The sequence below is a fragment of the Callorhinus ursinus genome, unplaced genomic scaffold, assembly GCF_003265705.2.
Source record: "Callorhinus ursinus isolate GAN/ISIS: 27379988/994484 unplaced genomic scaffold, GSC_fseal_2.0 scaffold57, whole genome shotgun sequence".
Lineage (NCBI taxonomy): Eukaryota > Metazoa > Chordata > Mammalia > Carnivora > Otariidae > Callorhinus > Callorhinus ursinus.
In genome coordinates, this window is record NW_027397119.1 from 4691890 (window position 1) to 4762224 (window position 70335).

Consider the following 70335-nt stretch of genomic DNA (forward strand, 5'->3'; position numbering starts at 1 on the left):
GGGGATGACCAGAGGGAAATGGAGACGAAGTCCTCCCTTTGAGGGGTTCACAGAGACTGTGTTCAAACACACAGAGGGAGAGAAGGGGGCACAAGAAAGACACACAGGCCCAGTCCTTGGCAAACTTGCTTGCGTTTGTGTGATGCTAGGATGGCAGCAGGTGGCAGGGGAGGGCAGGAGGGAAGGGAGTCAAGAGGAATTAAGCAAGGAAGATTTCTGGCAGAGAAGGGCCTTCAACCAGCTTTGAACAACACTTGACAAAAAGAAAGAGGTCCAGATTCAGGGCAGATTAAGTGACCTCAAAACAAGGCTCAGAGGCAGCAGAGGGGGCCTTTGAGTGGAAGGACTGAAGTCCTTGGAGGTATAGGGGCTAGGATAAAATTACAGCACCATGGAAGTTTTCTCTCTCTAGATCAGACCTGGGAGAAGAATGAGCCAGAAAGGCTTCACATCTCAGGGAAGGAGTTAGGATCATAAGACTACCTTACCTGGTGCCCGTTGGCCTAGTTCCCGGGATGTGTGTGTGTGTGTGTGCGCGCGCACACACACTCATGCATGTCGGACAATACAATGTATGGATTCTTCTGTGGGTGGGGCAGTGGAACAAGCGAGTCGGGTGCACAGGTGTGCTGCCCGTGAGCTGTGTGTGAAGAATGAGGTGAGAGTGAGCCCGTGAGCTCGTGGGAATGGCCACGGAGGACAGGGACCAGAAGTGATGACCCTGGCACCATGCGGAAGGATCACTAATTTAAAAGAAGACAGCATGGGATGTCAGACAGGAGAGGGGCAGGGCTGGACCTCTGGGGCCCCCACCCGGCAAAGGGCTTGGTCCTTCAAGCCTCAAGTCATTTTAAACTGATCTCAGAAAGTCAGCCAGGAAATGAAAAGTTTTCTTCCTTTAAATTATCACACTACCCACAATGTAGGGATAATTTTTTATCTCCATAATTTTTGTAAATAAAGCGGAGGGTGGCACCCAGGAAGTCTGAGATCATATCTTCTGCTCCAGAGCCTCCTTCGGAGAGGACCTCAGGGCCAAGTTCAGGAGAAGCCAGTGAAACCCTTCACTGTATGGTCAGTGGAATTGCTGTGGAGGAACAGAGGAAAGCCCATGAGACAAGGTAACCCTGGAAACAACCAAGAGGTTCAGGGCACCATCTCCCACTCATGTGGTTCAGATAGCAACCATGCAAAGAGAAGAAATGGGCAAGAGGGTCCCAGAGAGCTTTCTCCAGGATAGAGATGAACACCAGCATTACTCTCTCCAGGATGGACACAAGACTGGACCAAGAAGGGACCTCAGGTCTTCAGGTTCCTGGTTCCATGGAGCCACCATGCTGGTGCTCTGTCAAGTGGTTCCTGATTGAGTTCCTCCAGGGGCACAAGTCAGTCACCAGGCAATAAATCCCTCTTCCGCTTTAGGCATTACTGAGATCCAGCCGGCTCCTGTCAATCTCCCAGGAGCAAGCATCTAACAACCTAGGCTGACAGGTGGCCCCCTGGGATATGGTCTATAGTGGAGACCAGGGACTTCCCCAGGGCATTTTCCAGAATTAACTGCAGGGCGGGTGGGAGGCATGAGAGCTTCAGGAAAAGGAAAGTGGAGACATGCGGGGGAGGCACACACTCTGGGTCCTGAAGTCTCTTGATGCAGGCTGGGCTTTTAGAAGGAACAGCACCAAAAGGTGGCACTGAGCCAAACAAACCAAAGGGGTTTGTCACCTCTCCTCATGATTGGCATAATAGAATTCCTCTGGCGGAATTCCCTTTTCTTTTTTTCTTTTTCCCTCTTCTCTGTCTTCCTCCTTCCCTCTCTCCTGCCCTCCCTTTCTTTTTGTCCTTTCTGGTTCTTCAGGAGGAAGTTCCACAGGGGGAATTGGACAGGTTTGCAGTCAGGCAGATCTGGATCTCTCTTGCTCTATAAATGGAGCGGCCCAAGTTTTGAGGGGCAAAGAGGCTTGTTTGCCTGGCTCCATTCCCAGCCCTGCCACCGTGTTAGTTAAGGCTCACTCTGTGACCTAAACTCACTTTCCCTCTCAACGTCTCAGGTCCCCTCTCTGCAAAATGGGGATAAGACTGTTGTGGGGTTAAAGGTGCCTAGAGGTGGAAGAGCCGGGGGTGGGGTCTGGCACTAAGTCCAGGCTCTTGGTTACTGGCCTGGTGAAGGTCTTCACGTCCACCTGATTACTCCATCATTCACTGGACTCCAACAGCAGCTCACACCTCCTGGAATGTCGAATTCAATCTCTGGAAAAGCAATCAAACACGTATCTGGAGCCAAGTTTGAGAAATTAAAAGAGGGGGGGATCACCCGTGGGGAAAAACATTTGGAGGAAGTCAAAGATTTGATGTTTATCTAAAACAGTTAAGATCTCACTCCACCCTGCCTGGGGACAAACGCCTTGTGTAACACCAAACAATTTTTGTAAGCTAAGAATTCTTGTTCTCCCTTTGTAGTGACTAATGTCCTCCTGTACTCAATGGTTATTTCCCGTTGCTGTTCTAGTCTTTGAAAATAGTTAATTATTTGATGGAGTTTTAACACTTTGCATCTCAAATTCCAGTTGGGTAGCTGAGCCCAATTGTTCTTTTTTGAACCAAAACCAATAATAAGAAGTTAGTTCTGTCCGGAATCAGGCAGGAGATTAGCTTTGACAACTGTAAGACTTTGGTAATGATGTGGGAAGGGCTGAGACAGGACAAGTCACTCTGTTAATCCCACAACCATGACGCTCAGCGCTCAGCACCTAACTTTGAGGCTATGACCAGCCCCGTTTCTAACAACCTGCTCGTACATTGGTGGTGTCACTCCCAGGGAGTCCCAATCCTGTTTTGAATCTCACTGTTCCCATTTTGGTTGGGGCCTCTCCCTTCCCTAGCTTCCAGTTTCATTAGACAGAACCAGGATAGGCATCCTCTCCCTGTCTTTTAATCACTTGTTACATAGGAGTCTCCAGATCTGCCCACTTAAAATCAAGTAGTGGTGGGCAGTAGCTTGTCACTCCCCAGTCAGAGTCAGGTAAGTTATTTGCACATTCTCTGGCAGCGCTGGGGGGCATTCATTCAACAAACGAATGCCAAGCACTGTTTTCAACTCAGTAAACAAAACAGAATCTCTGTCATGGGGCTTCTATTTCAAATTGAGGAGAGAGCCAAGAAACAAATACATAGATTGGATTAACCCAGTATCAGTAAACGTTAGCTTCTTTGCATGGGATCATCAGAGAAGAAGTTCGAACCGGTGACGAGGAGTCAGCTCGTCAGAGACAACAGCCCGTACAAAGGCCTCCCTGCGATCCACAGTGGAAACAGTAAAAGCCAATGAGATAATTAAATGAGGCAGTGACACCAAGTGCCTAGCCCAGTTGCCCACTGTGGCTGCTTTGAGCGGGCTAGTTTCCATCTCTGTCAGGGAGAGCTGATGTCAGAGCCAACCTCAACAACGACAGATGCCATTTATTGGTGACCTGACAGGGGAGACTAGGTCTCCCCAATCAGACGAGAGTCTGTGAGCTGGGCCTGTGCCTCCGCCACCATGGGGGAAGACAGGATGAGCCCCCTGAGGGCAGGAACGGTGTCCCCTCCAGTCCCCAGGGGAGGGTCCTGTCCTCAGGACAGGAGACTGACAGGCACCCCACCTTAAGCAGGAGACTGACAGGTACCTTTCCTCCCCAAGGCTGCATCTTGCAAGGACTTGAAGTACCCAGCTGGCCCCAGCCTAGCTCCCTGCCCAGCCCTCAGCCAGGCCCCTGCCCGTGGTGTTCTGCTTTGGCATGTGGCCCCAGGGCCAAGCCACTGGTCGGGGATGGGGTTTCATCCTGAACTTTACCACGAGCTGCATGTGGCCAGGCTGCTGGGAACTTGGGAAGTTGATGCCAGAGTAAGGACAGCTGATCTCAGGGAAGGCGCCATACTGCCCTTGGAACTTGAGGCAGTGTCATAGGGTCTCATCCCCATGGTACTGGTCTCAGCTGGCCAGTGGGAGGGGAGGGTCCCGGGGACACGTCATACCCCACCTGGGCCTTGATTTCCATCTTAGGCTGAGCTTTCCCTGGGTGTGTACCCGGGCTAAGGCACAGGGATCGGGAGTCCCTGTTCCTGTCCCTGTCCCTGGAAGCTCCTAGTCTGCTGTGGGAGACACAGCCCTACTCTTAGGGAATGCCAGGCTAATGGGGGAGATAGGTCCTGGCTTCAGGTTTTTTTCCACTCCAATCTAACCAATACACAACACCCAAGAGCTCTTTCCAAAGCACAAATATATTCTTTTTCTGCCTAAAAACCTCTCCTGGCTCCTCATGCACTCCAAAATAAACACCACACTCCATTGCAAGGCACAAAAAGCACTCTACCACCTCCCTGGGTATGAAGCCTGCAGGGTGGGTGGGCCTTTTGGTGAAGGGCTCTTTCCTGCCCTGTCAAGGAATTTGACCTGTTCCTAAAGGCTCCTTCAAGGGTATGCTAAACTCATGCTTAGCCAGAACTTTCTTCTGCCTAAAGGGAATGTTTCCCTGCAGTGTGGGATGGGGACAGCAAAGGGAGAGCTTCTGACCACCTCCCACCCTCTGAGGCTACAGGTTCAGGAGAAACTGCCCTGCAGTCGAGCTTCCCTGGGAGCAGAGCCCTGTCTGGGGGCACAGTGGGTGTGCGGAAATGTGTCATGGAAGGAGAGACACCCTCTGGCCTTTGGGAAATTTCAGTGACTTGGGAGGGACACAGAATTTGTGTCCCCAGAACAGGCCTGAGACATGAAAGCTGAGGTGAATTAATGTAGTCACATGGACGTGTCACTCAATACGGGTATCACAGAAGGGCAGGAAAGTCACCATTCTAGATGGTGTGGGGTAGGGGGAGAGAACGAAGGACAGGTGCCAGCGAGTCTGAGTGGGAGAGGACAAGCCAGGAGGTCAGGTGGGAAGGGCTTTGGTTGGTAGAAAGGCCTTGGACGCCACGAGGAGCTTAGATTTGGTACAAGCAGGCTCCTTGCAAGGCATGGAGGTTCCGCCAGGCACAAGAGTCTGAGTCAGGCTGTCCTGTGGGGCTTCCAGGGCCAGTTCTAGACCTTGGCGCTTCCAGCCCATCTACCCTAGGCTGCCTCATGTCCCAGCTCAAGGTGGCTGGCTCCTCCACCCTGCTGCTGCTTCCCCAGGTCCTCACTGCCTTCTGGACTCAGTTTCTCCACCTGAGAAGAGGGAGTTCAGCTCTGTGTTCTCAGAGTTGCTCGGGGCAGCAATCTGACAGAGAGCTGAGTGAGAATTCCAGGGGCACGCCCAGGTGGGGTCTCCGGTCCTCTCTGTCCGCTTCTGCCAGCATAAAGCCGCTTGCTGTGAGGCCCGTGATTGTCAGGGCACGTGGCGTGGATGCCAAGAGAGCTCTTGGGAAAGATGGGAGGAGGGTGTCTTCCCCTCAGTCTGCTTGCCACCTCTTCCCACAAATGGCCGTCACCGGCTGGGGCTGCCAAGGACACGGAGCTGGGCCGACTTGCTGAGAGCTGGGGGAACGGGTGAAGGGGTGACACAGAGTCCTTTCTGAACCCCACAGATTTTCCTCCCCCTCTCCCCCCCCCAGCAGCTCCTGCCCTGGGCAGAGCCTACCCCGGGGGGCAGCAGGATGCTTCTTGAAGGGCTCCAACATTATTTCCCAATGAGCTTTCCACGCGGTCATGGGAGAAACCCTGAGAGGAATGAAAGGGATGCTCCTTTTATATTTTTTAAGCACGGCGTTCATTCCCAGATCGTACTACTGGTAGAACACCAAGAATGAGCCATTTTATCAACCCTGTAATAATCGGTAAAGAGCATGATTACATTGCATGGCACTTTGTGTCTATGGGTTAAACATATTAAGTGGCTAAATATAAATATTCAAAATATGCTATTCATCTTTTAGCCTTGTTTTATTATTTCTTCCTTTAAAAAAATACCAGAACTCTTAAAAATTGCAAATGGTTGCACTCTTCTCAACTTCTGAGAGGCCCTGGTAGATCTTTTGAGGTTAGGGGGTTCATGGTCAAAAGAATACAGCCACGAAGCCTGCAGAATGTTAGATTATAACTAATTTTTCCAGCTCTGAATGGCTGGGCCAGGAGGCAGAGGTGTGATGGAGTCAGAGGGCCTGCTTGACATTCCTACTCAGTTGTTTACTAGCTGTGGAACCGTGAGGCCGGGATGGAACCGTTCTCAGCCTCAGCTTACTTCTCTGTAAAATGGACATAATAAGTGTCTACTTCATAGTCTTGCTATGTGGCTAAAGAAAACGACCCACACGGTGTCACACAGTATCTCCGGACCCAGGATGTGCTATAATTTGCTGTGATTCGATGAGAGCAGGCGAGCGTCTCCATAAGATAGACAGCTATATGAAAATGCAGCCTTAGAAAGCAGAGAGGGGTTGTCTCCTCGAGCACGACTTTTTCTTTACTTCCTCACCATCCGATTGACACCTCAAGGGAGCAGCTTTCTGGAATGACTTAGTAATCGGGGTTTCTCCCCAGTTCACTGCCTTTTGGCAGGTCATGTTCCTCTCCATTAATGACCAGGAATCTGTGAATCGACCTCTGCCTCCCTCCTGTGCAGAGACGGGCCCTGAGGCCCAGAAGAGGAGCCCATCTCTGGCATGGAGGGAGGCAGAGTAGATCCACAGATTACTAGTCATTAAGAATGCAGGTGTAAGAGTTAATGCATCTAAAGACCTAGGAGAATGTCTGACACGTAGCAAGAGCTCTGTTTAAGAGTCAAGTGCTGTTGTTGTCATTGGGTTGTCGGTTTTAAATGCTCTCAAAGATTCTGTCCAGCTCTGATCTTCTGGGAGGCTCTACACTGCCCCAGTAGACTGATGCCCATCATGGCCTAACCCCTCCTGGAAACTGGAGCAGGGACTCTTCCTGCTCTCTGCTCCCTGGGGGTCCAGAGGACCCCCTTCTGTGACCCTCAGGTCAGCAGGGTCTCCTGGGCTTGACCCTTGCAGATGAGAGGCTTAGCTCCTGACACACATTTCTCTGATGATGAAAGCCGGCTTTGCAAGCATGAAATTGCCTTTGGGGTCTCCAAGATCTTCAGTTCCATGGGCCACATTCCCTCCCTGCAGGTGGGTGAGAAAGACGGGAACTAAGGCTGACCTGTGGGCTGGGCTGGAGACGGGGAGGCATACCAGCCAGGTGGGCAGCTGGGCGGGGGTTGTGGGTGGCTTGAGAGTGGCCAATGGAAGGGCAGCCCTGATGGGGTCCCAGGGAGGCTGGTGGGAAGCACAGGGAAGGGTAGTGTCTGCCCCCACCCCACTCTCTCAGTTCCATCTTCCTGGGTAAGGACTGGTGGGAACAGAGTCCTGGGCCCTAGCCCTAAGCTCAAATCCCTGAAGCCATCCCCACAGGGCAGCAGGTGGCCTTCTATCTTTCTGGAGAGTCCAGCTCTGTTGGTGACAGTGTGTGTGTGTGTGTGTGTGTGTGTGTCTTTGAATAGAACCATGCCCTCCCAACCCATCTACCTGGACCTCAGCGGGAACGAGAGAGGACATGGCCCCACGGACAGTGTCTTTAGCAGCTTGCCCCGCCAGAGCAGAGCCATTTCTCACACAAAGACATAGAGATAGTAGCAGCCTGCAAATGAATTCAAATTCTCTCCTGAGTCACATGAAATTACCCTGCTTTTCAAGTCCACAAGGCCTTGCCCATGAAACCCACTCAGTAAGTCACAGGACTCCAGAAGATGCAGGTGGGCCAGGATCTGAGAGATCATCCCACCCAGCCCGCGCCATGGGGAGTAAGAGGGCTCCGGAGGGAGGCCTGTATGGGGCCTGAGCCTCTTGGCACCTGCCATATAATAATGCATTTCCCTCTTGTAAGGACAAGGGAGTAATAATAAATTGTGATCATTTCACTACCCAAAGTCATTGAGCCCTTCCCGTAAGACACTGTGAAAGAATGAATATGCACAAATCCTGCCCAGAGCCCTTCCGACATGGATGTTCTCCTAACAATGAAGGCCAAAACTTGCTCCTTTATCTCCCAAAGAAAAAGTCTATCAGGGGCTATAATAATGCTACATTACAGAGAGAGGTGGTGTGAAAATTTTACCACTGGATAAAATCAGGGCACTGGGAAAGATCACTGGGGAATAGGTCAGAAGATGCTATCATTGGCCTGAGTGGTAGGTAGCCAGAAAATTCCTTAAAGGGGCTTGGCATGTCACCCCCTTTGTTATGTACTGCCAATCACAAGGAGCAACACCAGAGTCTGGCCCAGGATCTTTCATACCACTGAGGATTCTCACCTTCAGGCAGATGGCTAACCATGCCAGGCATAGCTAAATATTATTGGGTATTCCATTTGATAAAGCATAAAAAACAGAGGATAGAGGATGGGTGGAGTTTTAGTTGCTTGGAGTCCTGAAATTTCCATCCTACCGCAAAGAGAGGGATTCAAGTATGGGATAGTGCAGAGCAGAGAGGCATGCCTACTGTGGTCTTCTAGCCATCCCCAGGCCTCAGGAAAGAACCTACCAGCTACTTGGGGGCCAATGGAGGCACGTAAAATGCTGAAGGGTTCTGCATTGGGTCATGTTCCCAGCCTCCGTCTTCTCCTCCTGGGACAAAGGAACATGTGGCTTGGAAGGTCCCCTGGAGCCCAGGACCCCACTATCAGAAAGAACACCTTGGGCCTCCTGGGAGCTGGACTCCTGCCTCTCACTTCCACTCTCCTCCATTCCTTTTCTGCCCTGCACCAGAATGAGTTTCTAAAAATGCAAACTGGACCCCGTCGCTCTTCCAGATTAAATAAACCTCAACAGCCCTTAGGACAGAGATCAAAATTCTTAAATGGCTTCTCAAGCCTACCTGTCCAAGCTCAGCCCATGTCACCCTTGCCCTAGGTCTCTGAGCTCCAGCCCTACCAGCCCTCTGGAGGCTCTAGTTCTCCAAGAGCATGCTGCAGTTTGTAACCGGCTATTTCTCATGCGTCTGACCCATTAGACCGTAAGCTCCACGAGGGGAAGGCCCTGTCATCTGCTTACCTCTGTATTCCCAGTGCCTAACCCAGTGCCAGACCCAGGACCTGACACAGGGTAGGTGTTCAACACATATTTATTGAATAAACGAAACACCAGCCTCTGACACCTAGAGTTAGAAACACAGTGAGACCCACAAATATATGTATGTGCACGTACACACACACACACACACACACACACACACTGTAGTGGAAGAGGTCAAGCACCCCCCTTCTCAGAACACACGCAGAGGTAGCTCCTACAGAACTGGCAACGTGGTAGTGAGTATGTGTAACTATCCAGTGGCCTCCCTTTGAGGGTTGCTCTTTCAAAGCAGACCAGGTGGCCTTCTCATCTTGTCTCCCCGGTCTTGCCTCTCCTCCACGCTCCTTAAGAAAATCTGTTAGCAGCCATCCTGACCCCAACTCCCATCCTCTAACCACACATCCTCGAAACCCCAACCATCTGCCTGCCACTTTCAGCCCCTAGCCCAGCTGGCTGGACGCCCCCTTCTATCCTGCGAAAGCTCCCCTTCTCCCGGAAGACCTCCTGGCTGCGCGACCTCCAGGGTCTCCCCCTGCCCCACACTCTCAGAGGAGTGCAGCCCCACAGCAGAGCCTTTGGGATCATGCCCTTGTGTCCAGTTCCTGAAGCTTGTTGCCTGTTTGGTGCCACTTTGGGTTGCGAGTCCCAAGAAGGCACTGGCTTTATGTATTTGTGTGACTTATGCCGTCAAGGGTCTCCAGGGATCAGCTTAGGAGCAAAATTAGGGCTTTGGATGATGTACCCCACCGCTGCTAAAAGGGGTTATCTGCATGAGACCACATAGAACAAACCTAACCAAGCCAATTTAGTTAAGAGCTTACAGCTTTGCAAACTGAAGAGTTGGATGAGCTCATGTCACGGGACCCTTCCGTCTCTGACCTCCTCAGAGAGTAGGGCATTCACCCTGGGGCGCCAAGCCTGGCCTAGAGCAGGAGGAGGGAGGCGGGGTGAGTGGGAGGGGCACAGGGAGCCTGGGGAGTCCGCAGTGACCTATATCTGCTTCCAGCACTGCCTGTCCCCCAGCACTCCATTCAGAGGCTCTGGCAGTGCGAAGCAGCTGGGACCAGGGAGGAGGGAGCAGACAGGCGGCTGGAGGTCAGAGTGCACCCAGGTAAGTGGGCACTGTGCACCTGGCTGCCCACCCAGGGCAGAAATGGAGATGCTGGAATGCTCTCGAACTTTTTCTACTCAGGAAGGGGCAGCAGTGGGCACGAGATCAGCCTGGGGAACATTCAGCTGTAAACAGTGGGGTGCACGTACAGTCCCCTCTAAATGACTCCAGGATATTTGGAAGAGAGAATTTCAGTGAGTCCTGTCCAGGGCGGTCCTGTCCTGGCTCGGACTTTCCAGGCACTGTTTGGCTTAGAGTGTGAAATGGTGACCAGGTTAAAAATCTGACTAGCTGTCCAGAATGAGGACTTCAGGTCTACGACTTGTTACATCTGGATTAATAACAGGGTCAAAGCAGTTGAGACAAACTCCATTTGGCTCTTCCTGCCTCAACCCTACCTGTTTGGAAGGTGGGGGCAGCAGCTACCCAGAGGCGCAGGATGACGGCAGGTGGGGGCAGGAGGTGCCGGGGGGCTGTGGGTCCTGGAGGGACCAGGAGACACTGCCCCGGGGGGGGCCAAGGCTGAGAGTGTTGGTGGGATAGGCTGAACGGAGGACACGGCTACTGTCTGGTGCTAAGAAAAATTAGGATTTCTTCTCCAAAGGGGGGGATGAACCATGGGTAGAGAATTCATTTCCTTCCCTGTCCCCCCGATTGAGACCATGTCCATCTAGTCTCCACCCAAGCAGACCTTTTGCCCGTTCTCCACTAACCCTGTCCCAAATCTGGCTTCCTGAAGAGAATGGAGGTCTAGAGGGCAAGATGGCTTAACATCCGACCCTTAAGTTCCCGGAGGGGTATGCTTCTCTTGCCCTTCTCAGCTGGGATGTGTAGGCAGGAGGATGGACGGACAGAGGCCATTGTTAGCATTACGCTTCATGTGTGGCAAACGGCAGAGGAAGTGACTGAGAGCTGGTGGTGAGGCTGATGGGGGTGATGAGGAAGATGAAGAGGACAACTAAGGTGTCCGTGTTAAATTCAAATTACTCCAGGGCAGGTGCCAGGAGATGTACTGGGGAGTGGGTGGGACGCAGACCCGGGCAGCTCCCACCCCTCGCAGTCAGCTGCGTTCTCCTCCCCTGGCGGCCGCTCTCCATCCTCGCCCTCCCTCCTGACTCCCTGCCGCGCCGCGCCTGGGGCCCCGTGACCGCTCCAGAACGCCCCTGGCGCGCCATGGAATTCCAGCGCCCTGGGGGGGCAGCTGCTGTGCTGTAGATGGGACACCTCGAGGCCAGAAGTGCCAGTGGGTGGGCAGCTGTGAAATGGAAGTGTCAGTTGGGGGGAGGAATTTGCTCTGTCATGTGTGATTCTATCCTGAACACAAGGCTCTTTGGGCAGGGAACGGCATCTTCCAAAATGGAACCCGTTGGCCACGGGCCAACCGCACAGGAGGTGGGACCGCTGGAGAACCCTTTCAAGACACCCCCCCCCCGCCCCCTCCAATTCATGGCTCTCACCAAGGCTCTCATGTCAGCCCAGAGCCAAGCCCCCTCTCTCCCCGGGGTGATACTCCCCAGCAGCCATGATGGAAGGATGCAATTGTGCGAAAATCAGGGGGAGTCCATGGTGATGATGGTTGGGAGAAGCCGGAGGGCATTTCTTTCACCTGTTGCTATAATTCAATGGCTTTGGAAGGGGGCAGATGGATTTATGAGGATCCTGTCAGCCCGTGTCAAGAAGAGCTAAAGAACAGCCAAGTGAGGGATTCTCCCCCACAGACCCGGTGATCAGAAGGATTCCAGATTAGTTGAGGGAGGGAGGTAGAAGGCCGCTGGACCCTGCTAGAAAAATCTCGGAGTTGGGGTTGGAGCCAAGAGTCCCAGAGAATATCCCTGGAAAACTGACATTCCACAGTCAAGAGGGGGCAGGCTGCAAAATCGTTAAAGGAATCCTGGATGCCAGGCATTTGATTTCCTGAGGTTTGGGGAGGCTGTGTCTCACCCTCTGAGTGGCCATTAGGCCTGGGGCCCCACCCGAAAGGCCAGGCCACCAGCATAGGTTGCAGGCTCAGCCCCGTGGGCTCCATTACCTGGGAAAGGTAAAACCGAGCAGCAACCTACCCTCTCCCTGTATCGGGGAAGTTGGGTTTTGCTGGAGCAGGGACTTGCAGGACACTGATCAATACGATCAGGTGAGGTCAGACAAGGGGGCAGCAACGCTACCCGGCTCCCAGGCCAGAGACCAGCCGAAGCACAGATGGTGTGGGGGAGATGGGGTAAGACCAGCCTGCACCTCTCATAAGCAATTCTGTCTTCTGTTCTCAGGAGATCAGTTGCCATCCTCAGTAACCAAAGAGGCACCCAAACTATGGCAGGTGAGAGAAGAGCTGATCTCCCCTCCCCCGTCCTAAGTCCCTCACTGGCATTCCTCACGGGGTGGAAATGAGGGAAGCATAGGGCTCAGAGATCTTCGGGAACTCGCCTGGTTCTTTGTTTTTTCCAGTTTAGGCTTTGGGTTTTAACTTGTTTTCCTGAATAAAGGATGCAGCCCCCCCATGCGGAGCCCCTTCCCATTCTCCCTTCTCCGACTACCCCAGTGACGCTCCCAGGGTCTTCCCTGGGTGCCCCCTGCCCACTTCCCAGGGGCTCCATTCACACTGCTGGAGGACCACTGCCCAATTCCGCTAGAAAATTCAAAAGCCCTGCTCACGGCAGGAGCTCCAAGAGACAATCTCGCCCAATGGTGGCATAGTGAGGAGGGGCTCACGTTCCGTGGGTGCATGCATCAGGGCTCCGTTGTGTTAAAGGGTCACCCACGAGGAAGAGTAGGGAGGGTTCATCTCCATTTCTCCCAACCTTCTCCAGAGAGGCCCCCAAAGAAGTCCGCCATTCATGGGGTGAGCATCCGGCAGCTGGTGGAGGAGATCCCCGAAGGCGGCAGCACACCAGACTTCCAGCAGAAGCCCGTCGCCTTGGCGCTGCAGGAAGGTGAGAACCGGGAGGGGAGCTGCTGAGAGTCTGCACGGTGCAGGGGGCTCAGCCCCATCCTTCCTAGCCGGCCTCCCAGCCCCCACATCCAGCACCAGGCCACACCATGTCTCCCTCTGCTTGTGGGGTGCTTGCCTGCCTGGGCCCCCAGAAGGGCCAGGGACCTGAGGGGCAGAAGGGGCAAAGGGGGTGAAGACCCACTAGGGTATGCTGAAACAAGAAATATTTGGGAATAAAGGTGGGGGATGCTCCCTGGGGAGCAGGAGAGTTGGTGGTGTTGCCGAGCTCCCCTCCCCTCTCCCGACCTCTGAGCAGCCGCTGTAGACACTGTTAAAATGAGGTTCATTTGGGCCACATGAGAAAAGTGCCCAGGAAAGTGATGGGAGCAAAGACTTTTGGGGGAAGGGGTGAGAATTGGTGTTCTTTTTCTCAGCACAGGTTCCTACAATACCTTGCAATTTACATCATTTCGGTATAAGAAAAAGAATGGCACTTTATTTTTCTAAATCTGACTCTAAGTCCTCACTCAAAATACAGAGGTCATGAGCAATCGTCTGTCACCACTGCGGAGGGCCCTTGGGCCTTCACTCTGTACTACTGTCTAGGGGGATGTCCCCGGCAGGAGCCCAAGGGGTCTCTTGAGGGTGGGCAGCTCCCAGCCTTCCATGCCACACATGGAGCTTGGGCTCTTTTCTGAGTCTGGAACCCTGTGTCTCGGGATCATCCCACTTTGAAAGTGGACATGGAACCCCCCAAAAGACTCATCCCCTTCCCAGTCTTGGGAGAGTCCTTCAGACTCCACCCTCACCTACATGCAAAGAAACGCTCCCTTCCAGCCCAAGCCCTGCTTGCCTCTCCTTCCACCATGGAGCCCACATTCTGTGATACAGAAGCTGGCGGGGGGGGGGGGGGGTCTGTCTTCTGGGTGCCTGGAAACTGCTGCTCTCTGCCTGGCATCATAAGACTCCTTGAGTCAGGGCACCAAGGCCTGACACTCTTCTTGAAGGGGCAGTGGAAATACCTAGAGCAGTGAAAACAACAAATTAAAGTCCCAATAAAGTATACTCTTAGCCCTCCCCCAAGCTGCCAATCTTTTGACTGCCTTTTCCTGCCACAGGGAAAAATGCCATCTTTCGGGCCCTGGTCTGTGGGGAGCCCAAACCTGAGGTTTGTTGGCAGAGCACCAAAGGTAACCTCAGGAACTCCAGCAAGTACCAGATCTCCTCCTCCCCCGGCAGCAATGAGCATGTGCTACAGGTAAGACCTGCAGCTCTCCCCCTGACCCACGTCTACTCATCTCTCCCTGTCCCCTTGAAGGGCTCCTTGGCAGCCTCCAAACCCCAGAGGAGTAGGAGATGTTCCCAGTTGGGGTTGAGCCCACTCGGCTCCATCCTGTGGCTCCAGGTGGCTTGAGCCAGGTGGGGACGTGCCAGGCTCGCAGGTACCTCTGCTGATAACCTGGCAGGTGGCGGAGGCTGGAGCTTAGGAACTCAAGCTGTGGAGTCCAGACGGCCTGGTTTCCAATCCCAGGCCCGCCACCTTGGCCTTGGAAAGTTCCTTACTTCTCTGTACTTCCGTTTCCTCATCTATGACATGAGGATAATAACAGTACTTACTTTATGGTGTTGTTATGAATATGAAAAGTTTATGTGAAGTATCTCACCAGTGCCTGGCCTCTAGTGAGCACTCGGTCCCTGCTGCCAATATTAGTAATAATTAGAGCTACGAGTTGCAGAACACCTACTATGTGCTGGGGCCTTGGGCTAAACATTTGACATAGATGATATCATTTACTCCTGACCATTCACTACTTTTTGAGGCATTTTTATTCTCGCCGTATAAGAAACTAAGGTTCAGAGAGGTTAGGTAATTTACCCAAGGTCCCATAGCCCATAATACATGATGGAGACGATACACGGCCCAGATACATCTGCCCCAAAAAAGCCAGCCTTTCTGCTACACCACACTGCCTCTGCTGGCAAAGAGGCCCTCCCCCAAGCTGCCAATGGTACATCCACTCCCTGTCATGATCCCGCTTTTTGTTTTGGGGTCTGACTTCCTTGATGAAGACTGTGAGCTCTCTAAGGAAAGGGCTGTGTCTTATTCATCTCGATATGCCTTTAGCCATGTCTAGTAAGTGGAGGGAGCGGGGAGGGGGCGCTAGCCATGTCCCTCCAGCCTTGGCCTCTCTGCAGATCAACAAGCTGACGGGTGAGGACTCGGACCTGTACCGCTGCACCGCAGTGAACGTCTATGGAGAGGCCACATGCTCCACGAGGCTCCTGGTCATCGAAGGTGGGCTCGACCCCCTCCCCTCATCCTGTCTCATTGGTGCTTGGGGTGCTGGCCCTGGCTTTCTCCTCAGAGAGCCCTCAGAGGCCACAGGGGCTGGGCAGCTGGTGGCGTAAAAGGAGAGAGGGACAGCAAGTTCGCTGTCCCATCTGGTGCCAGGGCCCTTGGCTTCACGCGCTTACATACCAACTCTGCATGTGGTCTAAAAGGCACACACTCAGCAGATGCCCCACTGCAGATGCTCTGAATGATATTCTCTTAACCCTGGAGCATGAGAACAGGACCTAGAGGTCAGTTTCTGGTCCTGAACCTTCTGCTAACTCCTTCAGTGGGCTTCGTTTTCTTGAGGGGGGCTCCAGTTTCGTGGCCCCGGTTTCTCCACTGTACAAAGGATACTTGGTACAGGCCTACGTCAGAGGTGGCAAACAGGTAACATGAAGGCCAAATCCTATCTCAGACGTGCAGGTGGGTTGTTTGTTTTTGACTTGCACAGTGTTTCCAAATTTTAAATTAATTTTTGACATACAATAACGGGAAGGGGCATGTCTCTTGAGAAAGCAGATCTAGTCTTTCAATTGGTTATGCTTTTGCCTACAAGTAACAGAAAACCCTACTACAAATAGCCCAAGAAATAAAGACACTTGATTATGTCACATGATAAGAAGTCCTGAGGTTGGAATCCAGGGCTCAAACCACAGCTCAGCGCTGTCACGGGACAACCAGATGCTTCCTGTCCCACTGAGCTGCCACCCAAAGACGTTGGCTTGGCTTATAGCCTCGTGGTAATAAGACGGCTGCTGCAGATCCCAACTGCATCCACATTCAAGGCGGGAAGAAGGGGAAAGAGGTGGCCCCAGGTACAGCTGGCCCTTTTATCAAGAAAGCAAAAGCTTTCTCAGAAACTCCTTGGAGACTTCTGTTTACATCTCATTGACCAGAACCGTGTCACCTGGCCACCCCTGGTGGCAAGGGAAGCTGGGAAGGCAAGGATTTAGCTTTTCCAGCCTTCTTCCTACTAGTGGGAATAGGCGATGAGGACTGGGCATGGCTGCAGGCTTAGCCAAACAGCAGTGTTGGCCTTCCTGGGCAACATCCGGCCCATACCCTGAAATGGCAGCTCCTGGGGGGCATGGGAGAGCCGCTGCCCCTGCAGCCAGCCACAGTCTCTGCACTCACTTCTGCTGCCCCCCGCCCCTGCAGACACGTCAGCAGGCCTCCCCAACGTGTGATGATAATCAGGTCAGCTCCACATCAGTCACGCTAAGGCTCTGGGTATCAAAGCTTATGATGGGCCCTCCGCTCATCCCTCTTGCTGAGCTGTTGTCTTGCCCTTTTGGACAGTGGGGAGGACACACTGGGGTGCTCAGTTGGTTCTCAGGAAGACCATCAATGTGTCTCACTTCTCTCCCTATCTGTCCACATAAATCTCTTCCTCTACTCCTGATGGTCCAGTTGGCTTTCGGAAGAATCGGAAGAGGCACAAGGAACCCCAGGAGGGTAGGTGTAAGGGTTGTCAGAAATCTTCTTGGGTTGTGGGAAATGGGCTACTCCTTGCCTGGTGCTCCTGACTTGGCCAAGCCCCTACCAACACCTTACAGATCATCACCAGTCCACAGGAGGGCAACTTTCAAAAGCTCGGTTGTCAGCCATGGACCACAGGTCCTTAGATTGCCCCCCCACCCACCCACCCACCCCACTCCCATTGCCACAGAAAAGCCCTGCATTAGCCCCTTGGAATCCCACCCTGGGCTTGGGGCCTCATTTCTGCTCCTTTTCTAGACCTCAGGAAGGAACTGATGGACTACCGAAATCTTCTGAAAAAGAGGTGGGTGTGGGCCTATCCAGGGGCAGGGCTGAAGTCTCCCCAGCTACATCCATGAGCAAGGCAGGCTCAGTTCTCCCGTCCACTGGCCAGGAAGATAGACTGCAGGTAGCCAAAAGGAGAAGGGAAGAGCACTGACCCCCTAGTTCTGTTGCCTTTAAGCTCTGTGTCCTTGAATGAATCATCTCTCCTCTTCCGGTCCTGACTCACTCGTTTGTAAAATGGGGTGCTCTACTAGAACAATGATTTTTTTTTTTTTAAGTGTTAAAGTAACAGAATAGGGATGCCTGGGTGGCTCAGTCAGTTAAGTGGAGGCCTTTGGCTCAGGTCATGATCCCAGGGTCCAGGGATCGAGTCCTGCATTGGGCTCCTTGCTCAGTGGGGAGCCTGCTTCTCCCTCTCCCTCTGCCTGCCCCTCCCCCTGCTTGTGTGCTCTCTCTCTCTGACAAATAAATAAATAAAATCTTTAAAAAAAAGAAAAAGTAACAGAATAATCTGCCCACCCCACACCCCCCCCACACACCCCTGCCCCCCGCCATCTTTCTCAGCGATCCACAATACAAGGTGTTAGGAGCAGAGTTTCTCCCCTGAAAGTTCGGACTGCGGGGGGTTGGGGAGGAGCCCTTGCCCATCTCTGTGTCCATTGTGTCCCGACAGTGCTCAGGCCCAGAGCCCAGCCTCCCCATCCCTTTCTTCTAGTGCAGACAGGGCGGCTCCCCGCAGCCTCTCCGGGTGCCAGGCCCAGGGGAGCAGCTTCTGGGGCTCCCTTGGCCTCTGACCTGCACCCCCCCTGCTCCCCAGGGCCCCGCCTCCCACCAAGAAAAAGGTGGACCTGGAGCAGGTGTGGCAGCTTCTGATGACTGCCGACCGCAAGGACTACGAGCGGATCTGCCTGAAGTACGGCATCGTGGACTACCGGGGCATGCTGCGCAAGCTGAAGGAGCTGCGGAAGGAGCGCGAGGACAAGATGGCGCCGGTACGCTCGCCGGGGCCCACGGCCCGGTGCCTCGCGGGCGCCCCCACCAGGAGCTGGGCCAGGCGCGGGGCCGGCCCTCCCCCAGCTCCCAGGGCCGTGTGGGGCCAAGGACCGGGGCCTCCAGGCAACGTTTTGGCTTTGAAATCTGGTTCAGATACTAAAATCTGGGGCATTGGGAAAGTTAGGGCCTCCGTGTCTTGGTTTCCTTTTCTGTAAAATGGGTGTTAGAGTTGTACCTGCTTCTTAGGGTTCGGGAGAGGATGAACTAGAGAATGTACTTGAAGCACTTAGCCTAGTGCCCGACGCCTGGCAAGGGCTTCCTGTCCGCTGTCATCCTCCCCAGGCCTTGGATACCTGTCTTATTTCTAAAGGCTTCCTGTGGAGGGGATTTCACAGTTGCCTGCTTATCCCAGTGTCTTATAAACTGTACAGGCAGTTCTTTCCTGGGTCTAACATAACTATAGCACTAGTCTAACTTGTCTTCTGGAAATGCAAAACTAGTTTTCACCATCCTGAAAATAGTATTTTATCACCTTGAAGGTGGCTCATCAAACATCCTGGGACTCAGTTTTCTGTCCTCCAAGCCTTCTCATTGACCTTAACACAGGGCTTTGCCCACAGTTGGTGCTCAACTAATTTTTATTGGCTGGAATAGCAGATGAACAGAAATGTCCTACCATGTTCTCAGAGCACCTGGATGGACACCTGGGGTCCTTTCTCACTTTGCTTCCTGACCTGATGTCTCATCTTGGAAAATTTCTTCCCACCTGTAAAATGGGCAAATGCATGCCCCGGTGGGACATGGGCGGGGGGGGGACTGGGGTCCGAGGGTTTGGAGTGCCCCAAAGAGAGAGGTCAGAGCGATCCCCTGGTGCGTTTGTCTTCCCTAGTACGTTAACGCCGTCTCCAACTTGAGACACATCAGGGTCAGCAAGGAGGGGGTCGCAACATTTGATCTGGAGCTGGATCTCAAGTATTCCGGGAGCAAGATTCACCTGTATAAGGTGAGGCTGGAGGAGTCATTGAGGAGGGAGGCACCTGGCAGGGATGCTGCAGGTCTTGGGGGGAGGAACTATGGGTCCCGTGGATTCCCCTCTGGGAGCAACTCAAGTACACAGATGGTGAGTCCTGCATCCCCTGGACTTCCTGATTGGAGGGAGGTCAAACTTTGGTGTAGACATTTCATAGACTCTTCTTACCTCTCACTGAGCAACCGGGTTCTCTAGCCAGGACACCAGGGGTAAAAAGAGGATTCTGAGAATGTGCACCTCCGCCCCCCTGCATCTGTTTCTTTGCTCTAGCTGGTCCTGCTGCCTGTCGTGGTCTTCCCCAGTGTCCACACGGCTAATTCCCTCACCCGCAGCCAGACGTCCCCTGACCACCCTCTGGGCGCTGTGTCCCCCCAGCCCTGTCCTGCATCCCTGAATCCGTATCTTCCTCTCTCTTTTCTTTTTTTCCCTAATTCTATCTCTTTCTAATATACATTATATTATCTGCTTATGATATGTGTTATTTGTCTGTGTCCCTCCTAGACTTTTAGCTCCCTGGGGGGCAGGAATCTTTGTTTTATTCACTGATGTGCCCCAAGTACCTAACCCAGTGCCTGGCACACAGTAGGCAACTGAAGACAAGCTGTTGTTAATATTTGTCAAGTGGCAAATCTATCTAGGCTTTAGCTAAAGGGGGCATGTGCATGGATTACTGGGTTTTCTAGGACCCCTAAAGATACCTGATAGTATTCTCTTGTGGCCCTCCGAGAATGAATGTGCTGGGGCCCCTAGGGCCCTCGGTGTTGCCTCCCTGCCCCCTGGTAAACCCCTGGGGCTGCTTGGGTGGTTACTCAATCTGAGCAGAGGTCTCCCACTCTCAGGTGTCTCTTGTGTGACACTTGCCGATTATTTACTCCATAGTCAGAGTCAGGGACCCTCCTAGGGCAGTATTCCTTCACCTCACACTCCCTGTTCTCAAGGCCTCTGAGCCCTGCTCGCCACCCCTGCCCCTGCCCCCCTCCTTATCTCCTCTGTGGTTCCAGCAATGTTGTCTGTGCCTGCGCCAGTGGCAGAAAACTGCCAGAGTGGGGTTGAGGCAGGAGGTGCTGGGGCCCCACCGAAGCCCTGAACCTCCCTCTTCCTTTCTCGGCCTCAGGATGGTGAGATGATCCCCTACAGCTTTGATAACCAGACCAAGCGCTGTCTGCAGCGGCTGGGGAAGCGCTACCAATTCCAGATCCGGGACCTGCAGCCTGAGGATGCCGGCATTTACCAGATCAAGGTGGAGGATGCCGAAATCTTCTCCACGGAACTGGATGCTAGCGGTGGGTGGTCTTCCCCTGCAGAAGCTGGAGTGGAGGAGATCTGTTAGGAGGGGGGCCCATGTGCCATGGCAGGGGTAGGGGGTGGGGAAGATAAATGTGATATGCCTCCCCCCCTTGCAAAGACTGTGAGGGAGAGGAATGCACACCCGAAATGATCTCTGCTTTCCAAAAGTCTTGGTCCAAGGTCTGTGTTTTCTTTGTGCTGAGCTGGGCTCTCCTGAGTTCCAGCCACAGACGTATAATGTCCATGCCATGCCCCTGCTCACAGACCTTCTGCAGCGGAGATTGTATCTCCAGATTAGATCCAGACTAATTTCACAGGCTCTAGCCACAGCCTCACTGCTTCCTGCTGCAGACTCTCACCTCCCACACTCCCCAGCACGAGACCCACCCGGGTGCGGAACCCTTGTGCCCTGCACAGACCTCTTCCTTCCCTGCCTCCCATGCCCCCACCCCACCTGGGAACTGTCCCTTCCTCTTTCATCAAACTCTGTCCCATCCCCTCGAGTAGCTGTGTACGCATCCTCTCCCCCCCCCCCCCCCCCCCCGCCACGCACCTGCTGGAGCACTTGACAGCTCCGGGGGCCTCCTGGGAGGAGGAGAGGCCTGGAGAAGAAAGCTTTGGGCAGACAGAACATAAAGAACATGATTCTAAATCAAGGTTGAGGAAGAAAGAGGGCATGAGGTCTCCAGGTATGCCGGGATAGGGCTTTGAAAAGCCGAGAAATGGCGTGGCATGGGGGAAGGAGCAGGGCCTCTGACGTCAGCCAGACCTGGGTGTGAATCCTGCCCGGGCTGCGTCTTAGTTGGGTAAGACTGGGTTTCCTTACTTGTAAAAAGGAAATAGTAATACCTATCTGGGAGGTGGGTCTAGGATTCATAAGAGAACACGTATGAAGCTCTGGCGGTCAGCATATCAGTTTTATTCCCGTACCCATCTTACTCCGAGACATAATCTCTGGATTTAGGATTACAGAATTCCAGACCTGAAAACAGTCTTACTGTTCAAAACCTCATTATAAGCCCTCATTTTATGTTGGGAACTGTCACCTGGGGCAAGGAAGTGACCTGCCCCAGGTGACACAGGGGGTCTGTGGCTGAGCTGGTCTGAACCTGGGCTTCCAAGCTCCCGGCTTCACTGTGTCACGCGGCCAGGCTGACGCCCCCATTCCTGCTTCCCTGACAGCCATCCCCTCCAGAGTGGTTGTCCCACTGGCTGAGGCTCACTGTGAAGAGCGGGGTGAGGCTGTCTTCGAGTGCATTCTCTCCAGCCCCTGCCCCAACGCCGCCTGGAATTTCCGGCACCGGCCACTCCAGCCCAGCAACAAATATGAAGTGTTTGTGTCCCCTGATGGGCTGACCCATAGGCTGGTGGTAAGGGGGGCCCATTTCTCAGACATGGGCCCCTACTCACTGGGCACTGGGTTCCACAGTTCTACTGCCTGGCTGGTGGTTGAAGGTGAGTGGTTCTTACCTCTGTCATTCCCTGCCTCTACCAAGGCAAGACTCGGGGCTAAGAAGGGCATGAAAAAGGCCAGGGCCAGGGGCTTCCTTTGGTCAGTCATTTACTCTTGATGATTCCTTCACTCTCCAGGAATGAGGAAGGTTCTTGAGATCTATTCCTGACCCACCGCAATGCTGGCCCTCCCAGCCAGCCTGGTCCTCCTCAGCTGTGTGTGCTCCATGGGCCTCTGGAATGCCTCTGGGGGCACAGATCCAAGAGGGCCTGAGGGTCCTGGCCAGGGAGTGGCTCAGATTCAATATGGATAAGAACCTGGGTCAGGCCAAAGATCACCCTTAAATTCCCCATGGATTTGGGTTCAGGGTGATCCCAGGAAATTTGTAAGGCAGATGGTGAGCAAAGAGAGCTTTTAAAAATCATGCAACTGTTCATGGCAGTTTGATAAGCAGATGAGTTTTAGGTTATGTATTTTCTCCAAAAGTCTTCATGAACCACATAGCAGGGCAGGGTGTCTGTGGGTACAGGGCTGGGGGAGGTGGTGATAGGATTCATCTATCAGTGAGCTGGCACACCCTGGCTTCCTTCTGAGAGAGTCAGCTTTTTCTCTATTGGGGAAACTGAGGGTCAGGCAAAGCAGGGTTAGACGGGTGACTTGACCTGATTTAACAGGTCTTTTCTTTTGTCTCTCTGTGGGGGCATTGACCTCTTACCAAAGCAGGGAAGGATAGAAACCTTCTGACTGCAAGTGCTGACCATCAGCTGCAAGCCCAAGGAGCCCAGACCTCAGAAGCAGAAGATTCCAGGAGCATCCGTGGCAAGGGAGGGGAACCCAGAGAGCAGGGTCTGCTGGAGGGCTCCCTTAATGGGGCCAGGCCTGCTTCTGGGCTACAGTTCACAGCTGACCTAGAGACAGGCGACCCTGGTGGGCATGGCTACTCCCTGATAGGGAGTGATGGGGCAGCTGGCTCAGCCTGGGGCCCTGGGCAGGCAGGAAAGGGCTTTCTGGAAGTAGAGGGAAACACAGTCACTCCCTTTGGGGAAAATCAGCTCCACAGAGAGGGAGGCTGGGGCAGAAGCCTTCCAGGGAGCCCCTATGTACAGGGAGAGGGCCTAGAATCAGGTTTAGGTCTCATGGAAGGTCAACAGCAAGATCACGGCAGAGACAGTAATGGGGACAGATGTGGTAGGACAGCAGGAAGTTGGGAGGTTGAGTCCAGGTACCCTCAAGTGGGAGGACTGGGGAGCAGTGGGGCAGGAGAGGAGTACAGAGAGGACCCTGGGAGTCCCCTGGACAGGTATAGCCAGAAACAGCTCTTCAGTGCTCATCTGGGACCTGGCGGAGGACAAACAGCCCTGAAGGGATCCCAGTCTAGTCCTGAGGGCTCTTGGTCAGAAGGGGGAGTGATGGAGAAGATTTTGCAGGGGGAAAGCCTGGGTAAGGTGGAGGGAGGGGGTGATCTGAGCAGGGAAGGACAGAGAGGAGCCACAGGGACAGTGTGGAGCAGGGGGACCAGCGTGGGGGAAGCTGGAGACAGCAGTGGGGCAGGTAGTCTTGGGGCCCAGGCGTATCCTGGAGGAAGAGCTTCTAGCTCCAAGACAGGCATAGGCCCTGAGTCCTGGGGCTCTCAGGGAGGCAGAGACGTTGACGATGAGGAAGCGGGGGGCTGCTGGGGGCCAGAGGAGTCTCGAGGGCAGATATCTGTAGGAAAGAACTCCCAGGAACCATCAATACCTGGTAGCAGAGAATTCCCCCTGGGACAAGGCGGGCCTGAGGCCAAAGCTGAAGGGTCACTACAGACAGCTGATGGAGGCCCAGGGAAGTCTGTGGGTGGGGGAAAGTGCTACAAAACCAGCCCTGCAGGCCCAGGAGGTCCCAGGGGCTGGGAGAGGAGCCTACAGGGGCCCAGGGGAAGGGAGGGCCAGGAGACAGCAGGAGACTTGGGTGAGGCAGGGGAGGGCTCCAGAAGCTTCCAGGATTCCCAAGGCTGGCCAGCAGGTCAGTGGGGAGCAGAGGTTGCTGGCAGAATAGATTCTGGGAGCACAGGTCCTTGGGATGACACAGGGTCCAGCCTCAGCAAAACCAGGGCCTACCCCAGGCCTGGAATATTGGGGTCTGGTGAAGGGGAAGGTGGTGTGGGTGGTACCCAGGGGGCTGGACTAATGGGGTCTGGTCAGGGGGTGGATACCAGAAGCCACAGGCTAATTGGGTCTCCAAGCCTGGGTGCTCAGGGTTCTGGGGAGACACTAGGAGACACTGATGGATTAAGGGGTCCAGGGGCAATGGGTTCTGAACCAGATTTCTGGAATGGGTCATGGAACTCCAGAGGAAAAGGACTCAGAAGTGAGACAGGCTATGGGGATGGCTTAGGAGGTCCAGGGAGAATGGAATCTAGGTACGGTGATGGCGTAGGGTATGCTAGAGGAGTAGATCCTGAAAATGGGTCTGGCTGTAGTGATGGCTCGGCAGTGTCAGGAGAAATGGGATCTGGTCATGGCACTGGTTGTGAAGTTGTCTCTGGGGCACCTGGAGGAACAGAGTCTGAGGAAGGGGGTAGTTATAGGCATGGCTCAGGGGAGCCTGGGGGAATATGGTCTGGAAACAATGATAGTTATGGTCCTGCAATAAGGGGGTCTGGGAGACTTGCTAATCTCAAGAGTGGCTCAGGTGGCCCTGATAGAGGGCCCATGGATGAAGCCAGGATGCCTCCAGAGGTCAGGGAGGCATCCAAAGGCCAGGGGGATACTGGCCCTGGGGGAAGGCATCATTCCAGTGGTGGCCTAGGAAGTCCTGGGACAGTGGGGTCTGTGGGTAGAGGTGGCCTTGGGGCCTCTGCAACCATGGAGGCTGATGAGGAGGGACATGCAGAAGCAGAACCAGGGGTTTCTGGAAGAATAAGTCCTTGGGGTCAGACTGGAGACTATGGGGACTTCAGAGCCTCAGGGGCTCTGGGGGTCTTTGGGGAAGGAGGCCATGAAGATGGCTCTGGGGAAGCAGGAGCCATGGAGCCAAGGTATCTGAAGGCAGGAGGCAAAGTGAATGATGGGGTTGGGACCAGGGACCTTGGTGTTAGGGCCTCTGGAGCTAGAGCTGGTCACTGGGATGATACCAGGTTCCCTGAGGCACTGGCTCCTCATGCTAGGGCCAGTTCTGAGAGCCAAGAGACTTACGGGTCTGGTGGCGTGCCTGGTCTTGGGGGTGGATCAGGAATTCGAGGGTCTCAGCAAATTGGAAGGAGAACAGCTTATAGAGGAAGGTCAAAGGGTCTTGGGTCTGGGGGGATGGGGCCAGGGGGTGAGGCGGGTTATAAGGATAGTATTGGGGTTTCTGGGGAAATGGGGTCAGTAGATGAGGCAGACTGGAAAGATTTGGGAACTCCTGAGGGAATGGGTTCATTGGGTAAGGCAGATCATAGGGATGATTTAGGGAGTTCTGGGAGAACTGGGTCAGGGGGTGAAGCAGGTTATGGAGATGGTTTGGGGGGTTCTGGGAGAATGGGGATGGGGGGTGAGACAGGTTATGGGAATGACTGGGGGGATTCTGGTAGAATTGGGTCAAAGGGTGACTCAGGTTATGGGGATGGCTTGGGAGGTTCTGGGAAAATGGGGTCAGGGCATGGAGCAGTTTATAGGGATGGCTTAGGAGGTCGTGGGAGAATTGGGTCAGGGGGTGAGGCAGGTTATAAGGATGGTTTGGGGGGTTCTGGGAGAATGGGGATGGGGGGTGAGGCAGGTTATGGGAATGGCCTGGGAAGTTCTGGGAGAATGGGGGGGGAGGCAGGTTATGGGGATGGCCTGGGAGGTTCCAGGAAAATGGGGTCAGGGAGTGAGGCAGGTTATAGGGATGGCTTAGGAGGTCCTAGGAGACTTGGGTCAGGGGGTGAAGTAGGTTATAAGGATGGTTTAGGGGGTTCTGGGAGGATGGGGATGGGGGGTGAGGCAGGTTATGTGGATGGCCTGGGGCATTCTGGGAGAATGGGATCAGAGGGTGAGGCAGGTTATGGGGATGGCTTGGGAGGTTCTGGGAAAATGGGGTCAGGGGATGGAGCAGTTTATAGGGATGGCTTAGGAGGTCGTGGGAGAATTGGGTCAGGGGGTGAGGCAGGTTATAAGGATGGTTTGGGGGGTTCTGGGAGAATGGGGATGGGGGGTGAGACAGGTTATGGGGATGGCTTGGGAGGTTCCAGGAAAATGGGGTCAGGGGGTGGGCCAGGTTATAAGGATGGCTTAGGAGGTCCTGGGAGAATTGGGTCAGGGGGTGAAGCAGGTTATGGAGATGGTTTGGGGGGTTCTGGGAGAATGGGGATGGGGGGTGAGGCAGGTTGTGGGGATGGCTTGGTAGATTCTGGGAGAATTGGATCAAGGGGTGAGGCAGGTTATGAGGATGCTTTGGGGGGTTCCGAGAGAATGGGAGCAGATGGTGAAGCAGATTATGGGGATGGCTTGGGGGGTTCTGCGAGAATTGGGTCAAAGGGTGACTCAGGTTATGGGGATGGCTTGGGGGGTTCTGGGAGAATTGGGTCAGGTGGTGAGGCAGGTTATAAGGATGGTTTGGGGGGTTCTGAGAGAATAGGAGCAGGAGGTGAAGCAGGTTATGGGGATGGCTTGGGGGGTTCTGGGAAAATGGGGTCAGGGGATGCAGGTTATAGGGATGGGGCCAGTGGGGCAGGTTATAGGGATGGTTTAGGAGGTCCTGGGAGACTTGGGTCAGGGGGTGAAGCAGGTTATAAGGATGGTTTGGGGGCTTCTGGAAGAAAGGGGATGGGGAGTGAGGCAGGTTATGGGGATGGTTTGGGAGATTCTGGGAGAATTGGGTCAAGGGGTGAGGCAGGTTATAAGGATGGTTCGGGGGGTTCTGAGAGAATGGGGGCAGGGGGTGAAGCAGTTTATGGGGATGGCTTGGGGGGTTCTGGGAGAATGGGGGTGGGGAGTGAGGCAGGTTATGGGGATGGCTTGGGGGAGTCTGAGAGAATTGGGTCAAAGGGTGACACAGATTATAAGGATGGTTTGGGGGGTTCTGGGAGAATTGGATCAGGGAATGAAGCAGGCTATAGGGATGGTTTGGGGGGTGCTAGGGGACTGAGGTCAGCAAGTGAGTCTGATTATAGGGGAGGCTCAGGAGGATCTGGAGAAATGGGGTCAGAAGGTGAGGTGGGCTACAGAGATGGTTCAGGGAAGTTCAGAGTAACAGACACACAGCCTGGAGTGGGATACGAAGGTGGACCCAGCAGCCAAGAAGCCGTAGAGCATGGGTCAAGATACTGGACAGCATCAGAGAGGTCTGATGGTGGCACAAGCTCCAAGGATGGTTCAGAGAGGGGCAGAGGAATGGGGTTTGTGAAAGGAGCATGTCCTGGAGTGGGCTTTAGGATGGCCGGAATGCCAGGCCCTGCTGATGGCACAGCATGCAGGGACGGCCCCTGGGGCCCAGAGATGCAGGGGATTCGAGGTGAGCCACGGATTCTTTCAGACGGGCAAGGCTCCAAGAAGGATCTCGGGGGCTCTGGAACCTCAGGGGTTCCTGAGGTGCTGGGAGCCTTTGGTTCTATGGGAAAATCAGGTGTCAGAGAGTGGCAAGATGCTGCTGGGAACCCAGGATCTCCTGGGGACAGAGAGGCTCCCAGTAGGGAGGGCAGGTCTGCAGACCAAGCAGGGGGTATGAGGGCTTCTGGATTTCTTGATGGTCGGGGGGCAGTGGAGGGCGAGACCTGGGCAGGGGCAACTGCTCTGGGATCTGGACATGAGCAGGACTTCTGGAAAGCAGGGCCAGGGACAGCAGATAGGGGTAGAGCAGCTGGCCTGGGGGAACTGGCACCTCAGGCAGGTGGGGACTCACCGCTGGGAGGCAGAAGGATGGGAGCAACATGCGGGCACTCAGTGGGCACAGGTCAGGTTCTGGACAACAGCTGGATGCCTGGGGAAAGGGGTAAATCAATGTCAGGTTCTGCTGATGGACAAGAGGTAAGCTACACTGGGGTCCCAGGCAGGGAAGACCAGGGGTTTGGCCAAGGCAGGATAGGTGCTGGGAATCAGTCCCCAGACTCCAGAGCTTCCAGGTCTCTGCAAGACAAAGATGCCACTTTCAGGGGGACCCATGAAGGGCCAGAGGGCTTCAGGGGCAGGAAGGGTGCTCTAGGCCAAGAAGGGTCTGGTGGGTGTCAAGACCCATGGTTCTTGGATAGCAAAGTTTCAGGTCCTGGAAGGGGCAAGTCTACTGACTCGGGGGACTCGGGCATCTTGAAAAAGGGGAATTCCACTGATAGGGAGAATGGCCTCACCCAAAAACCTGGGGATTTAGGGCCTCAGGGAACCTGGAATGGTCTAGATGGTCCGGTGGGCAGAAAAGACTCTATGGACAGATCTGGGGGCATCCAGGGCCTGGGCTTTCAGCTAGACAAAGGACAAAGAAGAGAAAGAGGGCCCCTGGGGTATCAGGGGTCTCTGGGGGCTGAGAATGACAAAGCCCAAGGTCCAGGGGCCCTAAAGGAGTATGAGGGATGGGGAGCAGAAGAGTCTGGAGGGTCAGACAGAAGGCCTGGCCAGCTCAGGAGCAGGTCTCGAAGACCGTCAGGGGGGGAGCCTGGAACAGCAAAGAGGGGAGCAGATGAGGCCAGAGGCTCGGGGCAGCCACTGGGAGGAGAGGACAGAGACAGCCAAGGGATGACTCTGCACGAAGACCAGAGCTGGGAGCCCCCAAGTCATCTTGGCAGCTGGAGACATGGCCTGGAGGGCAGGTCAGACATCTATGGCCAGGGGAGGGATGCCACCCAGAGTCCCAGATCCAGATACAAGCCTGGCACTGGCGGTTTCTCCAAGGAGGCCCAAGGTAGGTATTTCTCAGGGAAATGGCTCCAGTGGGGTAGAGCCAAGGGGGCCGGGGATGACTGGGTGGGTCTCAATTCTGCCTCTAGCCCCGGGAGTTTGTCCCTGCCAGTGCCCCCCTTTTTCAGGGATCTCTTCCCATCCAGAAATCAACCTCTTCCTCCTTGTGGAGGTGGGCTCCAGGCCACATGGGGCTCAGAGGTCTCTGGGTCTCTGTCTTAACACCCTATGTCCAAAGAACTGGAGCTGTTGAGACCTCTCTGTGGGTTACTCAGACTTCCCATCTGTGTCACTCAAGGGGGGGCCTGCATCCACCTTGTACCCCAGGTCCCCTATACCAGCCTAGCAAAACCAGTTTGGTTTTGCTGGCACGGGCTCAGCCCAGTTAGTGGGGCATGGTGGCCTCCCAGAGCTCAGTGTAGGCCACGATCTGGGAGGCTGGGCCTTGGGGGAAATCCAGCCCCCAGACCCCTCTGTGTCTCTCCAGGCCCCCAGGGCCACTTCTCCCAGGGCCTGGCTAACACGGAAGTGCAGCAGGGAGAGGATGCCATGCTCTCCTGTACCCTCACCCGCGACCTGGGCCCGGGTGCCTGGTTTAAAGATGGAGTCGAGGTACTGCCCCCCATGCTTTACTGACCAGTTTATGGGTAGGGGGAGGGGTGTGGATGGGGGGGGTGAAGCAATGAAGAGTAGAAGGTAGGGGCTTTGCAAGAAAGATTTTTCATTCTTTTTTAAAGATTTTATTTATTTGAGAGAGAGCACAAGCCGGGGTGGGGGGAGGGGTGGAGGGAGAAGCAGACTCCCTACTGAGCAGGGAGCCCGATGTCAGGTTCGATCCCAGGACCCTGGGATCATGACCTGAGCCAAAGGCAGATGCTTAACCGACTGAGCCACCCGGGCGCCCCAAGATTTTTTATTCTTCATTTTACTAAAGCACCTACCCTGGGAGAAGTCTAAATAGCCAGCATGTTGGTATGTTTAAAATAAAACTGGGTTTTTAGGTGGGTGTGTATCCTCTTTGCTCACCCCACCCGCCCCGGACATACCCCTTCCTCTCCCAAATGCCTCTTCCTCATCCAAAATGCCTGTCCTGTCCCAGCACCTGTGGAATTCTACTGTCCTTCAAGGCGTGGTACAAACGCCACCTCAGCCCAACCAGACGGGACCTCTCCTCTCTCTGAACAGCCCTTCTGTCCACCACGGCTGTCCTCCCAGGAGAATGGATGTCACAGGGGTTCAGAGCACAGGCCTTGGCGTCAGCTAGCCCGGCTTCAGATCCCAGCTCTGCCACTTACCTCTGGTTGCATCTATAAAATGGGGCCAATAGCAGTATTGACTTCATAAGGTCGTTGCAACATTAAATGAGGTACTGCGTATGGAGAGCACTAGTACACGCCTGGTGCATCACAAGCATTCCATTGACACTGCTCTTATTATAATTCCTACATTGCATTAGTAAGGGGCCTTGCTTCCCCCCCCCCCTGCCCCCCCCCCCACAACCACCTGGAGGAGCTGGGCAGGGGTGGGGATGACAGGGCTCCTCCGTGGCCCTTGTTTGCAGCTCACCGCCCAGGATGGAGTCATCTTTGAGCAAGACGGTCTTGTGCACAGGCTCCTCATTGCCCATGTGCAAGGGACCCAGGCTGGGAGGTACACCTTTGTAGCCGGCAACCAGCGGAGCGAGGCCACCCTGAGTGTCCACGGTGAGGGTCAGCCCGCCCTTCCCTGCTCGGCAGGCTCCCTGCAGCAGGTGCTATGCTCCACCTCTAAACCCCTGACTGTGTGGCTAGTCTGCTGCCGGTGCCTAATCTCATCCTCAGTCTGAGAAGGTGATTTTAAAAAAGCCGACCACATCCTCCCTGTTCTTTGTCAGGAAGTCCTTGGGGAGGTCTAGTCCTGGTCCCTCCTGCTGCAGATGAAGCCCATTCATCCCCTTAGTAGTTCTCTTTACTCTCAGCCTACACTTCCTTCTCCGGGTCCCTCTTTCCCCACTGCCCGGGTGCACAGTGCCCTGGCTGCCTTTGACTCCCTGGCCCTGTTATATCTCTAGATCGCCCCAATGTCACAGAGAAACTGAGAGAGCCCCTGGTGGTCAAGGCTGGGAAGCCGGTGACAGTGAAGATCCCCTTCCAGAGCCGCCTCCCAGTTCAGGCTGCCTGGAAAAAGGACGGGGCTGAAGTGGTGGGCGGCAGCAGCCCCCCGGGGGCGCAGGTGGCCCTGGGGGACGGCTTCACTCGGCTGTGCCTCCCTAGCGCTGGCAGGAAGGATGGTGACCGGGACAGCGTGACACTGAGGAGCGAGGGCGGCTCTGTGCAGGCTGAGCTCACCCTGCAAGTTATAGGTGCCAGTCCTAGCCTTCTCCCCAGCCAAGGCCCAAAGGGTCCCAGGGTTCTGGGATCTCCCTGCCAGCAGGGGGAGGCCCAGAGTGTGCTGCCCTGCTCTGATCCTCATTTGCATGCTGTTTAAGATCCAAACCTACTTCACCTTGTTCCCTTTCCCCTCCTCAGACTGGTTAGGAAGCAGCAGTTTAGATAAAGACAGGGCTGGGCTCCCACTGGTGGTGCTTCTCTGGGAGCTAAGGCACTGGGCCCCGGGGGAGGGGGGGGGCATTTCTGGGATGGGATGGTGGCCCCCAGCCTTGGGCGGTGCCAGCAAGTTAGGACTGCCTGTACCAGCCACAGTGGTGCATTCTGGGTCACCTCTGTGGGGTGTATGTGTGTGTTGGGGGGTGGAGACCAGGGACACTTCCAGGTAATGTCCAAGGCTCTCTGGATATTCTCCCCCATGGCAGGCTTATCCGCTGATGAGGGGGGAAGCCTAGCACCACTCCCCTCCATCTCCTTTGACCCCCCCTTCTCTTCCTGCTCCTCTCTGTGGGACCCCAGACAAGCCCTAGCCCCCACAAGGTCCCCTGGAGGTACAGGATCTCCAGGGGGCTGGGGTCTGCCTCCACTGGCGGCCCCCAGACGACAGCGGGGGCCGGGCCGTGGAGCACTACGTGGTGGAGCGGCGGCAAGCTGGCCGGAGCACTTGGCTGAAGGTGGGCGAGCCCCCCGCAGACAACACGGCCTTCACCGATGCCCACGTGGAGCAGGGCAGGAAATACACCTTCAGAGTGCGGGCTGTGACCTCTGAGGGGGCGGGGGAGGCCCTGGAGTCCACAGAGGTGCTGGTGGCTCCTGAGGGTAGGAGGATGGACTGGGCCCTAGCATTCTGGGCTGCCACCGCGCCCAGGGGGTGGGCGGGGCTGCCCCAGGCACTGAGGGATGTGGGGGGGGGTGTCTTGGGGCCCTTGTAGAGCACTGTGGAGACTCCTTACGTCAGCTTCATTTGGGATTTCGCAGGCAATCAGGAAACAAGGTTTGTGGGGTCTTCTCTCAGCAGTGGCTCTCTGGGAGTAGGGGTAGACAAGCAGAGCCCACTTTCTCAGGAAGCTGGGTAGGGCAGGTACCATCCTCCATCAGATGCCCTCCCTCTGGAGCAATCTATCAGGGGACTGAAGGCTCAGGGGCCTAAGGGCTGCCTCTAGGCTCCTAGGCCAGAGCCAGAACAGTGTCCTAGGGTAGGCTGGCTCAGCGCCCCCTGACATTCCCTAGGAAAAAATAGAGTGTGACCCACTCCCAGATGCCCCCCTCCCCCTCCCCCAGGACCTTGCTGTGAGCTGGCATCTTTCCTTGGCCTCTGGCTGACCTGCACCTTCTCTGCCCCCCAGCTCTCCCTGGGCCCCCCTCAAGCCCAGCCATCCAGTCGGCCTCCAGCCAGGGCATCACGCTGACGTGGGCGGCACCTCGGGGCCCTGGCAGTGCCCACATCCTGGGCTACCTGATCGAGAAGCGCAAAAAGGGAAGCAACATCTGGACAGCAGTGAATGCCCAGCCTGTGCCTGGTGAGTGCGCCTGAATGGATGCTCCACATTATCCTGGCCTCCAAAGCTTCCCTAGAGGACCTCCTGGCTCCAGGGTCCTGTGGCACCATCTTGCCAGATCCCTTTAGTACAGTGGGTCTCACGTGGGGCAGTTTCACCCCCTGGGGACATTTGGCAATTTTTGGTTGTCATAACTGAAGTGCAGGAAGGTGGGGAGTAGCATCTAGTGTGAAAAAGCTGCTAAACATCCTGTAATCCACAGGGTCACACTCCGGTTCCATCCCCACGTCCCCAAACAAAGAAGGATCTGGCCATAAATGCCAGTAGTGCCAAGGCTAGGAAACCCTGGCTTAACAGAAGTCTCGGGATGGAAGCCAGAGATGGAGCAATTAGCCCTGGCTTCTGGCCTTGACTTCAGGCAGTGCATTCTTTTCTCTGGATCTTACCTTTCTCATCCATGAGATGAGGAGACATGTCCCCTGTCCTACTAACTTCCCCACAATGTCCAGGAAACTGCTTTCCAAAATCAGAAAGAACTCAGAAACTCCCAGAGAGCCACTGCAACATTTGCAGAAGAAAGAACAGGTTCCAAGCCCCGAGCAGGTTGTCAGGAGCCCGGGTTCCTAGCCAGGGCTGTGCCACTCAGGACCTCGGGATCCTCATCTTTGGAAAGAGGCTGGTGAACTAAGGGCATTCTTCCAACTTCACTATCTAGTCATTCTGTTTTATTTATAAATCTATATAAATTTATAGCAACATTTAGAAGTCTTTAAGGCAGAGAGAACCAGGGAGATTAAGGCACTTGTCCAAGACCACCCAGCAAGTTAGTGGCAGAACCAGACAGGGACTGGGGCCTCTCACACCCTGAGCAGTGCTGTTTTTACCTTGGAGACACCCGAGTCACCCCTAGCTGGCTGGCTGGAGAGAAGGACTGTTTTAGTGCCCTAGGCTCGGTCTTTTCCAGAGCTCGGAGGCACCAGGCCATCTGTGTGCCCATTGCCTGGTCCTGTCACAGGGGGACAAGCGTGGGGTGGGCTTTTCACAGGGAGGAGGTGGACCGTGACGGATGTGCGGCAGGGCTGTCCGTATGAATTTCGGGTCACGGCTGTGTCTCCCTCCGGTCCCGGAGAGCCTGGGCCCCCCTCGGATGCTGTCTTTGCTCGGGACCCCGTGAGTAAGTAGAGCACCAACCCAGGTTGGGGGTGGCGGTGGTGATGAGCAGGGGATAGCTCTGGAGCCCGTGGAACAAGACAGGGGCTGTAGGAAGGTCAGGGCCGGTCCTGAAGGACGTGGTCAGGAAGGCTGGAAGACACAGGCCGAAGGGCCTCTGGGGTAAGGCATATTTTAGGGGCCCGGGGAATTGCGATCAAACAGGCCTAGAGGTCAGGCAGCGGGGTCACTTTACTCACTCTTCAGCCTTTGGGTAGGTCAGTCCTCGAGCTGGCCCACCTGATCCCATCCTACAACCATCCACCCACCCCAGTGAGGGCTTGTCATTGCCGTGGGGCAGGTGGGAGGTCGCCGTGGAACCTCACCATTGACTGTCCAGCAGATCTTTGCTGATCATCTTCATCACAATGGCTAACGTTGTGCCAGGAACTAGGTAAATAAATCCTGGCCTCTGCTTCTGGTGTAGAACAGCATTTCCCTCTCTGTGATTTCAGACATCCAGGCACAGAAAGATGTCAGTGGACATGTTGAAAACAACACAAACAGCCAAAAAGATCTGTGATCAAAGATGTTTCTAACACCTAGCCTACGAGATTTCCAAGTCCTACAGGAAAGGGATCTGTCCTACTTTGAGCCAAATTTCCCAAATTTGGGTAGAGAATGCCTTTTCCACAAAACAGCCCTCAAAAACCTCATTCCAAGGCATACGGCTTAGAAAATGCTGCTCTGCATGCCCCTTATGAGTGTCTTATCTCATGGGCCCTTATGAGCCTGCTAGTGACAAGCCACCAAGGGAGCAGCACGTTTCTGGCACTTGCTGGACTGGCCATGTGGTCACCTTGAGAGCACCTTTGTATCCCTACAGGGCCTGGTGCAGTGTGTATGGGTCTGGGCTGTTGGACTGAATCTAGCAAAAAGAGAACATTGTACAAGTTTAACGGATCGAGTGGCACCTAAGGGTTGGTCCTAGAAAGGGCAGAGTGTGCAACGGGGAGGGGAAAGGTGACACATGCATTTTATTCCTTGCAAGTGGACCAACCCCATCCTAGTTTATCAATCTCTCTCTCTCTCTCTCTCTCTCTCTCTCTCTCTCTCTCTCATCACTGATAGAGAGTGGAGACAGCAAGTAGCATAAGGGGTGTCCTACAATAGCCGCCCCAGTCATGACCGTTCCTAGGCCCTCGCTACTGAGCATGATCCTCGGACTGGCAGCATTACCTGGGGGCTTGTTAGGAATGCAGAATCTCAGACCTCACCCAGGCCCTTCTGTATTAGGATCTGAAGTCTTAACCAAATCCCCCGGTGGTTTACAAACAAATTTAAGTTTGAGAAACACTATCCTAGCCCCAATTTAGAAACACCCAGGCAGCTCTTAAGACTCCTGCTGCCTGGGCTGTACCCCAGACTAATGCAATCCACATCTCTGGGGATGGATCTAGGAACCAGTGTCTTTAAGGCTAGCCACAAGATTCCACTGTGCAACCAGCTTTGGGAGACTGCTCTGCAATGTACAAAACCCTTCACACACATCACAACTTTGCTCCAGAACCCCTGTGGGTGGGTAGGGCTTGTGTTATTTTCCTTCCCACTTAACAGGTGAAGGATAAGTATGCGCTGAGTGCCCACAAGGCAGTCTTGACTACCTTAGAGCTCAGAATCAAAAGATACAGAATTCTAGTCTTCAGGCATTTGAAGCCCAGGAAGTCACCAACTAAGATGCCAGATTTCAGGAATTACAAGCAGGGTAGTTCGGGGAAGTGGGTTGACAGGTGGGTGAAGAAATTCCCAGCCTCCCACAGGAAGACTAATGAATATCCACACGGAGTGGCCTCTCCCTCAAGAGAGGGTGATGCCATTCCTGACCTTCCCACCGGGACTGGCCAGGAGCCCCTGGGCCCGTGCGGGACCTCCAAGTCATAGACACGTTGCACACCAGCATCACCTTGAGCTGGGAACAGCCAGATGCACAGGATGGGGACACAGCCCAGGGCTACGTGGTGGAGCTACGTGGCTCAGACAGTCTGCAGTGGATCCCCTGCCACAAGGGCACCGTACCAGTCACCAGCTTCACAGCCAAAGGGCTTCGGCCCCAAGAGAGCTACTTCGTGAGGGTGACAGCAGTTAACGACGGGGGCCTTGGCCAGCCCACCGCCCTGGACACGTTAGTGCAAGTCATGCCAGTTGCAAGTGAGTCCCATCACCTTCCCCTTCCTGCAGGCCCTTCCCGAGAGGGACCTCTGAGCAGCAACCATGCACTTGCTGAGCCAAGATCCCCTTCCCCAGTTTAATAAAGTGCCCCTTATCAAGCACCTATTATGAGCCAGGCACTGGACTAGGCAGGCCCATTTGGAAATGTTTTCTCATTACAACTCATAGAAATCCTACAAGGTTAATGTTTTTACCCCCAATTTATAGATAAAGAACCTGAGGTCAAAGGTGCTTTGCCTTGGGTCACACCACTGGTACGTGGCAGAGCCAGGATTTAAACCAGGTGACTCTGACTCCAGAGTCCAGGCTCTCTCCAGGATTCTTTGCTGCTTCCCGAGCGTGACCTAAGATGGTATGAGTGCTGCTTGGCACATGCGGTTCATGTGCAGAGGAGAAGACACCCAGCTCCCTATTATCCAAAAGTGGATTGTCTTTTCCCTTGGTTATAATCGCTGGAAGCTTCTGACCTGGGCCATCCCAACAAGCCCGAGTTGTAACAATCACAGTAACAATTAGGGAGACAAATACAATGAACAGCACACTGCACCTGGAGTCAAGAATCCTGGAAACTTGTCCTGGCTCTGCCCCCAACTGGATGTGATCTCAAGCCTGTCACTTCCTGCCTCAGATCAGTGTTTATCTTGTCTGCAAAACAAGAGTTGTATGACTTTTTCCCTGTCCTCTGTTCTGGCCTAACCCACTCCCTGATGGCTTTCCTTTCTCAGCTCCTATTCCGTCCGGGCTAGCATCTCCCCACCAGCTCCTGCAGCTCCCTGCCCCTCCCCCAGGATTCTCCTCCCAGCTCCCTCTACATTTCCTTCAGAGCCCCTCCCTGACCCCCACCATGGATCTCTGCATCAATTAGTCTGGCCCAGGCATCCCCCTCCAGCTCTGCCTTGTTGGAGACCTGGGACTGGTCCCAAGAGTGGAGGGAGGTGACAAGACATCTTGTGTGTTCCAGTCCATCCCAAGTTCCTCATGGACTCCAGCACAAGGGACTTGCTGATGGTCCGAGCTGGGGACACCATTCGTGTGCCTGTCTCCTTTAAAGTGAGTATATCTAATAGGGGATGGGGAGGGGAGCCCAGAGTGGCCAAGGGAGCCAGACTCCACCCTGTGCTTCTCTTTCACCTCCCTCCTTTTTGGTCCCCAGCCAGTGGCCCGGGCTTGTGCTGGAAATCAGGCCAGAAGTGAGGAAGAGGGTCCTCCCTGAAGGCGCGATCCTCACCTGGCCACTGGCCATTGGGCACTTGTCTATAGGTCCCTCTAGTGGTAGCTCCTGTTACTGCACCTCTAAACTACGGGGCCCACTTTCCTCCACCTCCCTCCTTACTTAATCTGGGAATGCAGTGCGGCTGCAGCATGGATAGTCCCTTTTGACTTTAGAATGACCTGAGTCTGAGTTTGAGTATTGTACAAGCACATGAACTGTGTTTGACTCAGGATGATCCCCCACCAACACCACCTGTCCTGTAGAGATAGGATAACCGTACAGTGTGGGGGCTGGAAGCACAGTTTGCGTGGGGTCAGATTCTAGCATCATTACTCACTAGCTGTTTGACCTCCGAGAAATATTTTAACCTCTCTGTGTTCCAACTTCCTCATCTGTCAAGTGGGGATGATAGTAATTTATCTCCAAGGATTCTTCTGAGGATTCAAGGAATTAACACATTGAAAGCACATAAGTAGTGCCTGGCATATGGCAAGCACCCAGTTTGTGTTATCTATTACTAATTGTTGTTGTTATTATTATTAAAATCATCATCATCATCATCATCATCATCATCAGTTTGGGAACTCATAGGTGGCCGGACCCGATTCAAACCCAGCTATAACTCTAAATTACATGTTCTTAATTATTAGACCATAATAAGGACAATGATGGTGACAAGAATTTTTAACACGCACTGAGTGTTCCTCGGCCCTGTTCTCTATGCTTTCCATGTATTATTAACTCCTTCAGTCCTCAGAACAATCCTGTGAGGCAAGTTACAGTTGGCATCCCCATTTGACTCTGATGCCCAGTGTGACCAGTGCCAGAGAATCTCATGGGGACTTGGGGGTTTGCCTTACTCCACCTTTCCTGCTTCCTCGTTTCCCCACACCCCCTTCCATACCTCCCTGGATCACCCCCTCTTAACCAGCCTCTCCCTAAGTAGGCACCTCCCCACTCTGGGCTTTTGCTCAGACATTTCTTCTCTGGGGATGCTCTTCTTCCCGCTTACACCTTGGGCCCAGCTTCAATGCCATCACTCCCACAAAACGTCCCCTCCTTGTCTTTCTTTCCTCTCATTTCCCAGGCTTTCCCCATGCCTGAGGTGACCTGGCTGAAGGACGGCTTGCCCTTGCTTAAAAGTAATGTGACCTCCACCAAGGATGGCCTCACCCAGCTTCTGATTCCTGTGGCCAGCTTCTCAGACAGTGGCCTCTACACTGTGGTGCTGAGGAACCTGCAGGGCGGGGAGGCGGCTTACCGCTTCTCCCTCAGGGTGGCAGGTGAGGCCGGCCCGGGCAGGGGCTCCCGACACCAGCTTGCCACAAGCCAAGGCATGGAGCTCTCCATCTGGCCTTGTCACGGGTCTCAGCTACTCTCCCAAGCCTGGGTATACAAGGTGACCACACCACCAGCCCTTCCTAAGAGCTGGAGGAAAGAAAGGAGGAAAGGCAGAGGGAGAGTCTGGGGTGGGACAGGGCATGGGGGTCCACTATCCTTCTGCCCCAGGAACTTAGGGACAGTTAAGTCACAGCCCTTCCCCGGTCTGTGACGGCCAGTGAACAAAGACAGTCACCACCATTACCTCACCTGAAAGAGCCTTGGAAGGATTGTCTGTGGTCCTTGTACAAGATAAATGTTGCCCTCCCCACTGGGACTCCCACACAGCCCCTGCCCACGCTGGAGGAGCTTCTGGAATACAGAAATGACCAACAGCTAACAATGGAGGTTCTGCAACTTGGTCTTGTGAAAACCCCTCCACTGTCCACGTCCTGTGTCATTTTACTTACAAGCCAGGGTGAATTCAAATGATTCTCGTTGGAGAGGCTTTCCACCCTCTAGAGATAACTGTAGACCCCCAGCTGAGCTCTCTCTGGGGGGCTCCAGCTGCCTGCATGGGCAGGCTGCACTCCCCAGGACCCCAGAAGACTTGGGGACCTGGGGGAGGGCATGCAGAAGCCTGTGGGCATTCTGGGGTGCCTGCCGGCTCCCCCCCCCCACACTCAGCTGCCTTTGCTCTCTCGTGCAGCATGCCCGAAGGCGCCCGGGCCCATCCGCCTGCAGGAGAACGTGCCCGGGACAGTGACGGCCGAGTGGGAGCCTTCTCCGGACGAGACTGGGGGTGTCCCCCTGTACTACGAGGTGCTGACACGCTCCTCAGCGCACGGGCCCTGGTGCCAGGCGGCCGACCGCATGCACACCAACCACTTCACCCTCCTGGGAGTGCTCCCTGGCCACGAGTACCACTTCCGGGTAGTGGCCAAGAACGAGCTGGGGGCCAGCCTGCCCTCAGATACCAGCCAGCCCTGGTGCATCCCCCGGCAGCGAGGTGAGCTCTTGGGGATGCGGGCTGCATCCGGGGCAGCCCCAGCAGAGGTGGCCGAGTGCGGCTCAATGTGTTGCTGGCCCCACCACAGCTGGACCAGGAGCCGTTACCCTGCCCACCTCCCCCACCTCCCCCCACCTCCCCCACCTCCCCAGCTGGCTCAACCCACTTGCACTGCTGTCCTCTGTGTCCCTGACTCAGGGTGGGTTTGGAGAGAGCAGAGGGCTGTGGGTGTCTGCATGTCCAGGATGCCTTTGGGTGGGGTCTCAAATAAGCAGCAGGCCTACGGCAAAGAGAGGTTAATGTTTCTCTGAAAACCAAGCATATTTTACAGTCAAATAGATGGTGGACCTTCAAAGTAATCACTAGAAAAAAGCAGATTATAAAATTGAATGCGTGATTCCATATTTCTAAAACACAAAAATGTCTGGAAGGTTCCACACCAAAATGTTAGCTCTGGCCATTGATAGGCAGTGAGATTATGCTTGGTTTTTATTCCTTCCCCTTTTGACTTTCTTACACGTTCTGGTTTGTCCACAGTGAATGGGTGTTAGCTTATAATAAAAGAATAAATAAAAAATAAAATCCAAAATGTATTTTAAGAACAGGATAAAAAAGTGAGTCAAGCTGTGAGGGCCAAATTGACAGGTAAGTTGTGGCGGAAGGACCCAGAACGTGCCTACGTTCCACCAGGAGCTTGCTACCCCGACTCATGCCTCGGCCCTCCCTTCCTTGCTTACTGACCCTTCTCTCTCTCGCCCCGGTGTTTGCCACAGACAGGTTCCCAGTGAGGTGTCCAAGCTACCGGGAGCCTAACCTGAGCCAGAAGCCCCGGTTCCTGGTGGGCCTGCGGACCCACCTGCTGCCACAGGGCTGTGAGTGCTGCATGAGCTGTGCTGTGCACGGCTGGCCGCGGCCCCATGTCACCTGGTTCAAGGACGACCAGAGCCTGGCGGGAAACCCCGCAGTGTATAGCACTGACGTGCTGGGCGTGTGCTCCCTCATCATCCCCAGCGTCTCCCCCAAGGACAGCGGCCGGTACAAGGCCGTGGCAGAGAATGCGCTGGGCCAGGCCATCAGCACCGCCAGCCTCATTGTCACAGGTAAAGGTGCTGCCCTGGCAGAGGGGGGGGACAGGAAGGAGAATCAGAGGGGCAGCCACCTGCCTGCCTTCAGGGAGCCCTCCCTGTGCCCTCAGGAGTGCTTGGGCTGGAGGTCAGGATACCACGGTCCTCTAACCGCCGTGGCTCCACAGGAGCTCTGTGACTTCAGCTGGGCCGTCACTCGCCCTCCTGGGGCCTTGATTTACCCGTCTGCAAAATGCAGTATTGAACTAGATCACTGAGGACTGACTCTTGGCTTAAGGGACGATGCACCCCCGACTAAGCTCCCCAGGATGGCCTGCAACACATTTCAAGACGAGAGATAAAGGGGCCTCTTCTCTCTTCTGTGTTATACCTTCATAAATATGCCCAGACACAGACACTTAGTGCCCCAAAAGCCTTGCTGATTTCCTTACTGGTAGTCTCCTTTTCAGTAAAGCAAATAACCTATGTTAATAAGAAAACATTTTTCCTTAAGAGTACTTAAAACATCTTATATTTTGAATAGAAAACAAAGTAACCCCTAAACATTTTTAAATTATTCAGAATTGACCTTTGTGCAAAAATGGCCCTTTCGGCGCTGAACCAGAGCATCTTTTTTCTCTGTGGCATCTATGCCCAGGCCCTCGGGAAGCCGCTTGCCAGGTGCCCCAGCGCGTGCACACACCTCATCCTGAAAAGGCTGTTTTCAAAAAAGTGTTTGGGTGGGGGGTTGCCAGGGGAGGAATTTGCCCAAGCTCAGAGAGCACGCGGTGTCTCTGCATTTGAACCCATGGCCCCTGCTGGAAGAGCCCCTGGGCCTGACCGCAACGCGGAACAGGGGTGGCCCCTCGGCAGCTGTTCCTTCAGGACCCGCCGGAATATCCCGGTGCTCTGTGTCTTGCAGAATCTAGCTCCTAGCCCCGCCTCACCCCGGGATGGCCCTGTCTGGCTCCACAGCCGTGGGATGAAGACAGATCCCCGAAACTTCTCTCTTGACACCCACACTGGCCCAGAGAGATGGTCCTGAAGGATGGAGGACACTGGTCGTGCCCAGAGCCCCAGGAAGGCAGGAGTGAGGAGCAGGAGGGCATAGAGTCCTTTGGGGAAGAAAAAGAAGAGGGGAGGACATTCAACCTCTCCACCCCAAGCCAAGTCCCTGAACATGACCACGAACCTCCTCCACTCTCTCCACGGGGGCTTCTTTCTTCTCCACTTCTTCCGGGAGATCGGGAGATCGGGAGATCCAGAGAGAACCTGTCTGCAAGAGGGAGGCCAAATCCTTGTTTTCCGGAAGCGGGTTCCTGGAGGGAGAGCAGGAAGAGCTGGGCCTGCTGTGAGCACAGGAGGGAGGAATGAGGAGGTCAGAGGACCTGAGGGCCAGGGCATCCAGGGCACGTGTGGAGGGGGCTTTCTGTACTTTACATCATTAAAGCATTAGGCTGACACAAGCCTGTCATCTGCAAGTTAACTTGGGGTTGGTGTGTTGGAGGAAAGATCCCCACCACAGAGCCTTCACACCAGGCTCCCTCGGGGAGGACAGGTGGGCTCTGCGCCATGGCTTCTGAGGGCGGGAAATCAGAGAAGGGTTGGAGAGTCTCCTCCCTCACTCCTCACCCATGTTCCCGCACACCTCTGGCAAAAAGCCTGTGAGCAACAGAGCGAGAGGCTTTCCTGGGTGTTAGAGTGTGGGGAACACAGAGCCAGGGCCTTTGCCTCTCCTTCCCTGGGGCCAGAAAGAGTCTGGGCTGGGGAAAATCCTACTCCAGGATGTGATCTGGGCGCCCCTGTCAGAAGGCGCCGAGAGAGACCATCACATGGGGATTTGGCTCTCATTCAGGGCTCTGTGGGCCCCTTCTCCCCTCCTCTACGGCCCCCACTGCCCTGTGTCACACACAGGATGGGATGCTTCCCTTTTCAGAGAAGGAGCTCTATGTGACCTCCCGCGGAAGCTCTTGTCTTCCTCCGTCCTCAAGGCCCCTGAACCTCCCAGGCTCCCAGGAAACACCCCAGAGTTCCTGGGGGGTGAGAAGGAAGAAGGAGGGAGCCCCAGGAAGGCTGAGCCCCACTCTGTCCCAGCGTGTCTGCTCCAAAGCCTAGCCAGTGGCCTGACACCGTGTGCTCTTCACTCCCTCTGCTGGGATGCAGGCTTTTGCCTTCCCTTGTCTCCTCTCCTGCCCAACCGCAGGTCAGACGCAGGGACGGGGGAGCCCAAGCCACCAGGAGGGGTGGACGGTGGTTGTCAAAAACACCTTTCTGAGGCATGGGAAACACGTAACCCAGGGAATGCTTTCTGGATGCCAGAGATAACTGTCCACCCAAAATAGACCAAGAGTGCCCCCCGATGCAGGGGGATGGACTAGATGACTTTGTACAGGCCACGGTTCCCTCCTGCTCACCGCCCCCGGGGAAACCTACGAGAGCTGTTTTCCTTGGGTTTTCTCTTTGCATCTTTGCTTTGCTCCGGCAGCCGGCCGCACTGGGGCCAGGAGCAAAGAAAGAAGTTCTTAGAAACTGCGAGGCAGTGGCTGACCACCTCGGCCCATGTGAACTATTCTAAGTCCTTTTTGTGCTACGGGATCCTGCAGTGGGGGGAGGGCAGGGCTTCAGCTCAGACTGCAGCGTCAGCAATGGGGGGAGGTGGGGGTTTGCACAGAGGGGATGACTCACTGTCTGTGGCCTGCCTGGCCCTGAACAGGGACTCCCAGAGCAAGGATGAGCGGAGAGCCCGGTCTCCACTTCTGAGGGTGCAGTGGGGGCCTGACCTTCCAAGGAGATCCAAGGACAAAAGACCCTAACTTGTGATGGCTTCTCAAGATACCTTCATTCATCTGACGGGCCCCGAGCAGGCGCTGTGCAGGAGGGTACAAAGACAAGTAAGACATGGGACCTGCCCTCAAGGTGCCCACCTTCCGGAAGGGAAATAAGACTAACAAAAGCCCCAAGAAAGTCCTGAGGACCTCAGAGGAGGGGAGACCTGCAGGCTGAGTGCATCAAGGAGGGTTTCCTAAAGGAGGCAGTAGCATCCTTGAGGGATAAGCAGGAAGCGGGCCTGCAGAGAGGAGAACACTATGAGCACAGGCCTGGTTTGAACAACTTGGCCCAAGACCGTGGAAAGCAGCGTCTGTGTGGTGGTGGACAGTAGTGCTCACATCCGGGGCAAGTGAGGCCGTGTGTCCCTGGGAGGGGGCTTGCATACTTCTATGACCAGAGCAGAATGTGAAGAAGAAGGGAGCAGTCGTGCGCATTTTCATTCACTTCCACACAAAGCCCAAAACCCTTGCCAGTTATTACGTCAAATCTTGAGTATGAATTTAAGGGTTTGGAGACTAGTTCTGCTACCTAACTAGTAATGTGACCTCAGCAAGTTCCTTATCCTGTTTAATGACTGAGTCCTCATCTGTAAATTAAGAATACTAGTTCCTAACCCAAGGTCACAAGGATTTTCTCCTGTTTTCTTCTTGAAGTATTATGGTTTTAATTCTTACTTTTAGATCTATCCCTTTTGAGTGAAGTTTTGCTTGTGGCATGGGATAATAGTCGAGGCTTTCTTTTTTTCTTCCTTGATTATCCAACTGGCCTAGGACCATATTTAGAAAGAGATTTTCCTTTCCCCACTGAATTACCTTGGAGCCTTCATTGAAAACCAAGCCACAGTATATGTGTGGATCTGTTTTTGGATTCTGTCTTCCCTACTTCTGTTCTACTTTCTGGAAAAGTTTGTATAAAATTGATATAGTATCTTCTTCAAATGTTTGACAGAATTTACCAATAAAGCCACTGGGCCTGGAGTTTTGTATAGGAAGGATGTAACCACAAATTTAATTCTTTAATAGGCATATATGGCTATTCAGGCTATCAATTTCTTCTTGAATGAGCTTTGATCATTTGTGACTTTCAAAGAATTTATTCACTTCATCTAGGTTGTTGAATTTAACAGCATAAAGTTGTTTGTAATATTCCTTTATTATCCTTTTGCTGTCTGTACGATCTCTAGTGATATCTTCTCTTTCCTTCTTAATATTGGTGATTTGTGTTTTTTCTCTTTTGTTCTTAATCAGTTTGGCTACAGGTTTATCCATTTTATTGATCTTTACAAAGAACCAACTTTTGGTTTGATTGATTTTCTCTGTTAGTTTTCTGTTTTCAATTTCACTGATTTTTGCTCCTTTGTTATTTCCTTTCTTCAGCTTACTTTGGGTTTAACTTGCTCTTTTTTTCCTCGCTTTTTGTTAAGGTCAAATCTTAGATCACAGATTTAAGACCTTTATTGGTTTATAACACATAAGCATTGAATACTGTGAATCTTCCCTTAAATGCTGTTTTAGCTATATCCACATGTTTTGACACTTGTATTCATTTTCATTCAGTTCAAGTTATTTTCTAATTTACCTTATGACTTCATTTACCCATGGATTACATAGAAGAGTGTCATTTAATTTTGAAATAGGTGAGATTCCCCAGCTGTCCCTTCTTGACTTTGACTTTAATTCTAACTGCAGTTAGATAACACACTTTTATGATTTTACCTTTTTAAAATCTAATGAAACTTGTTTCATGGTCCCAAATACAGTCTGTCTTGTTAAATATTCTCTGTGCACTTGAAAGGATGCACATTCTGCTTTTGTTGCGGGGAATGTTACACAAATGTCGATTAAGTGAAGTTGGTTGATGGTGTTGTTTGAATCTTCTATATCCTTACTGATTTTCTTTCCATTTGTTCTCTCAATTCCTGAGAAAGGAGTGTTGACCTAGCCAACAAAACTGTGGATTTGTTCAAGGTGTATGATATATATCTTTAATTTATCACAGTTTACATTCAAATAATATGCCTCTAGTATAAAGTAGGAACCTCACCAGGGGCTTGCATTTCTTCCTCCCATCCTCCGTGCTATTTGGTCCTGCCTTTTACTTATGCATAAGTTATAAACCCCAAATATATGATTATTTCTGCTTTAAAAACTCAATTGTCTTTTAAATATATTTTTAATGAGGAAAAACCATTTATATTTATCATTTGCCGTGTTCTTCATTCCTTTGTGCGGATCCAGGTTTCTACTTGGTATCATTTTGCTTCTGCCTAAAGAACTTCTTGGAACATTTCTTGGACAAGAGGTCTTTTGACAATGCATTTTCTCAGCTACTATTCATTTGGAAAAGTCTTTATTTCCCCTTCATTTTTTCCAGAGCCTACCAGAGAGATATTTATTCAATGTTTTATTATATAAATGTTCACAGAAAAGCTGAAAGAATGATACAGTGACCCATACGCCCATCACCTGGATTCTACAATTAGCATTGCTGTATCTGCTTCATCACATCTCTAACCGCTTATGCATCTCTCTATTCATCCATTAATCCATCCTATTGTTTTTTAAATACATTTCAAAGTAAGTTACACACAAGAGTACACTTCACACGGGAACAACTCAGCATAGCAAAGACTTTTGTCAGGTAGAGGATTTGGCCACTAGGGGGCTGCCAAGTGCCGTCAAAAGCTTTAGAAGGTAAATGAGTCTACAGTCCTAGGAAATTAAGGATTAAGGAATAATCAATTAGTCTTAGTCTTATACCTATATAGTCTTAGTCTCTACCCTCAGAACTCCTCTCCTCTTTTTACAGTTGTTTTAACTATAAAAGAGAAAATACATCATGGACCACTCTTTCCTTCAGATGACTTGTTCTATAAAAGATAGCAGTTCTTTAGATCAGAATCTCAGAAAACTTGGTGAAGTCAGGGTGTTATATTTGGGGAAATGAGCTGATAAAATGAATTAAATGTTAACTCATTATTACTCTCCATAAAGGTAGGGACTTAGTTTATTACTTATCCCCAGCACGTAGATAGAACTCGGGCACATACTAGTGCTCAATAAATACTTACTGAAGTAATGAGTGAATTCAAGTGCTTAATTCCAAATACAATATTCATACATGTCATGTTATTACTAATAAAAATTAAAACAATAAGTCTACTTTTGAACGTAATATCAGAATAGAGATGTATATAACAGCTACGATTACATTGCAGAAAGAAAAAATATTCTAAAGTATAACTCTTCCACTTCAGAAATCTTGAGGATTCCACTGAGAAGTTTTCTGGGGGGGATTTGGGATGTGTGTGTGTGTGTGTGTGTGTGTGTGTGTTACAAAAATAAGCCTTAATAAAAAATAAGAGCATAGATTTTACTCTGGAGCTGGGGCACTACAGAAATGACCCTGTTTTCCACACGTGTCCCAAGAGATTCAGCTTAAGCCAACATTGCATGATCCCAGTCCTTAATTTTTGAAAAAAAAATGGGGGGGACATAGAATCCTAGGTTGACAGTTCTTTGTTTTCATCCCAGTACTCCAAAGATGTCACTCCATTATCTTTTGACTTACAGCTTTGTTGAGAAGTCCGCTACCATTCTCATCTGTGCTCCTGCACACGGGTGAGTCTGTTTCCTCTCCAACTAGAATATCGACTCCATGGAAGTAGCGACTGGCCCTTATTCATTCTTAGATCTTCCTTTTCTCACTTAGTCCCTGGCATTGAGCAAGCTCAAATATTTATTGATTACTCCTTAAGATGGTAATGCCACCTCCAATTTCTCAAAAGACCCACATACAGAGACTCAACCACACACATATCTTTTCCTCTCTTGACTCAATGAATAAAAATGAAAGAAGGGGGACTATGAGGCAAACGTACAGAAATGGAAGTAAATGCAACTTCCAGTCATACCGGACTGAGGCCATTTACCTAATTCCATGGGGGTTGGGAGAAAAATTTTATCTGAACAAATTTAAAAAAAAAGAAATTTTTAGTATTATTTACAACAGCTAATGGCTTTTTCAATAAGCAGGGAAATGGCGCTTGGATAATTAATAAACTATTTGGAAAAAAATAAGTCAAGGCTTACCTCATACCATACACCAAAATACATTTTAGATGAACTAAAGAGACAGTAATAGAGCATGCATGTAAAAATAATAAGAAAAATAATGAGTTGTTATCCATTTCACCTTGGTGCTGGAAAAAAGACTTGCCAAGCTTTTTACATCAAATACAAAAACTTTGTATATCAAATATAAAAACTTTGTATAGAGTTGATTATATAACAAAATAACTTTTGAGTTTTAAAAAGACCATAAACAAAGTTAAAAGGCAAATGGCAAAATAGTTTTAAAATTTTACAGCACAGAGGCACCTGGGTTGCACAGTTGGTTAAGTGTCTGGCTCTCGGTTTCAGTTTAGGTCGTGATTTCAGGGTTATGAGATAGAGCCCCTCTTCGGGATCGCTGCTCAGCTTGGAGTCGGCTTGAGATTCTTTCTCTCTCTCCTTCTGCCCCTCCCGCTCATGCTCTCTCTCTCTCAAATAAATAAATAAATCTTTTTAAAAAAACAAAAGAAAAATATTTACAGCATTTAACAATAAATTTAATAATAAATAGAATTATAAGTCAATAAGAAAGAGACACTGTAATATGCAACTGCACAAAGAGGAAACAGGTAGTTTATCAAAAAAGTATGAAGCAGGGGCCCCTGGTCCATTAAGAGTCTGCCTTCGGCTCAGGTCACGATCCCAGGATCCTGGGATCCAGGCCCACATCAGGCTCCTTGCTCAGCGGGGAGCGTGCTTCTCCCTCTGCCTGCCGCTCCCCCCTGCTTGTGCTCTCTCTCTCTCTCTCTGACAAATAAATTTTTTTAAATCTAATAAATAAATAAATAAAAATAAGCAGATTTTACAATTATGTGCCACTTATTACCACTCGATTTAGCAAGCATTAAAAAGAATCATCTAGGGGCACCTGGGGGGCTCAGTCAGTTGAGCTTCTGACTCCCGGTTTCAGCTCAGGTCATGATCTCAGTGTCCTGAGATCAGACTCTGCATCGGATTGCGTGCTCAGTGGGGAGTCTGCTTGAGACTCTCTCTCTCCCTCTCCTTCTGCCTCTCACCCTGCTTGCATGCACTGTCTCTCTCATGTACACACACTCTCTCTCTAAAATAAATAAATCTTTATTTTTTTAAAGATTTTATTTATTTATTTGACAGAGAGAGAGAGCACAAGCAGGGGGAGCAGCAGGGAGAGGGAGAAGCAGACTCCCCGCTGAGCAAGGAGCCCGATGCAGGACTCAATCCCAGGACCCCGGGATCACAACCCAAGCTGAAGGCAGACGCTTAATCCACTGAGCCACCCAGGTGTCCTAAATTAATAAATCTTACAAAAAGTAAAAAGAAAAAGAATTATCCAGTGTGTCAAATAATATAAATTTCCATACACTGTTAGTCTATAAGTTGATATAATATCTCTGCAAAAAAAATGAATTAATATGTATTAAAATTGCTTTCCCATGTATAAATCTCTCAGTAATACAGTAATTTTACTTTTCTGCATTTATTATTATAAGCTCAAAAGAGACTTTTTCAGAAAAACAGAAACAGAGAATTTACTACCAAAAATTCAGAATAATTTCCATACTGCACTTCAGATAGAAGAATAATGATTCTAGAAAGAAGTTCTGAGATGCAAGAAATAATGATCAGCGAGGCTGATTTTAAATATTTGGGTAAATAAAAAGCGCTGGCTGCAAGTAATAATAATCATAATATTTAATAAGAGACTACAATCCTGGGAAAAAAATTAGACATAATTTCGGGTAGGAGTGATCAGAGATAAAATATTGAAAGATAGTTATTATCTTTAAATTTTAAGTGCACATATTGGGAATAACTAGAGTAATGCCTAAAATTAGACTCAGAATATAAAACATTCAAACAAAATCCAGAAAGAGAAAAATAACTTCAATCAATCCAAAAGAGGGCAAGTAAGAGAGAAAGAGGGAGGAGAGGAAGAAGAAGAGTGACAGCAGGTGGGGAGAGGTGGAGGAAGACAGAGGAGAAACAGCAATACCGGGACAAATATGAATAAATAGAAATGATCAGGAATCACAGTGTAAGTCAAGTTCTCCAGTTAAAAGACAAAGATCATCAGACTGGATTTTTTTAAAAATCAGCTATGTCCTCTTTACTAAAGACACACTTAGGGCGCCTGGGTGGCTCAGTCGTTAGCGTCTGCCTTCAGCTCAGGTCATGATCCCAGGGTCCTGGGATCGAGTCCCGCGTCGGGCTCCCTGCTCAGCAGGAGCCTGCTTCTCTCTCTCTCTCTCTCTCTCTCTCTCTCTCTCTCTCCCTCTGTCTCTCATGAATAAATAAATAAAATCTTTAAAAAAAAAAAAAGACACACTTAAATACAGGACTCCAAAAGGTAGAAAGTTGAAGAACAGAAAAAAGATATTCTGAGTAAATACTAGTCAAAACCAAAAACTAAAACTAAAACAAACAAATAAAAACTAACCCTTGATATAACTTTATTGGCAACAGATAAAATCTTTAAGAACACCATTACTAGAGATAAATGGAGTAATTACAAAAGGTTAAAATGTTTACGTCGCTAGGAAAATATAACAATTCTGAGCTGGGGCTCAACACAGAGCCCCCAAATATATTTTAAATACAGCTGCAAAACAGCGAAAGCAGGAATTGATAGAATTACAAGAAAAAATAACTAATCATTGTGATAGTGTACCGCTCTTCTTTCAGCAGTTAATAATATATCAAGCAGGCAAACAAGTAACAAGGTTATAGATGTGAGCAGCACTATTCATGAGTTTGATATACGGATACACATAGACCATTGTGCCCAACAAATGGAGAATAGCATTCTTTTAAAGCACACATGAAACCTTTATGAAAATTGCTATGTACTAGGCCATGAAGCTAGCTTGAACAAACTTTAAATGATCAGCATTATGTAGACCACGCTGACCACAATGCAGTTAAGTTGGAACTCAATAACAAAAGATATGTAGAAAAAAATCTCATACAATCGGGAATTAAAAAATACTCTTATAAATAATTAATGATTCAAACAACAACCACAAAAAGCATAGTGGAAAACAGAAACATATTTAGAATTAAGGATAACAAATAATAATAAAACTACACATAAAAACTTGTAGGCTTCAGTGAAAATCAAATGTAGAAGGAAATTTTCGGCTTATATGCTTACTCTAAAAGAGAAAAAAAAAAAAAGGCTCAAAATCAGTGAGATAGAATTCGTGTCAGAGACAATTTATCCAGCCTCCTGTGGTTGATATGATCATGACACTGAGTTCTGGCCTATGGCGTGTGGGCAGATGTAATGTGAATAGCTTCTGGGTCTAACCCTTAAATTTCCTTTGCAAGCATCCACTTTCTAGATGCAAGGAATCCTTTGTAGGATGAAAGGAACTCAAGCTCCTGAATGCCTTCAGGTAGAGCAAGGTCATGCCTGCCAGTCCACTGAACTGTATCTTATCAGGCTACTGAGGTTTGGAGGTTGTTATGACAGTTAGCCCATCCTGACTAATACAGCAAATAACCTTTTAAAAATGAAAACAAGGGCGCCTGGGTGGCTCAGTTGGTTAAGCATCTGCCTTCGGCTCAGGTCATGATCCTGGAGTCCCGGGATCGAGTCCCACATCGGGCTCCCTGCTCAGTGGGGAGTCTGCTTCTCCCTCTGACCCTCTTCCCTCTCATGCTCTCTATCTCTCATTCTCTCTCTCTCAAATAAATAAATAAAATCTTTAAAAAAATGAAAACAAAAACAGAATAACATTTAAAAACTCAGAAGAAAACAACAAAGGGTAAAAATTAATGAAATAAAACACATCATAGAGAGGATAATCATACTCAAAAGTTATCTTTTTGCAATGGTTAATCATATTGACAAACTTTGTCATGATTAATCGCAGGGAAAAAGAAATGGCAAAAATAAACACTAAGAATGAAAAAGGATGCATTATGGACTGAGCAGAAACAAAGGATACTATTTAAAACTATATGTTAATACATTTGAAAATTGTAATGGAATGTGTGAATTCGTAGAAAAAGATCATTTACCAAAACAGACCCAAGAAGGGATAGAAAACCTGAATAGTCCTATATCACTGAAGAAATTCAGTCGGTAGCTAAGCATTTTTCCCACAGAGAAAACAACCCAGCAATTGAAAAATTCTTCCAAATGTTTGAAGAACATTTACAATCTTTGAAAACTTCTCCAGAGAATAGAAAAAGGAGCCCTACTTGGTAAGTGAGATTAGCCTAATCCTGATGCCAGAACCAAAAGGACAGCACAAAAGAGAAAAACTATAGGCCAATCTAACTCATTAGCATCGATGCAAAATCCTTAACAAATATTAGCAAACTGAGTCCAGCAAGGAGGAAAAATGTTTATAGATGATGACCGAGATAGGTTTATATCAGACTTGCAATACTGGCTTCATATCAAAAAACCATTCATGTAATTCACCACATTGATAAAATAAAAGACAAGCCACACAATCATTTCAACAGATGTACAAGAATACAATATAGCGTCGATACAATGCAACATCTAATGACAGCTGAGAGTGTTACAAACTGGGACTCTGGAGCCAGGCTGCCTGGTTTTGAATACTGACTGTACCATTAGGAGCTTTGTAACCTCCAGCAAGTAATTTCATCTCTCCAAGCTTCCGTTTCCTTCTTATCTATAAAGATGAAAATAATAATAGTACTTTCCTCTGGGTTTGCTGTGAGGATTAAAATAATTTATATATGTAAAGCACTTAGAACAATCCTTGCATGTGGTAATATATGTTCGCTCTTATTATATGGGTGATTTTTAAAAAACCCTTAGCAAACTAGGAAAAGAAGTAAACATCCATAATATCTATAAAGGGCACCCACAAAACCCTACAGCAAATATCATAATTACTGTTGAAATGTTGAAAGGGTTCTCTTTAAAATCTGAAGAAAGATATAATGCCTACTATTATCGTTTATGGTTAACATTGTACTGGGGCTCCTAGCCAGTGCCAGAAAAACAAATAAATCAGAATTGGAAAGAAACAAACAAAGCTAGCATTACTTATAGACAATAGGATTGCCTATACACAAAATGCAAAATAATCTACAAATTATACAAATCAAGAAGAGAATTTAACAAAAGTTCTGGATAAAATAAATAATGCACAAAATAATTTGTATTTTCATAAACAGCTACACACAATTAGAAGTGTAACTTTCAAAATATATCATTTAGAATAGCAACAGATCATTTAGATCTATTCCTAGGTATTTCATAAAAGTACCTAGGAATATGGGCACCTGGGTGGCTCAGTTGGTTAAGCAACTGCATTCGGCTCAGGTCATGGTCCCGGAGTCCTGCATTGGGATCAATCCCACATTGGGATCAAGTCCCACATTGGGATCAAGTCCCGCATCGGACTCCCTGCTCAGCAGGGAGTCTGCTTCTCCCTCTGACTCTCCCCACTCTCGCACTCTCTCTCTTACTCTCTCTCTCAAATAAATAAATGCTTTTTAAAAATACCTAGGAATAGGTCTAATAGAAGATGTACAAAACATAGATGGAGAAGCTATAAAACTTTATTGAAAAATTTTAAAAGGCATAGGTAGATGGACGTTCTATGTTCCTGGATAGGAAGATAATATTGCCAAGATGTCAGTTCTCCCCAGAGTCATCTATAGATTCAAAGCATTTTCAAGAAAAAAATCCCAACAGTGTTTTTCATGCAAATTAATAAAGCAATTCTAAAATTTATGTGGATGAACAGAGTCCAAAAAAAAGTCAAAACATTCCTGAAGAAGAATAAAAAAGAAAGGAGGAAACTTGCCCTATCAGTTATCAAGATTTATTGTCCCTAGAGATATTAAAACAGTGAGATTTGGGTGTATCAATAGACATACAGAAATAGTAGAACAAGTAGACACATGCCTATTTGGAAACTTGATTTATGACACAGTGGGCATTATAAATTAATAGGAAAGAGTCAACTCTTTACTATGTTATTCCAGGACAATTGGTTATTCAAGTGAAGTCCAATTGCTACTTTCTACTGCACATAAAAATGAATTCCAGGTGTATTAAAAATTTATATGTAAGTGGTGAAACTATAAATCTTAGAGGATACTGTAGGAAAATGTCTATTTCACTTTGAGGTAGGAAAGGATTTCTTAAACAGGATGCCAAAGGCAAAGCCATAAAGGAAAAGAATATAAATTTGACTATATTAAAATTAGGCCTGTGTTTTCATCCAAAGATATCAAAGTGTATGAAAGAATAATCCAGAGAGTGGGAGAAATATTTGCTGCACATATATCTGTCAGAGAATTATTGTTCATAATTAGTGTCTATAAAGACCCCTTGAAATCAATGAGAAAAAGATAAGCATTTCAAGAGAAAAATGAGCAAAAGACACAACCAGACCTTTCATAAAAGAGGTAGTATGAATATTGGTTCATAAATATATGGGAAAACGTTCAACTTCATTTGTAACCCTAAACTCTAAGCCCTAATTTGTAACATTTAAGCACACAATTAAACACACAATTAACATTAAACACACAATTGTGTAACACTTCAGCTCTATCGAACTGGCAAAAATCAGCTCTGTTCAAGTGCGGGTAAGACCTTGAGGCATGGGAATTCTCAACCGCTGCTGGTTGGGGTGTAAATTCGAGAAGGTCCGCCATTACCTCAAGTTGACCATGACAATTGTATTGGTGAGGGCTCTCCAGAGAAACAGAACTAATAGGATATATAGAGGTACGTAGAGATTTATCATGAGGGATTGTGGAAGCTGATACCTCCCACAGTCTGCTGTCTGCAAGCCGGAGGCCTGGGAAGGTGTTACTGTAGCTTCCGTCCAAACCTGAGCACCCAAGAACCGACAACTGGGGGAGCCAATGCTGTAAGCCCCGGTCTGAGTCTCAGGAGCATCATCCACAAGCAGAAGATGGATGCCAAGTTTTAAGCAGAGTGCAAATTTGTCCTTCCTCTGCCTTTCTGTCTTTATTCAGGCCCTCAACGGATTAGGTGGTGCCCACCTGCACTGGTGAGGCCCACCTTCTTTCCTCAGTGTACAGAGTCAAATGCTCATCTCTTCTGGAAACACCCTCACAGACACACCCAGAAACCATGTTTTACCAGATATCTGAGCATCCCTTATCCCAGACGAGTTGACACATAGAATTCACCATTATAGGAATTCTACCTTTTGACCCAGCAAACCCACCCCTAGGTATATAGTCTAGACACATTTTCCCATATATTTGTGTATGTGCCCCGTGGAAAAGAACATTCACAGCAGCATCGTAGCTGGACAATCCAATGTCCATCAACAGTAGACTAAATGGAAAAAGAAAAGGAAATGTAGTAAAGCTTAGAAAAGGAATGAATACATGCTATGCTGGGTTCTAGAGCCACGGCCTGAGGCTTCTGCAGCGAAGAGCTTACCGAGGTTCAGATGGCCCAGGTCAAGCTGCAGCCGAATTTCCCAGAAGCCTCTGGGGTGGCTCAGCAGCTACTGGCCGACGTCCCTCCAGAGAGACTGGCGCAGGCGCTCTGGGCTGGGGAAGAGCGGCAGGTCAGCTGGTTAGGCTACAGGAGAGGATGTCCCACTTGGAGCAGGGGCCCCTGCGAGGCTGCTCCGCCCAGGGCTGAGCTGGGTCCAGACACCAGGCTCCTGCCTGGAGTGCCTTGCCCAGCCCCCGGCCACCAGCCTCTGCAAGACCCCGCGGATGCCCCAGTCTCTGTGGAAAGGAGTGCGGGAGGCCCAAGAGGCTGCCTGGAAGCTGGAGCAGAGGCTGGGGGCGGAACCCAGTGAACCTGAGAGGCCGAGAGGGCCATGGCCCAGGGGGGCTGGCTCTCTCAGGCTCTGCAGCCGCAGCTAGACAGGAGCCGGTGGGGACTGGGGAAGGTGAAGGATGGGGTGATAGAGCCCAGGGGTGGCCCCAGGGTGCACTGGCTAGAGGGAGCAGGGTGGGTCAGACAAACTGCACTGAGTGTTGCAAGGCCACCACTGCCTCCTGAGGACCTGGGGCGCTCCCCTTAACCACCCTGGGTCTTGGGCTTTCCTCCAGTTGGCTGATCCTGCAGTCCTGCGTGCTTCACAAGGCCATGAGAAAGAACACACTTTGAGCAGTATTAACACCCAGTGGTGTTATAACTGGGCCCCCAGTGGGTAGCTTTCATCACCCGGCTGGTGGCAGGACTGTTGGGGCAGAGAAGACCTCATGGGCTGGCTCACCTCTTCCCTTGCATATTCTTTGCTAGCTCCGAAGCCCCAGGGTTTCCCAAGCATTATCCTCATTAATGTATCAGTTCTCTCAGCCGGTTGTTACTGAGGGCTTCTGATGTGCCAGGCCCCAGCTGGGTGCTGAGAGAACAAAACACAGTCTGTTCTCTATAGTAGAGGCCCAGCTCTAGGAGCGCACTGGCCAGTGACTGGGCGGGTGCCTTCCCTCTGAGTCAGTGCGAGCTTACAGGTAGGCACAGGTACCATGGGAGGGTCCCTAACCCAGCTGAGGGGGGTCAAGACAGGCTTCCTGGAGACAGTGGTACCTGAACAGAATCCCAAAGACAAATCAGCAATTAGAGTCATAAGGAGGAGTTTCCAGAGAGAGGTGCCAGTGAACAGCGGGCACATTTGGGAGAAAAAGAAGTAAAGCTTGGGGTTCACAACTGAATCTTCAAGACTGGGGCTCAGCTGTTGGCTGAGAGGGGCAGTGGTGCCACTTCCTGAGAGGGGAGGCCACACGTGAGTGTCTGGTACCTCCAGGTGGGGAGACTGGCAGGGAGTTGGGTAGGGGATCGGGGTGGGAGATGTCCCTTTGGGTAGGAGAATGTGGGAGGGGTGTGGTCACTTTGGGTGGGCTGTCAGAGTGGACCCCAAGGTGGACCGAGGGCTCAGAAGTAGCCAAAAAGGTAGGAAGGAAACCAGTAGAATGTTAAAGAGGGAGGATCTGGGACACTGGATGCTAATGGAAGGTCAAGTAAGGTCAAGCCTGAGAAGGCTCTGTTGGGTGTGGGTGGAGTGGAGAGAACCAGCCCTGGGGGGCAGGAGGGACAAAGGGGCCCGGCTGTGGATGGGCTGGGGGGGGCAGGGGGTTCTGGCCTTTACTCGTGGAGCCCCTGTGGGTGAGGGCCCAGCAGGCACTGTCTGGAGCAGCCCGGAGAGGGAGCAGGCCCGGGACCCCAGATGAGCCCAGCTGGGCTATGGGGCCTAAAGCTTCTTGCGCTGCCAGCCCCGCAGGAGGTGAGCATGAAGGCATGAGGACAGCTGCCCCAGACCTACCGTGGGGTTTGGCTGAGAGGCTGCGAAGAGCTTGGGGGTCACAGCATTAAGGATGTTGGCAAGAATGGGCCACCATAGTAGGGGCATGGCCAGGAGAGCAACTTGTGCTGGGGGGCTTCATGGAGGAGGTGACATCTCTGCTGGAGCTTGATGGATGGGACGTCAGCGGAGGAGGAACATGGACAAAGGCAGGGAAGAGAATGACTCAGCATCCTTGGGGCACTGGGGATGGATCTGTGGTGGCAGCAGGAGAGAAGGCCTTGACCATATACCCTAAGGGATCGGGCATTCATCCGTTGGTCAATTTGTCTTCGCGTAGCCAGCTAAATGTTTTCACCAGGAAGCGACCGGGTTCCTGGTCCAGCTTGGCCACTTGCTCTATGCCCAGAGGACAGTCCTCCCCGCACCACTGTCCTCAAGCCCCACCCTAAGGGTGAATGTCGGCCTCTTACAAGAGATACTTGGAGAGGGAGCAGAGAGAAGTCCTGAGAAGCTGCAGAGAAGCAAACACCAGCAGCCCGCGCCTGACTTCCCTCCACCGCTTCATCTCCGCAAACCTCCTTTTCCCCAATAGTCAGATGAGGGTAATAATGCCTGCGTTTCGGGGTCGTTGGAATTAAGTGAGGAAATGTGTGCGGGAGTGCTTAGCATGTAGCAGGTGCCCAACTGATGTTAGAATACATGACAATGAATATTCATAAGGGCAATCATAAGAGGCTTCATTGCCAGTTTGCTTGGGATCTAAATGGCCCAGGGAGCAGGGGATTGGCCTGGGAGAAAGGAAAGTCGGGGAGGGGGCTCTGCTCCTGTCTCCCCCGCCAGCCCTCCCCACCCCAACCATGCTGGGAAGCGGGTCAGGGACTCTCTCATTGCCCTGGAGACCCCCTTCACGGCACCAGAGACCACAGAGAGTGGAGGAGCCCTGGGGCCTGGACACCTGGCCTCTGACTGAGCTCTGAGAGACTTTGGGCAAGTCCCCTCCCCTATCTGTGCCCCCAAGGCTCCTGCCTGTTCAGTCTGTGTTCAGTCTGTGTTGCTGATACTCTCTGGCCACGGTGGGGCTGTGCCCCCCTCATTCCCACACTTCCGAGGACATCTCCCCAGGTGTGTGCTCTCCTGCCCAGGGGAGGAGAACGTGCCTTATATGGCAGTGGATATGACAGTGTCACAGGCGCCTTCCCCAGGGTACTTGGGACATGGAGTCCTGGGAGCCAGCACATCGGGCTGGAGTCGGAGTTTGACCAGCCCCCACAGCAGCCTCGCCTCAACCCCTGTGTGAGTAGGGGGTGCATAGCTGCTGTCCAGAGGTGGGTAGGAGGGGCTGGGGACAGGGAAATGGGCGGAAGCAAATCGGCGGCCAGGCGCTGTGTTACTGAGTAAACATGAGTAGGTGGCAATAGTCATGTCGGGCCATGCACAGACGCTCTTAAGGTTTTCAAGTCCGCCGTGGGCCTGAGAATACAGTGACAGTCAGGCTCCCGCTCCATGAGGTTCCATATTCCATGTGAGGCGCTGGCTGCTGTGGGGCCACACGGCCCACGGACCCTTGCTGGTCTGGGTGAGCACTGAAGGGTGGAACGTTCTAGGCAATGAGGTGAGGGGGAGCATTCTGGGGGTAGAAGAGCCTGCGCATTCTCAGAGGCCAGGAAAAGGGCCTTCCAGTCACCAGAGAAATGCCCACGGTGGCTGGACACCATGGTCTGAGGGACTGAGAGAGGAGCTCTGAGGGGCCCATGATGAGGGAAAGCTGAGGGTTTTAAGAGACTTGCCAGAAGTGCTTCCCAGAGAGGGGAGAGTGGGGGCGAGGAAGAAGGTATCACTGAACACTCTACCTATGGCCTTTGAGGCCCGTTTCAAACACCACATGTCAGAACCCCAGGACCTCATGTGATGGCGTTTTGGGTACCCAGTGTCCTGGGAGAGCCAGGGTCTGCTGCAGCTGTCCCAGCCCAGCCCTGGGTGAGCAGCCTGGATCCCCCAGTCTAATGGGGGATGCTCTGATCTGACTCCCTCAGGGGATGCATAAGGCCCAGAGAGGGAAACTGCCTTGCCCAGAGTACCACAGCAACTTAGTGGCAGAGCTGGGATTAAAATCAGAACTCCTGGGTTAGTGTTCTTTGCACTCTCTCCTCCGAGGCTTGAGTTTGTCCCTGAGCCCAGTTCCTCATACGTACCATGGAGATCATCCTAGAACCTCCCCCAGTGTGCTGTTGTGAGGACCCACCGTTACTCCATATCCCGGTGCTGGTATTTCTAAATCTCCTCTCACACCCCAGCTGGAGGTCCCGGAGGCCCAGCTCTCCAACACCACCGAGCGGCTGGAGCGGGCAGAAGGCTGCCAGGGCAGTGGGGTCCAGCAGCGGAAGGACCTGGAGCTCCAGGAGGGCACAGGTCGCTCGGAGGGGACAACAGAGGTCTCAGCCCCTTTCCTCTGAGTCCTGAGTGTCACATTGCCTGCCATCCCAGGCTTAACCACCAGGTGGCACCGCAGGCTTTGCAGCAGGGCTAGAGAAGGTAGCTGCTGGGGCAAGGAGAAAGGGCCCTCAGAGAAATCTGGGGACAGCCCTGAGGCCTCCGGCCGGGGAGCAGGGGAGGAGAATGGAAGAGAAGCTGGAGTCTGGAGCCGGGAAGAGGTGGTGGGCGCTAGCAGGTTCTCCCTCCCCCTCTGCTCTCTCCCAGGTCTCTCCTGGAGAACTTCATGCTGGACCCAGGACCCCTGTACTGAGCCTGGATGAGGGATGCCTCCTTCCCCAGCCCCCTCCCCTTGCCACCCTCCATGGTCCTCAGCCTAGCCAGACCCTCAGCTTGAGCAGACCCTCAGCCTGGGGTCTTCTGGGGGTCAGGGCTAGGGCCCTGGGTGTCACTGAGAAGAGCTTCTGAGCGGAGGTCAGGAGGCAGGACCCTTGGAGGTCTGGGGGTCCTGCATGGCCTGTGGGTGGGGACAGTAGGCAGGACAAGTAGGATCCAGCCTGACACCACCCTCCCTCTCCTGCTGCTACGTGGACCTGCTTGGCCTTCTCACCTCTCCTCAGGTGTACTTCTCTTTAGCACCTTCCCCCCTGGATCCTGGGTAGGATTCCAGACTGCCTCCCCCTCTCCCCCTGCTGGACCCTGGAGAGGACAGGGTTAGAGCAGAGGCCAGGCCCACAGAGCGGACCCTCCTCTCTTCTTCCCGAGTCCAAAGCTGGGGGTCTCTCTGAGGGTCAAAGTGTGGTGCCGCGGGGGGAAGGCCAGAGTGGAGTTCCCTCGGGGCCCAGGCTCAGATGGCCTGGACAGGACTGCAGGGTGTCCCGACAAGGACAGGGTATGGCCATGGCCAAGGAAGAAGGGATGAGGCTGGTGGCCTAGCAAACTGACACCAGGCCTAACTGGGGGCTCAGACCCAGAGCTGACACTTGGCTGCCTGCTGCAGGTCCTTCCCGGACGATGGAGTGAGACCGTTTCCCCCCACCCTTACCCACCTCAGCTGGGGAGCTGCCCACTGGCCCCGGAGGGAGGCACCTCCAGGGTGCAGCCTTGGCTGCTGACAGCGCTGTCGCACTCCTAGGACATGGTGTCCTGGGTGAGGTGCCTGGGATATGGGACAGGGGCTGGGCACAGGCTCAGGGAGGGTGGGGTCCCCGAGGGTAAAGAGACAGGTGCTCCTACTCAGCTCTTGGCTGCAGCTGATGCTGCAGGATCAGCCTGGTGGGGTGCTGCCTGTGCAGAGCTATGGGGAAGGGCTCCTCCCAGAGCGGGATGAGCGACCCATCGGCCTTGGGCGATGCTACCAGCTCCGACCTCCCCTTGGAAGGTAGCCTGTCCCTTCCCGGCAAAGCCCCAGACCCTATAGCCAGTTTGAAGCCCTTCCAGCCTGCACCCCACCCCTGACAGCTCTCTCTGAAGTTCTCCTCCCTGGGTGGACCCCACCCCTAGGAAACCCAGCCCTGTCCCTCTGTGCACCTCACCTCCTCTCACCAACCCCATGAACAGTTCCCACCTCTGGGGGCCTGTTCTCCAGGCTCGGGGTCTCATGGGCACACTCTGGACTCCCGGCTGGACCATGGAGCAGATGCCTAAGTGCCTACTAAGGCAGGAGGCCATCGCGCCTCAAGCTGTGTCCCTGCTCAGAGGGCTGACTGGGATCCTGGGAGCTGTTCTCATATCCACGGGACAGTGGGCTTGGGGAACCTCCAACTGGCCCTGCGTGCCCACCACCACTCTGCTGTCCTATCCCATCTCCATTGGCAACATCCGCCGGGACGGCCCACTCCTAGTCGAAAAGCTGGAATCTACTTGTGTACTTGACCTGGGAGCAGCGCGCCCTGGGCAGAGCAGGCCTCGGCAGGATTGGAGGAAGACAGGGCTACAGCAGGTGGGGCAGTGGGGGGGGGGGCCCACACTCACTTGGCCCCTGGAGGCCCTGGTGAGCCCCTCCCTCTGCCTCTTCGCTTCGCTGGGGAGAGGAAAGGCCCCCGGTTCTGCTGAGCTCACCGTTTTCGAACTCCTTCCTGAGAGGTGTTTGGTTTTTTAATGAATAGGGAGTTGGCCCACGTTGGCTCATCCTGGTAGCATCACAGGCGCTACCAAGCTGTCTAAGGAGCCCCCGGAGCTGGGGGCTGCCTGGGACCGCTCTGTGCCTCCTCTGAGGGGACGCTGCTGGCCTCCCCTCCACCCCCTGAGCTGGGGCAGCCGAGCTTGCTGTGTTCCCAGATGGCAGGGGCTGGTCAGGGCCACCACAAGAAGTCAGGGGAGAGGGCAGGTGATGGGTCTGGCCCAGGCAAGGGAGGTGGGGGAACTCGCACCTGTTTCAGGGGACAGCGCTGTGGCTTTGTTGTTTCCTGGGGCCTGCAGTTAGTAGACCCACCCCTCTCCCCACCCACCCCCCACCCCCCGCCCTGGCCTTGCCCTGGGAGCTGTCAGGAGCCCGCGTACTCCCAGACAAGGCTGCCCCTGCCCCACTAGAGGCCAGGCCCAGGTGTAGGCTCTGGCCCCCCGGGTAAAGGGTGCTGGGTGCATGGACCGCTCACTGGGGGACTTCCCCCACCCCCAGGTCTGGGGAGGCTGGCCAGGGTGGGGGCCCACTGTTCCCCTGGCAGCAACACCTGCCACCCCCCCCCCCCCCCGCCTGCGTCAGGGGAGCTGTCCACGCTTGCACCCGGCTTCCCAAGCGATGAGACATGGCTCCCAGCCTGCCTCCCCAAGCCGCTGACAGCTCACACCCTGTCATCTGGGGAGCCGCAGATCCTGGAGTGCTCCCAGAGCCCCTCTCCCTGGGCAGTAGGCCTGGGACCCTGGCTCTCTGGAGGAGGGAGACCAGCCATGGACTGGAGGGAAATGAAGCTGGCTCCCCCAATTCCCCCAACCAAGCCTTGAGGGTGGGGCCGAAGACAGGAAAGGGACCAGGAGGGGAGTTAACGTGGACCGGGTCTCAGAACTGAGCAAGACCTGAGGAGAGCAGGTTCTGGGGGAAATGTGCACACGGAGATGGGTGTGTCCAGCCCTGCCTTCCAGCCAGAGACTCCGTCTCACCCCTCCCAGGGCCCCTGCTCCAACTGGGAGCCACACCCATCGCCCCATGCCATCCTGTCTCAGGCTACCTTTGTAAAGAGGGCATGTTCCTGTCTGCTGGCCCCCATTCATCGTTTCCCTCCCTCTGAGTCTGTCTCTCTCAATACCTTGGTTTTAGCTATCGAGGTGTGTTGCATACAGTCAAATGCACAGACCTCCAGGGTACATTTTGATGAGTTTCGATAAATGTATACAAATCAGGATTAGCACATCCGCAGCCCCCCTGAGAGCTCCTTACGGTGAAGAGTCACCTGTGGGCATTGCCTGTGTCACGATCATCTTTGTGTCTCCCTTGCACCTGGCACCAGGTACAGGTTTGTACGTGGGAAGGTTTTCCCACATTGGCTTATCTACTCTGTACAAAGGGACCCCTCACACCCTCTCTCTAGTAAAGGGGGTCTCTGGGTGCCCTGGTTGTGGGCTTGGAAGAGCCCCACTGAGCTTATAGGGTCTAGGCTAAGTCTACTCACCATGGTCTCTTTGCTCCCTGCCTCTGAGTTCTGTCCACAGCTCAAGGGTCCCCTTACTCCCTGTGTGGTTCCTGCCTGGGCCCACAGGATCCAGGAAGGTGGGGAGCCAGGGAGCTGAATGCCCTGCCTGTTCTGGGGCAACTGACAGCTGAGGCTTGAGTTTGAACACTGCCTGGGGGAGGCCAGCCCACTCCGGCCTTGGGAGGCAGCGGGGCTCCTGTGTTAGCAGCAGCTGCTCCGGCTGGAGTTAGCCCCCTTGTAGCCATGAAAGCTTTAGCTTCAGGGCTAGACCCTGTACCTTGTTCGTGCTATGACTGGGATAAGGCCTAATTCCCTAGTCTCTAAAATGAGGACATTATAAAGAAGGGGCCTCAACCTTTTGTGGCACCAAAAATATCTTTTCAAATAATGATATTTGAAATCCTAATACATTAAGCAGATAGAAGTAGAGTCACTCAGACTTGGGCATGAAGGGTTCAGAACCCCAGCCACCAAGAAAAGCCCTCTCCCCTTCCCACAGAAGCTCCAGGTGGCCCCAGCGAGATTCTTGGGTTCCTTTCACACTTTGAAGTCCCTGGTGATAGAGCCTGCTCCAGACAGAGACACATGGATCCCAGGTCACCCTGAGATACCCCCTTACTGTGAAGGGGCAGATGTGGCAGCCAGGCTCTCCCTTGCAGAAAAGAAGGAGAGGAAGTGACCAACCATTGATTAAGCACTCACTGTGTGCTGTAAGTCTTTATATCCATGACCTCTTTATTTCTCATGACCATCCCACAAAGGGGTTATTACTACCCCGTTTTACAGACACGAAGTATGCTCAGAAAGTACAGAGGAATCCGCTTGGGATTACACAACTTGTTCCCTCCAGGAATATCAGGTCATGATGAGGAGTCCAGCAGGGTAGAAGAATCCTGATTCTTCTGGAAGAATCCAGACAGTCATCTCTGTTGTGCTGGGAGATTTACATCACCCAACAGTCACTCAGCAAACATGCCAGGCATGAAGCAGAGAGTCTGTGTCATGGCAGAAATGGGGGAATTCTTTGCTCAGGGAACTACTGTCACCAGGAAGTTTGACTGTTGTGCTTTCCCATCCTCAGGACAGCAGAAGGTGGGAATGTAGCTTCTTTCAGGCCTTCTGTGACCTGGTAGACCAGCTGCCCTAGGTTGGACTGCCGGTGGCCATGGAGGGGAGTGGGTCCTGGGGTCCCGGTGGACTGAGGACATCAAGACATCTAGAGTGACAGGTAGGAAGCACAGGGCTGGATTTCTGAGCCCAGCTGCTCATTGGGCAAGACAAGCCAGGAGGCAAGGGGCTCTTCAGACCTCTCTGGAGGTCTGGGTCTCCAGCTCTTTCCAGACAAGCATGAAGCCTCATGAGCACCAAGCAAGCCTGCGCCTCTCTGAAGTAGAAGCTCTGTTAGGGCAGAGGCTGTGCAGGCCTACTTACCACCCTTCCTGATGCCTATCACTGGGCTGCCCCATTAAATGTGTTAAGTGAAATTGTGGGGAGAAAATTGGGGGCTGGATCCTGTTGTTCCCAAATCCCCTCAGGGACAGAGATCCAGAGGGCCCTTTTCTTTGCCCCTTCCTCTCCCTTCCTTTCCCTTCCCCCAGGTAGGGGACCTGCTGAGAGCCAAGTTGGCAGGAATGGGACCCACAGTTGGGCTCGATGCCTCACCATTTAGCCTAGAGCTGCCCCTGGGAATGGGCAAGTAGGGCCAGGGAAGATGGGGGGGTGGGGAGGAATGTGACAGAATGGCTGATGGGCTCGGGGGCCAGGAGAGGGAGTCACACCACCCAGGGGCCTCCTGCACAGAACCTGACAAAGGTCAGGAGGAGGAGCTCATGGTTGTTGAATGAATGAATGGATAAATAAATGCATGTTTTATTATTTCCTTTGTCCAGACCAGTCTCCTGGCCTTAATACTCTTTGTGTCTCTAGCTTGAAAATCTGTGCTGTCCAATACCACACCTGACCATAGAGTGCAGATCTCGAATACTTCATATGAGAAAAAGAAGGCTAAAACATCTCAATGATTTTTATATCGATCGCATGTTGAAGTAATATTTTGGATATACTGTGTCAAATAAAATATATTATTAAAATTAATTTCACCTGTCTCTTTTTACTTTTTTAAATGCAATCACTAGAAGAATTTAAATTACATACGTGGTTTGCATTCTATTTGTTGGTCCACCATGATCTCAATGTGTCTGTTGGTGGTTCCCTGTCCTGTCTGGAACCCTAGGGCTCTGCGCTGCATACAGCCCAGCTCTACCCACCTGACTGGCCGACCTCCGGGCCTGTGAATGAGGCCCAACAGTTAGAGGCCTAGTCATTATACTAGACTGGCAGCCTATCAGTGCTGGTGAAGAAACAGCCCAGGGAGGACACCTGATGATCCGAGCCACCAGCTGGAATATAGATCTGAGTAGGCATCTGGAATGGGAAGGAAATCAGCAAGCACGACATGGAGAAAAGGGGCCAGCAGACGGGTTATGCATCCAGTGTATATCCAGCACATTATTTGTGCCATTCCATTTAATCGTCATGACATTTTTTGGGGTAGATAATATTATCTCTATTTTATGTCAGGAAACTGAGGCTCTGACAAGGTTGATGAAGCCAGCCTAGGTCACATGCTTAATATGTGGCAGAGCCATGATTCAAATAAAATTTATTGGACTTCAAAGTCTGGACTCTTAACCTCTAGCTTGTCCCATGTGGTGGTTTCAGAGTCCTGGAGGTGGGAGTTGGGTTTGGGAATTCCATCCATGGGAAGGGAAGGGATGAGCTTCAAAGGTCAAAGTGATGATGGGAGGTAGGATGAATGTTCTCAGAGGACAATCTGAGTCCCTCTATGAGTCTGAGCTTACAAACAGCCCCTGCCATGTATGGGGAGAAGGCTGAATGGCTTCATCATGGTTGTCCAGCAGTGAGTAGGGGGGCTGGACCTAGAGGCTAAGACTCCTAGGCCATGACTGTTTTGCTATCCAGGCAATGACCAGTTTCCACTGGGCTGCTGAAGTCCAGATACAGCAAGGCAGCTGGCTCAAAACAGAGTCCTTGGTTTTCAGATCACAAGGCCCTGGGCTCTGGAGAAGACGAGGAAGCCTGAGACCATTTTATTGCCACTCGCTATGTAATTAATGACTTAATGACCTTTTGGGAGGCAAAGGAGCCATTTATGGCCTCTGAGAGCATGACCCCAGTAGAGAGCTGAGTCTCCATGCCCTGCAGGTTTGGGTGGATGTAGTCACCACCCTGACCTTTGCCTGCTTTATGGCTTCAGTCTTCCTGGCCCCCTCCTCTCCTGAGCCTGGGAAATCTCCATCGAGGAACTCAACCTAAACCAGACACAGCCCACTGCTACTGGGAGCAGGTCCCAGAGCTCGGGGCCCTGTTTGTAGTGACATGGGATGACACCAATCATTGTTCTCTTCCCTGTCCAATCTCATTGCCATTATGCTTTGAGGGCACTTCCTGTTGTGTTCACACACATAGTCACAAGGTCCTTCCTCAGATTCTTTCTATGGGACCTTCTTACTCTGCCCAGAACAACTTTCCCTCAGAGTTCTGCTCTGCCTCTGCCCTGGGAAGGCCAGGTCCGAGCACGGCCAGCTGGCTTCCTGAGTCCCCAGTCTACCCTGTGCTTTGTACCTGTGCTTTGTACTCTGTCTACCATGTTATCCCCTCACTTTTCTGCCTGGTCTGTTTCCTCACCCAAAAAATGGAGATGATACTATCTACCCCACAGACCCAGAAAGGTTAAATAAGATAATCCATGATGTGTCCGGAAAAACAGATGCTCTCCAAAACTGCCTGTTCTTCAAGGTCCAGCTCAAAGCTGACCTCCTCCAAGAAAGCTCCTCCTGTCTCTTGCCCATCCTGTCACCAGACACGTAGATGGAGTTCATGGAAGGATCCAGTGCATCCAACCCACAGCAGGCTGCAGGACCTACAGCTTCTGCTCTAGGACTGATTTTTGGCTACAATCACTTTCAGCTTTCTGTCTGTGTTCCTAAGTAATGCTTTTGATGATTTCTGCCAAAATGGCACATGCTTGTTATAAAAATTCAAACAGCACTGACATCTGCATAGAAGAATGTACTCACTCACCCCAGATCCTACCACCCAGAAATAACCAACATAAATATTTGCCGAACATCAGTCCTGACATCTCTAAGCACAGATACAAATAGAATGGTAGGTAGATGCTAGACAAACAGAAATAATTATCTAAGAAGGGGATCAAAAAGAAAAATAAGAATGGGATCACATATTGCATGCTTTTAAAATATAAGAAATGTTACGTTTATGTGTACTTACATATAACAGGAAATAAAATGGAAAATAAAACAAGGCATTATTGTATCTTGGTTAAATGTTTCTTAACCACAAGAGACATTCGTACTTATAAAGTGCTTCTACATATAAGAAAATGAATTATTTTTCAAACTTAAAAAAGGTTGTCGTCATTGATTTTTTAAAATTATGCTTTCATTAGAGACAGTGCGGCTGATTCTGCTATGAAAGACGGGATGATAAGCACCCTGCACTTCATCCCTCCACTTTTCCCACATCCAGATTTTTGTTGCTTACACAATTTTCATTTTGTTGGGAGTTTTAAATGTTTATATTCTGCAACTCTATTTTTAACTGGATATAATGCTCACCACCCATCCTTTCTTTGGCTTCTTTACTTTTGAGTTCTTTAGCTTGAATCATTCATGGCTTTCTGCCTCTTACTGTCACATCTTCAAGACAGGTTCTCACGTCTAAAGATACCCGTTGCCTTTAGACTTACCTGGTGTACTGTCTGTGGGTCATGCTTTCTGTCCCTCCGGATTTTGTGACCATTACTTCCAGGTCTTCTGGCGTTGAATGTGAAGAAGTCTGAGGCTAACCTGGGTTTTTCCCTCTTGTAATGACTTGTTTTTTTTTTTTTTTTTTTCCTGCCTGAATGCCTGAACAATTCTCTACGCTTTGAAGTTCAGTAACTTAAACAGGATGTGTCTCGGTGTTGACCATTCTCCTTCTATTTTTCCTGGAATGCCATGTGCCCTTTGTCTCAGCAAACTCAATCCTCCCTTAATTTAAAGGAACACTTTTCTGTACAATAGCCCTAAATAGGGACGCCTGGGTGGCTCGGTTGGTGAAGCATCCGCCTTCGGCTCAGGTCATGATCCCAGGGTCCTGGGATCAAGTCCTGCATCAGATTCCTTGCTGGGGGGAGAGGAGACCTGCTTCTCTCTCTCTCCCTCTGCCCCTCCCCCCCCGCTCACCGCTTGCTCTCTTTCTCTCTGACAAATAAATAAATAAAATCTTTTAAAAAATAGCCCTAAATATCTTTTCTATTTCTTTTGTATAGTTCTCTACTTCAGGGATATTAATTATTCTTATATTAGCTGATCTTCATTTATTTCTTTTTTTGTCCTCCAAACCTATTATCTTCTCTCTAATTGTTTTTACCTCTGTCTTTTTCTTTGCGTTGATTACAATGGATTCAAGCCTTTCTTTTGTACCATTCTATTTTTAGTCTTCTGTGTTATTGTTTCTAAATCATTCATTAGATTAGTAATTGTATTTAGTTCTCACTTTGTTTTCCTAACCCTGCAACCTCTTTTCATCTCATTCAGTTTTATTATTATCTAGCCTTTGAATGTTGCATTAACATGCTCCCCAAACATGAAACGCTAGTGAGGACTATGTTTCTGTTTTCAGTTTTGATTTTCTTCCAGGAGGGATTCCTCACCTTACGTTTTCATGCTGAGTTCCTTCCTTCCTATCTCCCTGCCCCCATAGTAGATTTTCAGAGTTGCTGTGCTATTTCTTTTCCATATGGCTTATGTTAACAAGAGCAGCTCTGTCCACACCCTCTATTAGCTTTGATATAAAACGGATGAATCACATTAGTCTTGTGCGGCTCCCTGGATTGCCTCATGCATGTAAATCTTGCCCTCGTGCCTGTGGCATCCCAGAGATAAGGGCCATACTTCACTCTTCTCTGTTCGCTGCTATACAGCTGGACCCGCACACACACAACTAGATGTCTGAGCTCTGACTAGAATGATGAGCGGTTGGAGCTATATTACGTTCTCAAGTCCTGAAAGAGTGTTTTATACTGACAGAGGATTCCCCATGGCAGTTCTGAAAGTTTATTGGGGACAAAACTAGAGAAAATGTGTTTAAATTATAGCAAGAGAAATTGAGGTGACTCAGAAAACATCGCCTGCTAAGTTCCAAGAGTTTGCCTGCCACTAATTAATTTTATAGGAGCAAAAATCTTGGGGTTCTTTCACTGTGGGGAGGGATTTGGCTCATCCCACCTTCTCTAAGCACAGAGTTTTCTTTGCAAAGTTCCTCCACCCAGATCCATCCTGTCGAGAAAGCCTTTCTTGAGTAATTCCAACAAAAGCCACCATTTATTAAGTGCCAGGCACTTTACACTTATCTTTACACTTAATCCTCTCAAAACTGTCCTGCAAGTGAGTTTTCATTAGTTTCCTTTTATAGATGAGAAAACTGAAGTTCAGAGAAGTTAGGTAACTAGTCCAAGGACACAGCCTGATGAACTTCTGAGACAGGAACACAAAGCCACCCAGTCCAGCCCCAAAGTCTATGCTCTTCCCCTGCCTCCCGGGTTGGCTTTCAAGAAGTGTGAGTAGTTTTAGAAGAGGCAAGAGAAATATGATGGGACTTGGAAGACAGAAACCCAAACAGGTGTTCTAGAAAATGGGAACAAAATGGATGAACTAGCAGAGTTAGAGTGAGTGTGGGGTCTGGGTAGAGACCCAAAGGAATTGAAAGCAGGGACTCCAATGGATATTTGCACACCCATGCTCAAAGCGGCGTTATCCACAATCCACAATCCAGAAGGTGGAAGCAACTCATGTGTCCATCCACAGATGCACAGATAAACAAAAGGTAGTATATACATACAATGGAATATTATTCAGCCTTAGTAAGGAAGCAAATTCCAACACCTGCTCCAACATGGATGAACCTGGAAGACAATATGCTAAGTGAAACAAGCCAGTCACAAAAGTACAAATATCATATGATTCCACTTACAGGACCCAGAATAGTCAAATTAGGAGAGACGGGCAGTAGGATGGTTGCAGGGGTGAAGGGGGTGGGCGGGGGGAGAGGGAGTTCATGTTTAATGGGCACAGAGTCTCTGTTTGGGGTGATGAAGTGGTTCTGGAGATGGATGATGATGATGATGATGATGGTTGCACAGCAATGGATGCACTTGCTGACATAGATCTGTGCATTTTAAAATGGTCCAAGTGGTAAATTTTATGTTATGTATATTTTATCTGCGGTTTTTTTAATGCACACAAAATATTAGCTGGACCTGGAGGTCTCTTTAAAATTCAGATTCCTAGGCCTTGCCCCAGACTTGGGTGGGTTCCTAAAATGTGCCTTTTAAAAGAAGTACTTCCAGATGATTCTTTGGCTCTCTAGTTTAAGAACCAATGGCTCAATAGGATCAGAGCAAAGAGACTTGATTAATGACAAGAAACTGGGC

General features: G+C 51.5%; 2 protein-coding genes across 2 annotated transcripts; both read left to right on the forward strand.

The window, feature by feature from the left end:
• Window positions 1-12430: 12430 nt before the first annotated feature.
• Window positions 12431-26294, forward strand: LOC141371120 (immunoglobulin-like and fibronectin type III domain-containing protein 1). Its single transcript, XM_073884494.1, has 12 exons — window positions 12431-12448; window positions 12939-13061; window positions 14179-14318; window positions 15257-15356; window positions 16806-16850; window positions 17133-17178; window positions 17977-18151; window positions 19042-19155; window positions 20297-20465; window positions 21652-21924; window positions 22646-25181; window positions 26267-26294. The coding sequence occupies exons 1-12, from the start codon at window positions 12442-12444 to the stop codon at window positions 26292-26294; spliced, it is 3756 nt and encodes a 1251-aa protein (XP_073740595.1). The 5' UTR covers window positions 12431-12441.
• Window positions 26295-26948: 654 nt separating this feature from the next.
• On the forward strand, window positions 26949-42050 carry LOC112811151 (immunoglobulin like and fibronectin type III domain containing 1). Its single transcript, XM_073884566.1, is given in 13 exon segments — window positions 26949-28750; window positions 29234-29358; window positions 30308-30449; window positions 30797-31087; window positions 31632-31931; window positions 32459-32632; window positions 33657-33785; window positions 35666-35968; window positions 36951-37039; window positions 38290-38485; window positions 39232-39531; window positions 40305-40631; window positions 41518-42050. Coding segments are annotated over 13 exon segments (4083 nt in total). The 5' UTR covers window positions 26949-27057; the 3' UTR covers window positions 41532-42050.
• Window positions 42051-70335: the final 28285 nt, after the last annotated feature.

Coding starts and splice junctions, on each gene's coding strand:
- LOC141371120 (XM_073884494.1), top strand. Junction 14,319..15,256: donor GCAATGAGCATGTGCTACAG/GTAAGACCTGCA, acceptor GCCTCTCTGCAG/ATCAACAAGCTGACGGGTGA. Junction 16,851..17,132: donor GCACAAGGAACCCCAGGAGG/GTAGGTGTAAGG, acceptor CTCCTTTTCTAG/ACCTCAGGAAGGAACTGATG.